Below are 72089 nucleotides of genomic sequence, written 5' to 3' on the forward strand. Positions count from 1 at the left end.
TGACAAAGTGCTGTAACTTCAGCAGCCTGTCTACTGGAACTCATGAGCTTGATTCCAGATGACAGTCTCGTCTTCTGGAGGTCTTGGACTAAACTTGCACATCGTTTACCATGATATGTTTTGTTTATGTGAGGCGCCTTAAGAAGTCTATTAGATTCAGATTATCAGAAAATGGTTGTATAAAAAATTTCAGATCAATCTAAAATGCATTTGGCATTGATGTAGAAATGTAGAATCAAATATGAAGGATAGTATTACATATTAACATGGAGAAAATTTAATGCTAATAAGACTTTTCAAGAGCAAGCCTTTCATCTCTTGACTCACATCTCAATCAAAACTCGAGAGGTAATCAATCAATTGTAATAAAAAGACTGGAAAGAACTACAACCACCTTCAATTGTTCACCTCTCACTTACTGGCTATGAGCCTATAGAGCAACAACAAAAATCAGAGATACATGAGTTTACTTCAGCAATCCAGAGGAAGAGAGGAGACGCAAAGCTTGCTTTGAATTGGTCAAGACCGCAGCAGACCTAGGAACTTGCCTTTTCCTTTTCTCTAAGAACTCCAAGGATTTCTGCACACAAAGTGAAGGTTGTAGCTCCTTCAGAATTACAGTCTCTACCCTGAAAGATCGATCACAAGAAAAAGTCATAAGATTGTAGTACACATTGAGAGATGAATGGAGTCAACCAAATCCATAAGCATTTAAAATGAATTCAAAAGTCAGGCAGGCTTGTCACTCCCTATGAAATGCTCTCAAGTTTTGCCAATATGGACAGACTTTACAAAAATTAGAAGCATCGTACCCTGATTGTTTGCTTCGTTTCTTCTTTGGTTTTAGTTTTTTCCCTTCTTTCTCTTCCTCAGAATCTGATAAAAATACTTGCCTGCAAATTACACCAGTAATCACTGCCCAATTAGACAACACCTAAAGGGAAAATAGAAGAAACCATGGAATAAAAGCATTTGCAAAAAATGATGAGGATGATTGAAGAACATACTTCTCACGAGCAGCAAGCAAGTTGACAATGTCATCTGGAAGCATCCCTGTGTTTACTTGGGATTGCTTACTTGTATCAGGTTCATCTTCATCTTCAACCATTTCAACGTCATCATCAGATGCTTCAACTTTCTTTTGTCGTGGAGTTAGCCTTTCAGCCAATTTCTTCCGACGTTCTTTCCCTTCACGACGAGCCCTAACGAGAGACAAATTCAAACCACAAAAATGAAACAAGTACAAACCTGACACAGGGCAAAATGCATAGATTTTGCTAAACACAAAGAGTAACAATCTCCAGTTTCTCCACTTTACATCCAAAAAGTGATATGAAAACCCCAAGGCAATGGTGTACACTACAAAAATCAGAATCATCATCTACAAGTTTGATCCAAAATCCAACACTAACTAAAGGTCAAGACTTCAACAAGCAATTTACAGAAACTGACAAGAATAGTAAATGATGATCAATCCAGATTCTTAATAAAGAGACATTCTATCTCTGTTTCCAAACATTTGCAATTATGATTTATATAACTAAAAGACATAAAAAACACTAGAGCGCCAAATCACAGTTGATAATCCATAATCCATACATAGCAAGCATTATGCCATTAACATTTCCTGAATCGGTTTCAAAGAATACGAAACTTCATTTGACAAGTTCATAAAACACTAGAGCACCGAACCATAGTTGATATTCAATACATAGCCTGCATTAAAACACGAAACTTTGATTGAACAGCTCTTAAAACACTAGAGCATCAAACCACAGTCTATGCTCAATACATAGCTACCAATACCACCTCCGAAGACGGTTTAAAACAACGCGAAAACTTCGATTGACAAGCTCATCATTAAAAACCAAACATTAAAAACAAGTGATACTCACATACGAAGCTACTTAGTTGGCAACCTCGTCAAACCCAAGGATAAAATATACAAATCACAAAAATATCAGAGTAATATCAATATCATATCAAAACCAACATCCCAACCATATAATATCACCCAAAAAAATAAAAGATAATCATTGTGCAATTGACAACAAGCGAAATTAAGCAAAAATTGAAGAGAGCAGAGAGAAATATCGAGAAAAAACCTGGATTTACTCAATCGAAGAGCTTTTCTAATCTCTTCATCTTGTTGAATTCCCTGCATAATCAAATCATTCAAAAAACAAAAATTAATTTCTGTAAATTACATAATCATATGATTCTTATCAGAAATTGATAGGAGAGAGAAAGAGACCTGTTGAGCAGTGACTTCTTCGGGAGCATCGGAATCGTCGTCTTCTCTATTAGACATGGCTGAAAACTTTGAGCTCAAACCCAGAAACCTAACTTCCTCCGAATTGCAGGGTTTAGGGTTTTCAATTGGAATTGGAAGTTGGCGACGACGTCGTGTAGGAGTTTGAATATCTGGGTTAAATTCGATTTGTTGTGTCTGGGTTAATGTTTGGGCTTTGCTTTAATGTCTTCATGGGTTCAGCAGATTGGGCCCACGGGATTGTTTTGGGAAAATTAGGAATGAAAAATAACATTTGGACTTTGGAGAAGTTCAAAATATGCTTGTTCAAGTCTAATACGGAGTACTCTTTCCATGTTTTTTAAGACGGAGTTTTTCAAAAATTACTCGTATAAAAGAAAATTAGTGGGTATTAAAATGTATCTTTTTACCAAAAAAAAAAAAAAAAAAAAAAAAGCACTTAAAACAAATACGGTCACATGCCCACATCTATTAACTAATACTAAAACAAAACATGTTGACATCATCTTTTTTCCAAATTGTACACATTTCACTCTTATATAATTTTTTTCCCGCCAATTTTGAATGATGACATCATCAATTTTTTTTTTTTTAAATAACTTTTACCTTTGTTTTTTTATCTAACAGACCTTTCATATTCTTTACCATTTATCCGTATCAAATCCTTTTTTTTAGGTATGTTAATATTTTAATATTCAAAAGTGTTCATTGTGATTTTTTTTTTCTTTTTTCTTTTTTGTATATTTTACAAGTACCGAGTAATATTTTACGTGAGAAATTAATTAATTTTTTTTGAAGCATTAAAAATCAATTACTTACTATGTACGAAGTATATAAATAAATTTACGGAGTAGACAGACTTTCTTTTTCCGTATTATAAACAAATCTCATAATGTGTTTGTTTAAAATCGTGCATCGCACGGGAATTAAACTAGTTTGATAAATATAACACTCGAATGAAGAAAAATGGAGAGAGTAGTATATATTTAAGACCGGACCCAATACATTTCGACCTAAAAGTGACCTGATTCAATATTTGTTTTTCAGATACACAATAATTTAGCTTAACTCAAACTTAAATTGGACAACTCAACCTTTTTTTTTTAGGGAAGACGTTAGCCGACATTTTATTTCAAATCAAGCTCCACCAAGTCTAAGAGACTTAGCGGGTTAGAGTTAATACAAACTAGCTTCGATCTATCAAGGTTGTCCCACCTTGCAACAAAACGAGCAACTGTATTTCCTGCAGTACAGAAATTTTAAAAGCATGAAAAGATTGAGCAAGCGAACAAACATCCTCCAAAAGAAGCCACATTGGGGAGTTGCCAACATCAGCATATTGGTTTTTTTTTTTTTTTTTTTTTTGTTTGGTGAAGAACATCAGCATATTGTTGAGTTTGCTTGTAATACTTAGAGCATCACTTTCAATCCAGACTTGCAAATGCCCCATGCGTATAGTATAGCCAAATTGGACGACCCAACCTGACTTATAGCTTAATATGACTCAGTTACTTGAATTGACACTTCTGTCACTTCAAGTTATTAAAATATGTTTTCTCTTCACTAATCACTAATAAACGTACATACAGAATAACTTCTAGTAGGATTTACTACTAATTATGCAAGACGTCTTCAATAAAACGAATCAACTCATAATTAGATGATCCACCATCTTTCAAAGCCTTCCTACTTAAATCACTAATCTCTCGCACTTTCTCTCTAATTTCTTCATCCATGTTCATTAGCCTTTTCACACCATTTTCTACCTCCTCAGCAGTCACTAAATAATTTCCCTTTCCTATCATAAAATTCAGCCTATAATTTATGCTAAACTCCACACCCAATCCTAACTCCTTCACCAACTCAAACGCATTCAATTGTTGATCCGCGCACATCGGCCATGTAGCCATTGGGACCCCGAACCATAGGCTTTCTAATATCGAGTTCCATCCACAGTGTGTCACGAAACCTCCGATGGCTCTATGAGCCAAGATTTGGACTTGTGGGGCCCACTTAATTACCTTTCCTCGATGGGCCATTCGGTCCACGAAGCCTTCAGGCAAGACCTCGATTAGGTTGTAATTTTTCATTGAACTCCCTAGATTAAACTGTGGAGCCGATCGTGGTAAGGACCACAAGAATCGAAACCCAGATCTTTCTAGGCCGTTTGCTATCTCCGTTACCTGGTCTACATCGAAGCCTCCCATGCTTCCGAAGCATAGAAACACAACCGAGGATAAAGGTTGCTCATCTAGCCACTCCATGATCAAGTCTTGGTCCTGAACTTCGTGTTGGCTCCTTCCGTCAAGTGATAGAATAGGCCCCACAGGATAAATGGAAGGGATCTTGCTCTTGCTCATACTCTGATCAATCAAAACTCGAATGGCATACGATTCAAGCTCCATAAATGTATTGATGAGAATACCCTTCGATAGTCTAAACATCCTAGGCATATCAATAACTATTTTATGCCTCTCACTATCTTTATCGACAGTACCAAACCAAGGCAACACTTTAACCGGAACTCGGTTCTTGAACTCGGGTACATCTAACTCCGCATTCGGATCAACAAACTTGGTGAAAATTATATCAACCCCCTCATCATCATAAAGAGATTGAGCATGTAAGAACACGCTTAAAAGGTTAGCCCCAGAGGTGAAGTAAACATAAAAAGGAACATCAAGTTCACTAGCAACATCCATCATCGAGACATACATCATATCGATGACAAATGCAGTCGGTTCCGTACCTTGATCCTCGACCGCCTTCTTGACAAGCTGCTTTTGTAGCTCGATGACAGTGCTGAAGAAGTTGGGGGAGGGAGGATCATTATTAGGTACCACGACTGGTGGAAATGTTAAGAAAGTGATTCGATTTGGGTCGGTTTCGAGGGATTGAGACTCTACATAAGCATCGATAGCTTTCGAGGTGTTAAAGATTGGGGAATGGAGGATTACGAGTAGGATTGAAATGCGTTGGTCTCGTTGGACAAGAAGCTTCGCAAACTCGACGGTTGAGGGTAAATGGCCCATTGCTGGGGTTGGAACCATAACTATTAGCTTCGTTTCTAACATTTTTTGGGAATTTTCTTTTTGATGAGAAATTGAGAAGTACTCTGAATTAATATATATATATATATATATATTAGTATATTAAATTATTAATATGGTTCATGATTTGGTAATGGATTAACTTGTCAACAAAAACGTTGAACTAATAAAATCCACAGCAAATCACGTTAATTGTGTAAAATTATACATCGTTTGCGTGCCAAATAATTTATAATTTAGACTCATAGTAACAGGACAAATGTAACTGTGATAGAAATTGCGATTTATGTGGGACTCGAAGCTAACTAAATTTCACACGAAAACAAAGAAAAAAATTGGTTGAGATTACAAATTCGACAAAGAAAAAAAATAATAATTTATGGTATAGTTATTGTAAGTGCAGATGTTCCACTTTTCCATTAAGATGGTTGGTACATGTCTACCAATTAGTCGGTAGGAATGTTTTCTACTTGTACACCATAATTTTAGTTTATCGTTATGATCACTATGGTAATGAAAAAACAATTGTAATTTCAACAAAATGCATAATTTTAACCATTAAAATTATTATAATACAGTAGTAAAATTTGTAAATTAAATTGATAATATATGATATGGTCATATGGATACTTTTTCTAACTGGTGTGTCTGTGTCAGACGCGGTGTTTGTGATATGTCTATTTTATATAGTGTTTTACCCCCATCTCTTGGTCATAATTGGTAGCGTTTTTTGGCTCTTTAGAGCCACTTTTATTACTAATTGGTGCTTTCTAGTGTTTTCGTAGTTTTGGTTGAGTTTTGTAGGGATTTGTACTTTTAGAGCACTTTTCCGGGATTTTATGGAACGACTACGAGCATTGGAGGAGCACGACCACTTTTCATAGCCGAGGGCCGGTTAGAGTCATCGAGCCGGTGATTAAGGGCTCGACATGTGAAATATTGAGCATTGGACACCGAGTATTCAAGCCCCAAAGTGGAAATTCGGAGTGGGCTAAAAAGTGAAGTCCAATCCAAGTCCAAGCATAGCCGGGCCCGATCGGGCAACCTTTGGCTCGATCGGGTGGCTGCCCAGATACAGGAGGTGAAGAAAAAGGCGGGCCCGATCGGGCGGCCCTTCGCCCGATCGGGCGCGTGTTTCTGATGAGGTGTTTTCGGCGATTTACTTAGTTTTAATTAGGATTTGTTAAGAGTTTTGTATAAGTATGATTTAGTGCTTTTAATATTAGGCACCTTTTCTCTTAGATTTTCTCTCTCTAGTTAGTTCTATTTCCTCTCTTATTTTCTCTCTCTACAACTTTACACTTTGTTCTTGATTCAACTCATTATTTCCGTTAATTTTGGTAACGATTTCTTCTCCTTTAATTTTAGTAATTTAATCTCTTTCTTTGATCATGTCTTGTTTAATTGCTTTGATTAGTTTAGATTTAATTATGTGTGAGTAGTTTTCTTTCTAGGGTTTATGGGGATCCATAAATAATATGAAGGGGTAATTTATTGTTGTTGATTGTCATTGCTTAATTAATTTCCTATTAATTGATTTAATGCTATGCAACTAGACTTGCGCAGGTCTTTTATGTATGAGTTTAGCAATATTGATTCGAGATTCGAGAGATGAGAATTGATGTTTAGGTTTAGTTTCAATAGGCGGACTAATTTATAAATGGTTAAGTTGAAATTCGAGAGATGAGATTTAATACCGGTAAATTAACTCTGTGATTGTAATACGTAGCGAAAGCCCTTTATGATCTGATTAATTGATGCATTGATGATTTATTGTTATGTTTTACCCTGGAATATTATTTATTGGTGAATCTATACCCTAGGTCTTTTATTCATTGATTTTCCCCTACTTTTATTTCTCCCTACTTTTATTCTTAGTAGTTTAGTTCTCTTAAATAACAACAAATTGGTTACTTGATAATTTAGATTACTTTTGATTAATTAGGAATAAATTGACTTGTTTCCCTGTGGTTCGACCCTTCTCCCCTATCTGCATAGTTAGTGGACTTAAGAATTATTTTTGATTAGGTGATTACAACTTTAGCCTATCAAAATTTGGCGCCGTTGCCGGGGAAACGGTTTTATTTTTATTTTTGATTGTTTTTTGTAGTCTAGATTATTTCCTCTTGTCTTAGAGAACATCAGTTCTTTGAGGCAAGTCTCATATTTGCCTTTTAGTTCTTTGTTTATGCCCAGGTGTTCCAGATCAGGTTATATTCCATTCGATCATGAGATCGAGCCCTCTTTTCATAGACACAAGAATCTTTACAGGAAAATCCTGGCGGGTTTTGGGGATAACGATAATCACAGAGACCCTCCAACTGATTCTAGTGATTCGAAAGTTCCTTCAGATTCAGATTCAAAGATGACAGCACCTGAGAAGCTCATCGATTATTCGCAGCCGTCGCTGACCGATTTTTCACATCTCAATCCCACTCCGGCTCTTAATGGAGTGCAATTCGAGATTAAACCCCAATTTATCATGATGATAGAAAGGAAGCAATTCAGTGGAGCTAAGGGTGAAGACCCAAATCTTCATATTGCAGACTACTGTCAATATTGCAATACCATAAGGCAAGCGGGAGTCACACAGGACCAAATCAGGGAGATTCTTTTTCCTTTTTCTTTATGTGGAAAAGCTAAATTGTGGTATAATGGATTGAATAGAACTGCACTTGGTATAACTAACTGGGAAACTCTTGTTTTGAATTTCTATAATAAATATTACCCTGCAGAGAGGACAACTTTGCTAAGGAGCGCAATTCAGAACTTTGCCCAAGAGCCAGAAGAAACTTTATATGAGGCTTGGGAAAGATTCAAGGATCTGCAGAAAGAGTGTCCCACCATAATTTAGCACAGTGGCAGTTGATCCAAGCCTTCTCTAATGGGATTGGAAATTCATCTAGAACAATATTAGATTCTGCAGCTAGTGGGAGGTTTATGAACCTTAATGTTGATGATGCAGGTCAAGTTATCGAAGATATGGCAATCCACAATTCCTAATATGGGAATCCTAGAGGCTTTGCTAACAAGGGGAAATATAGTGTTGACTCTGTATCCTTTTTACAAGCTCAATTAACCTCTATTTGTCAGAAATTAGATAATCTTAGCACTGCAAATATAGCTAATGTTTCTGCAATTAATAATAATTCTAATGAGGCTTTCTGTGAAAATTGTGGAATTGTAGGTCATTGGGAACAAGATTGCAGGAGTTCCGTGGAGCAAGTTAATGCCTTTCAAGCTTATAGGCAGAATGACCCATACTCTAACACCTACAATCCTGGGTTCCGGAATCATCCATATCTTTCCTACCGGAGCACCAATGTCCAAAACCCACCACCTCCACAACAATCATAGGCACCACAATAACCACAACAGAAATATTACCATCCCAATGCTGGCCAGAAGAACCAACCACAACAACCCTCCTCATTTACTGACCCTGCTTTGACAGAAATTAGAGCGATGTTAGCTAGTATGCAAAAGCACATGGAGAGTAGAGATGCTCAAATTGATTCGATCATAGCCCATAATAAAATTGTAGATAATCAAATTGCGCGGATTTCCTTTACTCTACAAGCCCGTCAACAGGAAGCCCTACCATCGCAGCCAACCAGGCCTACAGATCAAGCTTTTGCAATTACTCTGAGTAGTGGTTCACACTATGATGAGCCCCCTATACCCAGAGATGATGAACCTGTTTTAATAAATAATGCTAATCTTGATTCTGTTAAACCAAACAATGTTGCTAATAGCCCTACATGACTCAAGAGTAGTACTAATATTTTTGATAATATATTGCAGGGTACAAGTCTAGGGAAGGTAGCAGCTCCAGACAAGAGCAGTAATGCCCCAAAGCCAGTTATCAAACTTCCATTCCCCAATCGACATTTAAAAATAAAATTGGATAAGTAGTTTGGTAAGTTCCTGGAGATGGTGAAAGATTTGCAGGTAACGGTTCCTTTTACAGAACTAATTACACAAATTCCTGCATATGCTAAATTCATGAAGGAAATATTGACTAGAAAAGGTCTATTAGTGAGGTAGAGACAATCGCTTTTACTGTAGAATGTAGTGTCGTACTACAAAATAAATCTCCACCTAAACTGAAAGATCCGGGTAGTTTTTCTATCCCTTGTCATATTGACAATCTGATGATTGATAATGCATTATGTGATTTGGGTGCGAGCGTTAGTGTCACGCCATTGTCTGTGTGTTCCAAGCTAAATATGGGTAAATTAAAAGCTACTAATATTACTATGCAAATGGCCGACCGTTCTTTTAAATACCCTCTAGGTGTTTTAGAGGATGTTCCTGTTAGAGTAGGTAAATTTTATATACCTGTTGATTTTGTTGTTCTTGACATGGCTGAGGATTTGCAAACTCCAAATATTTTGGGTAGACCATTCCTTAACACCGCAGGAGCAATTATCGATGTGAAATGCAGTAAACTGACACTATCAGTAGGGGATGATAAAATTATTTTCAATTTGAATAATACCCCTAAAAGCCCCATGACAGAGGAGAAGTGTTTTAGTATTGATGTGGTTGATAATTGTTCTAATAAGCCCCAAGCTCTTGTTAAAGATCTCTTGGAGGCAGTATCTTGTGTTGCATCTTCTACAGGAGAAATGAACAGATGGCAAGAGGAAGTTGATGCAATAGAAAGAGCCCTTTACTGTGCAGGTCTTAGCTTTGAAGATGAGAAGGTGGAGACAAATAAGAAAGCTACAGAAACTGAGCCTATAGTGAGAGTTCCACCAGATCGAGTTGCAATTGCTCAATCCAGTGACAATTCGAGGCAACCAAAGGTCAAAAAAGGGTCCCTTGTGAGCAGTAGCGAAGAACCACCAGTTCACGCCAAGAAGGATTCACCTGATAAGGTAAATTGGCGCCCTACAGGGCGTGTCAGGAAGCCGCGTCGTGGTCTAAAAATCGCTCGACCGGGTGAGTAATCATCCAACCAGGCGGTAGGCCAAGGGTCTTAACATCTTGAGCGACATTGTGGTAAGAGGGTCGTGCGGGACCTAGATAAACTAGCGCTTTGCGGGAGGCAACCTGTATTTCTTGCTTTTTAGACTAGTTTTTCCTTCTTTTTATTTATTTTTTTTAGAGAGGTAAGGAGAGTGTAATTTTACTTTTTCAAAGTGTTTTTGGACAGGCTTCGAACCAACAAGTAAGGAGATTTAAAGAGAAAAAAGTTAAAAAATGTGTGTTCCAAGCTGGGCAGGGGCCCGATTGGGCGGACCTCGCCCGATCGGGCGCGAGAGTGAAGTTCAGATTGAGCGTCAATTCGCCCGATCGGGCAGCCACGCTCGATCGAGCGCGCAAGTAAGCAAATCTTCGAGTGAGAAATTCGCCCGATCGGGCGAAGCTTGCCCGATCGAGCGCGAAAGTGAAAGAAGAATTCGAAGGAAATTCGCCTGACCGGGCGGATGTGCCCGATCGGGCGCAGAAATGGAGAAATCGAGTCACACAAAAAGAAATCCCGGGCGAAGCTCGCCCGATCGGACGAAGAAATCGAGTGAAAATCAAGATCCCCTCGCGCCCGATCGGGCGCGCAACTCGTAATCCGAATTTCTGGAGCTTCGCCCGATCGGGCGGACCTGTGTCCAATCGGACACGCCTATTTTATGACGTTCTACTAATCTCTTTTCTCCCCTTTTCTTTTCCATTTCTTCCTTCTTTCATCTCTTTCATTCACACTTTCTCTCTCTAACCTCCATTATCATACCTTCAAACTTACTTTTCCAATCAAGATCTTCTCAAATTCTCCCATCAAAACTTAAATTTTTTACATATTCTTCATCCTATCACCTTCCTCTACATTCTCCATCTAATTTTCACTTATTTCTCTCAAATTTTTGAGAAACCCTAGAGAGAGAAAGCTTCAAGTTTGTCAAGAAATCAATTCAAATGGCATTAAAGAGATCAAGGACTCAAAGGGGTGAGCAATCAAGGCAACAACCGACACCCTCGGTCGACCCGGAGCTCCAAATTCTGGGATGGAGCGAGGTGGTGGTAACAAGCATGGAGCAAAAGACTAGGATGCTCAACCTCGTCGAGAGGCAGGTAATTCATACTCGTTTTGTTCATCACCCTACCTTGTCTAGACTAGGAATTGACAAACAAGTTGAAAATTTGCTTAAGGGAATTGGAATGAGTGGTCTATTTAACTTGCATTATGATACTTATGATTACTTGACTGTGGAATTTATTTCTACCTTTAATTTGATTAAGTCTAGTGCATCTGTTTATCATGTTCAATTCCGTTTACTTAACAATGATGTGAGATTGTCTTTGAAAGATTTTGGTAAACTTTTTGAGTTTAAATCCGATAGGCCTACGGAACCACCTAGGGATTATTGTGCCGAAGTCTATTTAGCTTTAACATGGAATGTGTTAGAGAACCTCCAACATGCCAAGGGAACTTGGATTCAACATCCCGTGCCAAAATTTTGGCAAAGGTTTGTTGGCCTCACCATTTTCGGGAGGCATGAACCGGCAAATGTGAGGAGGGATGAGTTAGAGTTATTGACCACCTACATGATTTCTAGAAGTGAGAAGCTAAACATCCTACTTAAGATGGCCCAACACTTCCAAAGAAGTGCTAAGGCAACCAAGGCCGGTAGAGCTAAGACCCCTATCTACTTTGGTGGGTTAGTCACCCACATTGCAGTAAAATTGATGGCTTTTACACCCAATAATCATAGGAGAGTAGATGACCCTACCCTTATGGACCTAACATATCTAGGAAGCCTCAATTGGGTCCAACCTACCCATAGCGTGTCTCAACCCAATGAGATGTGGTGGATAATTCATAGGGAGTCCGGTAGGAGGGATCAAGCCTTCACATTGCCTAACCCAAAGTTGACCAAGTTCGATAAGGGTAAGTCCACCTACACTTTTGAACTAGTTAACCAAGGAGAGGCTCGAGAGGCACACCATTCACCACCTTTACCACAACCCCAATTCCAACCTCCTCCACAACCCCAACCTTACATGCATGATATCCCTACTTCTTCCGTTGACTACAACATCGATCCTAATGCATCATATGACTTCTCGACTTTAAGGAGCCAACTTGATAGGATTGAGAGGGGGCAAGGAAGGGTAGAGGGCTTAGTTCAAAACCTTGACTCTAGAGTAGGTTCTCTAGATAGACGGGTTGGGTACGTGGAGAGAAACCTAGGGAGGGGTTTATACCCAATGTATGATGATTATGCACGCCGAGGGGCTATTCCCCCCGAGGCTCTTGTTCCCGATTGGTTTCAATATCCTCAAGGAGGATACTCGACCCCCGGTGCCTTTGGTAGTTATGTGGACTATTCTTCGATCCATGGTTATGAGGCCGATGTCCCTTTTGGTGGGCTTTGGGGGAATGTGGATCCTAACTATTTTGCAGGTGGTTCGGGTCATGGAGGTGTTGGTTCGAGCCATGGAGGTGTCGGCTTTATCCATGGTGGTGGCTATGCTAGGATGGAGGAGGACGAGGATGATGATGAGGAGTAGCTAGTCTTAACTATACTCCCAAGTCAATGAGGACATTGCTTGATTTGGCTTGGGGGAGATGATCTTGTATATATGGTATTATTCTCTTTATTTTCATATTTTTATTGCTTTTTAGAGTAGTTTTATTACTTTTGAAAAAAAAGAAAAATACAAAAATACATTCTAATGAACTGTAAATCATGCTTTCTTGTGCCCCATACTTGAAAATTGTTTTGATTCTTGGTATATGATGATGAGCATTGTGGATAGGTTAGCCATGATTTGAAGTTTGATTTCTTGGATGCCTTAATATGTGTCAATTTTGCCAACCTACTTGTGAATATATTGCTTGACTAGTTGATTTGGTTAGGAATGTATGTTAGTTCCTGGTATGTCAATGAATTTGAGTATTGGTTTGCAACTTTGAGTACTGTTTGTATGACTCAATATTATGCACATCGAGGAGGACGAAGGCATTTGTTCTTTTAGGTGACCTTTAGATGATTGTAGATACATTTTTTCCCTTATTGCTACCCATGTTGTTGCCTTGACTTTTTGTTGTTTATTTAGCCACATTACAAGCCGATTTTCCCCATTGGTTACTAGTCCCAAGCTTGGCTTGGGGGAGCTATTAGTGAGTGAGGTGAGGGAGTTTTGTGGTGTGCATATTAATTGCACAATTTGGTGGATATGAGGAGTTATTTGTTCTTGATTGTGGTTTTTTTTGATGATCTTGAATGTTAAATTTATTGGAAAAAATAAAGCATGATAGAAAAAAAAAATAGAAGTTCAAGAAAAAAAAAAGTGAAAAAAAAAGTGAACTTTTTTTTTTTGAGGGGAAGCAAACAAATTACTCATTAATCAAAGCATCCATGAGTACAAATGAAGCTACATTAGAGGGAGTACAATTTTCCCAAATCTGCTCTACACCAAATGGAAGTACTCTAGCCAAATTATGAGCTACCATGTTTCCATCACGCTTGACGTGTTGCCATTGAAGACTAGAGAACAGGGAACTCTGGTACATAGCATCACAAAGAACAGAGTCGATATCAGTATTAAAAGCAGCCCCCTTTGACAATTTGTTGATAATTAACTGGCAATCCGATTCAATAATCAGTCTTTCACAGCCAAACTTGTGCCCCAGCCTGAGAGCCATAACAATAGCTTTCGCTTCAGCCACTTCCACCTGCCACCATGCCCTTACTCGCCTAGTTGCAGCAAACACCACTTCACACTTCGAATTGCGAGCTACAATGTCTAATCCCACCCAGCCCTCTTCTGCCAAGGATGCATCTGCATTGATTTTGATGATTCCAACAGGGGGCGGGGGAGACCAATTTGCGGGGCTGGGTTGGTGAGAACTAACAGGGTGCTTGTAGATGGCATTGGCATATTTGTTCGTTTCCTCAGCCCATCTCAACACTCGAGTGATCAGAATGTTGTTTGGAGTACTGGAGTTTTGGAAAACCTTGAGATTACGGTCCTGCCATATACCCCACATGAGGTACACTCTACGCACCAACATATCAGCTTGCATTCCTTTCCATTACTCAATTAAATCGCAAGCTCCCTTAGAAGACTCCTTCTTGACCATTTCACCACAGTCCAAATTATACCAAAGCTCTCTAACTCGTACACACTTAAAGAAAGCATGCCTATAGCTTTCTATCTCTTTATTACACCAGGGACATAAGTCACAGTCAGTGAGATGGCGGTACTTCAGAAGTCACAGGTAAAGTCTCAGTGCAAAAGCGCCATAAGAAATTGTGAGTTTTTGGGAAGATGTTTATTTTCCAGATTTCGACCCAAGCATGATGGAAGTCATCCAAATTACATCCCTTGCCAATAATGTAAGCTATCTTAACGGAGTATAAGCCATTTTTGGAGAAAGCCCAAGCAAGTTCATCCCGAGGCAACCTCGATGAACTTAAGGGAATGGCAAGAATACAGAGAGTATCCCTCTCATTGAACACATTACGAAGCAGATTATAATTCCACTCCATACTTTCAAAACATATCAGATCACTCACCTTAGTCAGCTCACTTGTGGGAGTGCTTGTTACAAAACGGCTATTGTCATCTAAGAGCCAAGGGTCCAACCAAATGTTGATGTTACCACCATTGCCTACTATCCAAAATACCCCTTCCTTTAGCAGCAATTTTGAACCCCAAATGCTTCTCCACGAGTAGCTCCCACCATAGCCTAGATAAGACTCCAAAAAATCGGAATTTGGGTAGTACTTAGCCTTCATTACTCGGCTAAGAAGAGAGTCCGGCTTAGTTGCTAATCTCCAAGCTTGTCTACCTAGGAGTGCCTCATTAAAGACTGACAAGTCTCTAAAACCCATCCCCCTGAGACATTTTAAGGTGTAAAAAGAATCTCAACTCTTCTAGTGAATACGCCTTTTATACTCACTTTGGCCCCACCAAAAATTTGCCATGGTCGAGTGCATCTTTCTAATCACTTCACAAGGAAATTTATAAACACCCATAAGATAGGTTGGAATGGCTTGAATGACCAATTTTAATAGAATTTCCTTCCCGGCTTGAGATAAGAGTTTTTCTTTCCAACCCTGCAATTTCTTCCATATACGATCAGTAATGGCCTCAAAAACACTTCTCTTTGATCTTCCCAAAATATTCGGAATGCCAAGATATTTATCATGCCGGTCAACTTGCTTCATACTCAGAATACTAAGAATTTCCTCTTTCTGCTTTGCTCGAACCCCTCTACTAAAGGACACTTCCGATTTATCATAATTGATTTTTTTCCCGGATGTTACTTCATATTGGTTGAGAATATCAACGATTATTTCACATTCCTTCCGATTTGCCCTGGTAAAGAGGAGACTGTCGTCTGCAAAAAGAAGATGAGAAATTTTTGGGCCATTCCGACTTGCTTTTGCCCCATGAATTTCCCTAGCGTTTGCTTTATTCTGAATTAACTGCGAAAAAACGTCAGCCACAATAATAAATAAGGAGAAAGAGGATCTCCTTGACGTAACCCTCTAGAAGGGGTTACCGAGCCACATACCCCTCCATTAATAATGAAAGAGTATTTAACCAACGAAACAAGTTCCATCACCATATTCACCCATCTACCATCAAACCCCATCTTCAGTAAAAGTTGTCTCAGAAAGCCCCATTCAACTCTGTCGTAGGCCTTACTCATATCCAGTTTCATGGCAATGTGGCCCTTTTGGCCTCGACTCTTCTTCTTCTTCGTGTGGAATAATTCCAGAGCAATCAGAGCATTATCAGTAATTAGTCTCCCTGACACAAAAGCACTCTTGTTTTCGGAGATAATATCACATAAAATACTTTTCAATCGAATAACCAGACACTTAGAAATAAGCTTATACAGAACATTGCAGAGACTAATAGGGCAGAACTCAACAGCTAATTTTGGTTCTTTAACTTTTGGAATAAGAGCAATATTAGTGTTATTCAAAATTTCCGGAATAGAACCTCCATTCAAAACATTTGTAACAAAAGTATCCACATCATCACCAATAATATGCCAAAAACGTTGGTAAAAAGTAGCATGCATACCATCCGGGCCAGGAGCCTTGCTAGGATGCATTTGTTTGAGAGCGGTGAAAACATCGTCTTTGGTGTAAGGCCTTGTGAGCTCGCGATTCATATCACACATGACTGACTCTTGCACTTTGTTTAGCACTGAACTGATGTCTTGAGTGGATGGATTTGCCGAAGTAAAAAAGCCCTTGAAGTAAGCCCCTATGACCTTCTCAATCTCTTCCTCCTCTTCCTTCCATATTGCATTTTCATCCCACAAACCCGTAATATGATTTCTCCATTGCCTCTGCGAAGCTTTGTGGTGAAAATATTTGGTGTTCTTGTCTCCATCTCGAACCTCAGCCGCCCTCGATCTCAAGTGCCAATAGGCCTCGTATTTATCATTTAAATCATCGAGAAGACTTTCAAGGTTAGAGCACTCCTTGCAGCTATCATCAGTAATGGGACGGCCTTGAGCGATTAAGAGAGCAGCTTCAACTTCTGCAATTTGCTTACCGAGTTTATCAAAGGCCACCTCACTCCACTGTCTCAATTTCTAGCTCACTGCTGCTATCTTATGAGCTGCATTCCCCATACCCGTACCTCCCCAGGCTTCTTTCACAATCTCTTCGCACCACTCATCTAATAACCAACAAGTTTCAAACTTAATCTCTTTTTTTCTTCTTTTTATTAGGAGCACAAGAAAGAATAATTAGGGTATGGTCGGATTTGTAACGTAACAAATGCTCCACCCTAGCATTCGGGAACAAACTGCACCATCCCATCGATCCTAAGAATCTGTCCAACCTCTCTCTCACTCTCATAGTTGGATTTTTTCCCCTCTCCCAAGTGTACCAAGCACCACTAAACCCCATGTCTTTCAAGTTGCATTCTTCGAGAACATCTCTAAAATGCTCCATCTCCCTCCTATCTCCCTGCGCACCCCCTTCTCTTTCGGCATAAGACAATATTTCATTAAAATCTCCACCCATGAGCAAGGGAACACCGTCTTCACAAAGGCTTCGAATAAGATCCCAAGTTTGAAATTTTTCTTCTTGTCTCGGCCACCCATATACTCCAGCAAAACGCCATGAAACACACCCTTCACTCCATACTTCACCACATATATGATGATGAGAGAAGGAAATAATGCAAAATTCCACCCCCTCCCTCCAATATAAGCACATTCCACCAGACTTGCCTCGACTTGAAACACTAAAAGCGCCTTGAAAACCGAGCGTACCCTTAAGATTCTCCATAATACTCTTGTCCACCATAGTTTCAAACAAAAAAAGTAACCCTGGGCTTTATTTATGGCTCCATTTTCGAAGCCGACGAACTGATTGGGGATTGCCCATTCCCCGACAGTTCCAAGCTAAAATATTCATTGGGTTTGGCGGGGTTAGTCATCACCAACCTCCGCCAATGGTCCCACACCAGTCACGAGCTTTGTATAAATGTTTTTTTTCAGAATATGATCACTGTCATCACCCTCCAACACCCCTTCTCTGCCCCTTTTACAACCAGCAGCCGCAACATCAAGATTAGATGCACCCCCCACTCTACTCCTAGCAATATTTTTCCACTTTCTCGTCCCTCCCTTCAAAGCATCAGGTCCCTTATCACTATCCCCTACATTGCTCAAAACACCCTCACCCTCCAATCTCCTCTCCACAAGTTTTGTTAAGGCAGCCACATCCTCCTTCTCACCTAGTTCGGTACTCCCCTGCCCATCAAGGGATGTATCATCAAGCAATTGGGGTTCTGTGAGATGTTTGTCTGTGTTTTTAAGGTCTGAGCTTTTCGAGGGATACGACCTGCAACTTCTCAACAACTTCACCAATGTCCTATGTACTCTTCCTTGGCAGAGAATGTTTTTTGGTGACAAAAAGTCTTTTTGCAGCATTCCCAACCCGATTTTCCTCGTCTTGTTCATAAAATTTTAAGGCTTTCCATGGAGTAGAGACACGTAGCCTCTCACTAAACTTCCTGGAAACAGAAACATCATCACAGTCCTTTTCTCCATGTCCCAGCATCCCACACACATAGCAAAAAACAGGTAATTTTTCATACTTCACCGGTACTTCAATACTACCTCTCCTAATTCTGATTTCTACCTTACTCATCAACGGCTTCTCAACATCAATGAGAATTTTCATTCTCAAAGATTTATTTATGCCAATTGCATCAGATTTGTCCATAGTCAAGAACGTCCCAATTTTATCACCCAAACGTTTTGCATTATCTTCATTATTTCTACCCTTAAAGGGTAGGTCATAAATTCGGACCCAAAAGGGCACCTTATTCAGAGAGATTTCAGAGGGTTTAGTGTTTCCGTCAACATTGTCAAGGATCAAAACATGATGATCGAAGTGCCAAGGTTGTGACTCCATCACGAATTGCTTATCCCTCCAGTGATGAAATTGGAAAAAGAAGGTTTTTTCCCTAATTATATTTGCCTCACAGCCATGTTCTAATTGTTTAATGTTCAAATATTCTAATTGAAGGTTGATCAAAAGAAGAAAAAAAATAAGATGATGAGTTTCAATGGAAAATTCGAGTTTGGAAAATAAAGTTTGTTATTCACTCCAAGTTTACATTGTTATACTTTTGTGAGTGAAATTGTAAGTGTTGGGATTTGTTTGATATGATTTGAGTTGTTTGGTGAATTTTTGGTGGAGTTGAGTATGTTGGAGATGTTTGGTCATTATTTATTTTTGACCTTGGGTTTTATTAGGATTTGGCTCCCTTTAAGCATGGCTTACTCTCACATTTTCCCAAATATTTCCTACCCTTTACCCTAGCCTTACATTACAAGTTTTAAAAACCTTCCGACCTTTGTACATAGAGTTGTGTGAGTGTGAAATTAGTTGTTTATCAATGCAAAAAATGACTTGACATATTCCGAGTCGACTATTAGGTCGAGTGCATGTTTTCTTAAACACATGAGTATTGTGAGTTTGGGAGGGCATTGTTCACATAAAGGGGTTGGGACGGAGAGTGATCGAGTACATCTTTTACTCGCCACATAAATGAGAGTTGAGTGTGTGAGCACTAGTCATGAATTCTATATGCTCTTGTGGTTTTCTCTATTTGACAATTGTTAGGGAGGATGAGTGATTGGATGGATGAGATTGGTTAATGTTGATTCATGCTTGTTGGATTTACCTTAAATTGGTTGCTCTTGATTTTGATTATTGGGGGTGAGGCATGTTTTATTTATTCATTGACGAGCTCTTTGCTTAGGGACAAGCAAAGGTTTGGCTTGGGGGAGTTTGATATGTCTATTTTATATAGTGTTTTACCCCCGTCCCTTGGTCATAATTGGTAGTGTTTTTGGCTCTTTAGAGCCACTTTTATTACTAATTGGTGCTTTCTAGTGTTTTCGTAGTTTTGGTTGAGTTTTGTAAGGATTTGCACTTTTGGAGCACTTTCCCGAGATTTTATAGAACGACTACGAGCATTGGAGGAGCACGACCACTTTTCATAGCCGAGGGCCGGCTAGAGTCATCGAGCCGGTGATTAAGGGCTCGACATGTGAAATATTGAGCATTGGACACCGAGTATTCAAGCCCCAAATTGGAAATTCGGGGTGGGCTAAGAAGTGAAGTCCAATCCAAGTCCAAGCATAGCCGGGCCCGACCGGGCAACCTTTGGCTCGATCGGGCGGCTGCCCAGATTCAGGAGGTGAAGAAAAAGGCGGGCCCAATCGGGCGGCCCTTCGCCCGATCGGGCGCGTGTTTCTTATGGGGTGTTTTCGGCGATTTACTTAATTTTAATTAGGATTTGTTAAGAGTTTTGTATATGTACGATTTAGTGTTTTTAATATTAGGAACCTTTTCTCTTAGATTTTCTCTCTCTAGTTAGTTTTATTTCCTCTCTTATTTTCTCTCTCTACAACTTTACACTTTGTTCTTGATTCAACTCATTATTTCCGTTAATTTTGGTAACGATTTTTCTCCTTTAATTTCAGTAATTTAATCTCTTTCTTTGATCATGTCTTGTTTAATTGCTTTGATTAGTTTAGATTTAATTATGTGTGAGTAGTTTTCTTTCTAGGGTTTATGGGGATCCATAAATAATATGAAGGGTAATTTATTGTTGTTGATTGTCAATGCTCAATTAATTTCCTATTGATTGATTTAATGCTATGCAACTAGACTTGCGCAGGTCTTTTATGTATGAGTTTAGCAATATTGATTCGAGATTCGAGAGATGAGAATTGATGTTTATGTTTCGTTTCAATAGGCGGACTAATTTAAAAATGGTTAAGTCGAAATTCGAGAGGTGAGATTTAATACCGGTAAATTAACTCTGTGATTGTAATACGTAGCGAAAGCCCTTTATGATCTGATTAATTGATGCATTGATCATTGATTGTTATGTTTTACCCTGGAATATTATTTATTGGTGAACCTATACCCTAGGTCTTTTATTCATTGATTTTCCCCTACTTTTATTTCTCCCTACTTTTATTCTTAGTAGTTTAGTTCTCTTAAATAACAACAAATTGGTTACTTGATAATTTAGATTACTTTTGATTAATTAGGAATAAATTGACTTGTTTCCCTGTGGTTCGACCCTTCTTCCCTATCTGCATAGTTAGTGGACTTAAGAATTATTTTTGATTAGGTGATTACGACTTTAGCCTGTCAGTTTAACACTAACATGTGTTAGACACGCGACAATACATCTTGATCACGTCAAAAAATTGTGTCTATTTTTTTTGTTTTCGTGTATAGTATGACACGACTTGTTTTGCCTTTTTAACATGCCACCTCAACTTTAAAAAAAAAAAAATTAAAATGATGTAGGAGAGACAATGTGAGGGTAGCAAGTGCTTTTGTAGCTGAATTTTAGAAATAAAAAATGAAGGTGAACGAATGTAATGAGGTGGTGTTGTTGAATTGGAAGAGTGAGGGGAGAAGGTGATGATCGAAACCAAAAGAGACATATTTATATATATTGGATATGAATTAAAAGAGTGTTAAGAAATTGTCGAATGGTGTGATTGTTAATTTCATTAACGTGGTAGTATACTAGTATTTGCCTATGTGTAGTGATCTGAGCAGAGGGCAAAATGGGAATTTAAAAAAAACCCAAAAAAAGGAGAAGGAAAAAAGTGATAAATTATGTAGGATTGTAGGTAGTTTTTTGCAAATTGAGTTTTTTAAAATTAAAATATTTGGATTTACTATAACTTTCAGACTAGGGGATTTTTTTTATTTTCTTTTTTTTTTTTGGTCACAAAAGACTAAGGTTTTTTTTTTTTTTTTTTGAAGGAACAGAAGACTAAGGTTTTTAATTGTTCATGATACAATGTTTATCATATATTTTTCCCTTATTTTTAGATAATAATAGCAAAAAGTTTGATACCATATCATGCTCATGTCCCTTATTTTGAAATATTGTTTTTCTATATTCAGTTTGTACGCATACTCGTGTTGCCAATCTTGTGCATCCTAATTTGTAATATTTATAGACCAAAGAAAGTACTTCATTGTTTTATGTTGACTTCTTTAACTTCAAATGTTTTAGTTTTTATTACATAGTAGAATTTAGAAGAAGCTAGATATTATTGAAGGGACTATCAAACTCTGTTAAATCAATTAGGGCTCAAAGCTTAGAGTCCTTCATTCATTCATTCATCATTATATAGAGTACATAGTTTCCCTAAAATATATCAAAAGATATCTTAAGATAATCATAGCCTATAAACTAGGAAACTAAATATACGATAATTATGAAGAAGATCTGATAATATTTTCCTAATATTCCTAACACCCCCTCAAGTTGGAGCAGATGGATTGAAGATGCCCAACTTGCCAAGCAATAGATCAAACTGCGATTTGCCGAGGGCCTTTGTAAAAATATCGGCTAATTGCTCATAGGTAGGAACATAGGATGGATCAATCAACCCTTCTGTAATAGCATCTCGAACGAAGTGACAGTCAATTTCAATATGCTTCGTTCGTTCATGGAAAAGCGGATTATTTGCAATGTGCAAAGCAGATTGACTATCACAAAATAACTTGATAGCCTTAGGATGTTGCACACCCAAGCTCAAAAGAAGCCCTTTTAACCACTTCAACTCATAAGTAATATTGGCCATAGAACGATACTCCGCTTCTGCGGAACTAGTAAAGACAGTTTTCTGCTTTTTGGTTTTCCAAGATATAGATGACTTACCGAGGAATACTAGCCACCTTGTCAAAGATCTACGTGTCAAGGGACACGCGGCCCAATTCGAAGCACACCATCCCTGCAAGGTTAGTCAGTTCACTATTGGATTTGAGTAAAATACCTTGGCCGGGTGTTCTCTTCAAATATCTAACAACTCGTAGAGCTGCCTCCCAATGTTCAATTCTTGGTTCATGCATGAGCTGCGACAAAATATGGACTGAATAGGCTAAATCTGGCCTATTGACGGCAAGATATATCAACCGACCAACAAGTCTATGATACGGCTCCGAATCAGAAAGAAGAGGACCACTAGCTAGACCAAGTTTGTGATTCTGCTCCATAGGAAAGCCAACTTGCTTTGATCCCAATAATCCTGCTTCTGAAATGATGTCAAGTGTATATTTTCTTTGACACAAGAACAAGCCCGAAGAACTACGAGCAACCTCAATGTCCAAAAAAATATTTCAGAGTGCCAAGATCTGTCATATGGAAGCAATCACTAAGATATGCTTTGAAAGCCCTTAAAGAAGCGGAATTATTCCCAGAGATAATCAGATCATCCACATACATAAGGACATTGATTTGGACTGCACCCTTTGTGTAAGTGAACAAAGAATAATCAGATACCATATTTCCACTCAGAAAAATTTAATTCAATTAAACTTAAATATTGCAAGTTAAATATGAATTTTTTTTATAATTTTTTGTAATATATATTTTAGGATAGTTTAATTACATATATATCATACAACATTATAATGAAAATTGTGGAAAAAACAATAGGACAAATAAATAAAATGATGGAATAGGAAAAATACTTCTTCCTCTATTATATTTCATTTAAGTCATTTCATTTACAGTGGTTTCAAAAAAAAAAAAAAAAGTCATTTAATTTACATTAAATGTATCAATATATTTTATTCTCAATAAATAAAAACTACCAAGTATAATAAAAATAGATATTATGATAGTGTTTATTGCAACAATTATTTATTGTTATGTATACATCACAAAAGCAATCAAATAAAAATATGTAAATAATACATATAATTGTCAAACTACATCACATAAAAACAGAACGTATGAATTATTTTAGTCTTTTAGAGTAATGTACTCTAGTCTACATATGGTCAACCAATTAATTTTATTTAATGACTCCATCCTGAAGTTCTAACAAACTCTACTATTGTACTAATTATGCAAGACCTCTTCAATAAAGCGACCCAAATTGTGATTAGAAGATCCACCAACTTTCAAAGCCTTCCTACTTAGATTTCTAATATCTCGCACTTTTCCCCTTATTTCATCATCGATATTCATTAGCCTTTTGACACCATTTTCTACCTCCTCAGCCGTCACCAAATAATTTCCCTTACCTATCCCGAAATTTAGCCGATAATCTATACTAATCTCTACGGCCAATCCTAACTCCTTCACCAATTCGAAAGCATTCAACTGTTGCTCTGAGTACAACGGCCAAGTAGCCATTGGGACACCAAACCATACACTTTCTAAAATCGAGTTCCACCCACAATGTGTCACAAATCCTCCGATAGCTTTATGGGCCAAGATTTGAACTTGTGAAACCCACTTAACTATTTTTCCTCTATGGGCCGTCCGGTCCACGAAGCCTTTAGGCAAGACCTCGTTAAGGTTGTCATTTTCGATCGAACTCCCTAGGTCGCCCTTTGGAGCCGACCGTGGTAGGGACCATAAGAATCGATTCCCACATTGATCTAAGCCGTTGGCTATCTCTCGAACCTGGTCTGCCTCGAAGCCTCCCATGCTCCCGAAGCATAGAAACACGACCGAGGATAAAGGCTGCTCATCTAGCCACGCCATGATCGAGTCTTGATCTTGATCTCCCTGCTGGCTCTTTCCATCGAGAGACAGAATGGGCCCCACAGGATAAATGGGAGGAATCTGATCAAGCAAAACTCGAATCACATGCGATTCAAGATCCATAAATGATTGACGAGAATACCCTTGGATTTTCTAAACATCCGAGGCATATTAAGAATCAATTTAAGCCATTCACTTTCTTTATCGACGACACCAAACCAAGGCAACACTTTGACCGGAACTCGGTTCTTAAACTCGGGTACATCTAACTCGGTATCGGGATCAGCAAACTCATTGAAAATCACATCAACCCCCTTATCATCATAAAGAGATTGAACATAAAATTGTAGGCTTAAGAGGTTAGCCCCAGAGGTGAAGTAAAAATAAGAAGGGACATCAAGTTCATTAGCAACATCCATCATCGAGACATATAACATATCGAGGACAAAGGCGGAGGGTTTTGTACCTTGATCCTCGATCGCCTTCTTGACGAGAGGCTTTTGTGTCTCGATGATGGTGCTGAAGAAGTTAGGAGAAGTATGATCAGGTGTAGAGAAAGGTGGGAGAGTAACAAAGGTGATTTGGTTCGTGTCGGTTTCACGGGATTGAGACTCTATATAAGCATCGATGGCCTTCGAGGAGCTAAAGATTGGGGAATGGAGGATTACGAGTAGGATTGAAATGCGTTGGTCTTGTTCGACAAGGAGCTTGGCTAGCTCCACGGTTGAGGGTAAATGGCCCATTGCTGGGTTTGGAACCATAACAATAAGATTAGTTTCTGACATGTTTTCGGAATTATTTTATGAGTATTACTATTTCCTAAGCTAGCTAGCAAGCAAGCAATAACGAAAGTATGTGGGGGTAGAAGTATGAGGTTAATTATATGTTAGTGCTAAATATATAATACGATTAATACTTGGATAAAATATATATTATTTGGGTCATGGCTTAGCTAGGCCACAGCACAAGATTCTTTGAAAAATATATATATATATATATATGATTTGGTCATGGCTTAGGCCACAGTACAAGATTCTTTGAAATATATATATATATATATACACCAATTGGTTGAGGTGTAGTGGTGATTGGAACTACACTTGGTAGGAAGGACTCGTGTTCGATCCCCCGCAACAACAATCGGGAGAGAACTGAAATTTAACCACTCAGAACTGATCCCCGAATGAAATACCAATATATATTAATGCATTATTTAGTGTACCATATTGGTTTACGATTGATTAATATCCATACTCATAGTTATAGGGAGTATCTACGTATATACACACTGATCATACTATAGTTTATAACTTTATACTCTCCAATAACTTCTTTTTTTTTTTTTTCTTTTAATGAAATAACATTTTTATTTCTTTATATATAAATCATAGTTTGTTTTGAAAATGTATGAACAGACCTTAGAGTAAAAGTTCAAAGTTTTTTAAAAAATTGTAGTTGGCAAATCACAAATGGGACTCATTCTATAAGTTAACATATTAGATTATTCTCCTCTAGCAAAAAAGTGATACATTAAAATAATAGTGCTATAGTTTTAGACTAGATTTATCCCTAGGAAAAAAAAAATAAATTAAAACGTAGATTATTAGACTAGTACAAAACGCAACTACTACTTAATAGTCTATTTAACTGAATTTTTTTTTCTTAATTGATGGCTACACTTTCTAAAACTTCTCCAATAAATCGAGTCAACCAAGTATGAGAAGATCCGCCACATTCTAAAACCTTCCTACTTTTGTTCCTCATCTCATGTATTCTATCCTTCATTGACTCATTCAAACTCATCAATTTCCTCACACCATTTTCCACCTCATCAGCTGTTACCGTAAAATCTGCCACTTTTTTCATCAAATTCCTTTGATAATCCATCCTAATCTCAACAGCAAGTCCAAATTCTTTTACTAGTTCAAATGCATTTAGTTGTTGCTCCGAGTACATCGGCCATGTGGCAATCGGGACTCCGAACCACATGCCTTCTAGTACCGAGTTCCACCCACAATGAGACACGAACCCACCTATAGCTCGATGAGCGAGCACATGAACTTGTGGGGCCCACCCGATTATTTTCCCTCTATGAGAGGTCCGGTCCAAGAACCCTTGAGGAAGGGCATCATCGAAGGTCTCATTTTCACTAGGAAGCACATGCTTACTCTCAGAATATGGCCTACGTAACGACCACAAGAAACGATAGCCGGATCGGTCTAACCCATTTGCTATCTCCTTTACTTGCTCCTCGTCGAAGCTTCCCATGCTACCAAAACATAGGAACACCACCGAGGAAGTAGGTTGCTCGTCCAACCACCTCATGATCGAGGCTCGATCATCCTCCCTTGGACCGCCACGACTATTTTCCTCGAGGGCTAGAATAGGACCGATGGGGTAAACAGTTGGAATCTTGTCATGATCATGCAAACTTCGAATAAGACCGGGTTCCAACTCCGTGAAAGTATTGACTAGTATTCCCTCAGTTTGTCGAAACTTCCGAGTTAGATCGTCGAAAAAAGTTGGACACTCACTATCCTTATCGAAAAGCAACATAGGCAATGCTTTAGCCGGCACCCGGTTCTTAAACCCGGGTAGGTCTAACTCGACATCATCCGAGTAACTAAATTCGGAACCAATACTAACACCCTTTTCATCGAAACGTTCTTGGAGATAAAACATGAGACTCAAAAGCGATGCACCCGCAGTAAAGTACACATAAGAAGGGACATGAAGTTCCTTAGCAATGTCGATAAAGTTGACACACATGAGATCAAACACGAATGCAGCCGGTTTTGTAGACCGATCCTTCACGGCTTGCTTAATGAGAGGCTTTTGAAGGTCGATGATTGCACTGAAGAAGCCGGTAGAAGCAGGATCCGGTGGGTTTGATAGAGGCGGTAGTGTAAGGAACGTAATGTAGTCGGAATCGACTTCATGGGATTGAGACTCGATATAGGCATCGATGGTGGCAGAATTATGCATTGGCATGTGAAAGACTATTACTAAGATTGAGAAGCGTTTGTCATTTTTGATGACGAGCTTGGCAAATTCGACGGCTGAGACTAAGTGGCCAGTGCCAGGGGTTGGGACTAACACTAGCTCAGCCTTCGGCATTTTCATCATACTCCGTGTTATATATTGTGAATTTGTGATTAGTGAATGAGTTATTAGCTAGTTGTGCAGTACTTGTATATATACATTTATGCTTGGATAGTGACACATTCTTCTTAAAGACTTAGTCTTGTTTCATCTCCTATCAATTCTCCAAGGATTATTGACTTATTGTTGTTAGTTAGATCGTATTTTTTTTTTTTTTTGAAAGTTATTATATTACTCTGCCAATCCCATTTCTTATTCTGTTAATTATTTATTTATTTTTTTAAAAACATTCTTATTATGTTAATCTACTCATATCATTATTCTCGTTTTCCTTGTTTTGTTAAGTCTACTAGGTTAGAATCCGTGCGATGCACGGCTTATATAAAACCTATTTTTAATTTATATATTTTAAAAATAAATCGCTATTATACACAAATATAAATAAGAACTACGTATATTTTGTAATGTTAAAATTTTTTATTTTAATCAAAATTATAATATAGTATCTGTTCAACGTTGTCTAATTCATAGTTCAATGTAGGAGGTCATTTATTAGTGTGCTATTTAAAATTGTTTCAATTTCCTACGATAAATTGATAGATTTTAGTTGTAATGTAAAAGCTTTCAATATTTAAATTTCAAAAATGTTAAATATGATAGTTTTCAAAAAAAAAAATGACATCATCATTGCATTTAGGCGGAAATTTTTTTATTGAGAAAACGACACGTGGGCAATGGTGATATCAACAACTTCTGTTTTAGTAATAGTTAATAGATTATTCTTTAATTTTTTTTTTCTTTCTTGAAGATACCTATTCTTTCCAACAAACTACTCCGTGTATATTTTAAAGCACATATTAATTTAGTGATTGCATTAAGTTTGATACACCTCTATCATAAATTAGTTGCGCAACATTTATTTAACTGTCTGCGGTAGAAATATATGAGATGCATCAAGTACTAAAATCCATATTTTTTTAATACTAAAGTAATCACCAAATTGTCCAAATAGGACACTTGGCACAAATCTATAAAAGATCTTCCCTCCAATTTTATTTTTTTTATTTTTTATTTTTAAAATTTATTTTTAACATAAAGAAATATTTATACATTAAATATATATATATATATTATTTTATTTTATTTTATTTTTTAAAAGTTACATAAATCATGGTGAATAAATCTTACCTTTATGAATCTGTGCATTTGCATAGGTCAAAACTCAAAACTAGTATGTTATTATGCATGTGTTGACACTATAAGAATTCACATTCTTATTGACCGAATTGCAATCAAAGTTTAATTTACAAGGTTGACCGAATTGCAATCAAAGTTTAATTTACAAGATTTGGCCTTTAAAAGACAAATGTGACAATAATTATTTTAACACGATTACACGAAGGGTGCATGCCAAAAGATTATTTCCCAATATCTGAATACACAGATCCACATCCACTCATCCACCAGATTAAAATGTATGAAAAAACCTTCTACTAGTAATACAGTATACTGTATTAAATTATTAGCTATTTAATCGATGAAAAGGATAGTAATATACTTCGTATAATATAGTATCATTCTATGAGATGCTCCAAAAAGATAATTCGGCGGAGGTGTTCACAAGTGCGGAGTACAAATCTGTGCCACGGAAAACCAGATGTTTAGAGGCCTTCTAGATTACATTTTGCTTGCAAGTTACAACCATATACTCCAAACAAGAAAGAAACAAATAAATGAATAAGACCTGTGAAAGTAAAAGTTTTTTACATTTTTTAGCTATCTCCTTTAATGTAACGCATGAATACAAACATCACGAGACAAAATAAAAACAAAAAATGCTACTACGTTTTCTTTGTAGGGCTTTGCCCACTTCCGCATCAAAAAAAAAAAAAAAAAAAAAAAAGGCATAGAAATTAGAATACGTGTCTTCTTAACATCCACCTACATAAGTAAATTGCGCTGCTTAGATTCCTATTTAAACAATAAATAAATAAATAAATAAAATTAATTTAATAGTAGGGCTTTTTGTGAGAAACTACCTAATAAAACCCATATTTTGCGAGAAACTACCTAATAAAAAAAATGTTGTAGTAAACTACCTAATAAAGGTAAAATGTTGTAAAATACTACCTACATCGAATTTCCACCGACGATCGACCTCAAAACACTTCCAAAACCACCGCTTTCATTCTCAAAACTAACACAACTTGCTTGAAATCGTCTACACCACATCTAAACCACCTTTCAACCCCAAAACCACCACCTCTAACCCTAAAAATCACCATCTCAAAGCACTAATCTACCTTCACCAACTCGGAATATCCTCCAACCACCCCGAAAATAACCTTACCACCTTGAAAACCAACCCTCACAGTGGTTTCAGGGGTATTCTAAGGTGGATCAACATCCTAAAATTAAGTATACGGTGAAATTTCGGTCAAAGGTAATATATTATAACATTTTATCTTTTATTAGATACTTTCTTACAACATTTTTTTTATTAGGTAGTTTCTCACAAATTTTAGACTTTATTAGGTAGTTTTTCACAAAATATCCTTAATAATAATAGAATACATACGACTTGATAAATTGAACATAAATAACAACCAAATACAAGATTATTACAAATATTATTAACAAATTATAACAATAGACAACTACACACAAGACTTTAAGCAACATTACTCAAAACATCTTGAATAAATTGACCCAGCCTTTTATGAGATGAACCACCATCTTCTAATGCACTTCTACTTTTGTCACTCATCTCCCTTACTTTGTTCTTGGTCTCCTCATCCAAATTCATCAACTTCTTCACCCCATTCTCAATCTCCTCCGCGGTCACAGTATAGTTTCCTTTCCTAGTCTTCCAATCACTTCGATAATCAATCCTTATCTCCACCGCTAGTCCAAGCTCCTTCACTAGCTCGAATGCATTCAATTGTTGCTCTGCATACATCGGCCACGTAGCCATAGGCACCCCAAACCACAAACTCTCCAATGTTGAGTTCCAACCACAATGTGACACAAACCCTCCTACGGCCTTATGGCCTAGGATTGAGACTTGTGGTGCCCACCCTATAATTTTCCCTCTTTCGGCCACACGGTCTAGAAAGCCTTCGGGTAATACGTTCTCAAATGTATCATGCTCACTTGGCATTTCAAGTTTATCCTCGGGTGGTGGTTTTCGTAAGGACCACAAGAACCGATGTCCGGACTTCTCTAGGCCGTTAGCTATCTCCATCACTTGATCTTCATCGAAGCATCCCATGCTCCCAAAGCAGAGAAACACTACCGAAGATGAAGGTTGATCATCTAGCCATCTTACAATAGACTCCCCATCATCACCTTGGTGCCCACCTCGGTCCTTCGTATCGAGCTCCAAGATGGGACCCACAGGATAAATTTCCGGCATACCATGCTTACTCACTTGATTGAACAAAGATCGTAGACCAAACGTTTCAAGCTCAGTGAACGTATTTACTATTATACCCTTGGATTTTTTAAACTCCCTTGATTGATCAAGAAACCTGAAAGACCCAATTTCCTTGCTGACTAACCCTTCAGGGACAACCTTTCCGGGGACCCGGTTAACGAAGCCAGGTGCATCGAACTCGATATCCGGGTCGTTGAGTTTAGCAGCGATGTCAATGCCTTGATCATCTTCCAACATATGGAAGTGAAATAAAATATTTAACATACTAGCTCCGGAAGCAAAGAAAATATACGAGGGGACCATGAAGTGATCGGCAACTTCAGTCATGGTAGTGCAAAACATGTCGAGAACAAACCCGGCAAGGCTGCCGGCCTTGACTTTGTCCTCGACAGCGGTTTGAACGAGTGGTTTATGGAGGCTGATGAGGGTGATGAAGAAGTTGGGGGAGGTGGGGTCAGGAGGGTTGGAGAGGGGTGGTAACGAACAGAACGTGAGTCGAGTAGGGTAATGGTTGTCACGTGATTGGGAGTCGACGAAGGAGTTGAGCATGTGGTAAGTCACGGGGATGTCGAAGATAAGGATGAGGATGGAAATGCGGTGGTCGCGGTCGAGGATGCGCTTGGCTAATTCTACGGCGGAGAGAAGGTGGCCCATTCCTGGTGTTGGTACAAACACCAGCTCCATTATATTTCAGATGGAGTACAGTATAGTAATGAAAAGATAGGAACAAGGCAAGAAGATAGTAATTGTATAGTTGTATTACTTGTATATTAAACAAATAATGCCACAAGGGTATATTGTATATATAATACTTATGTAGGGAGTAAAATTTAGAAAGTGGTACGAATTTATGATTATAAATTTGACTGCACTATTTATGTACGAATTAATAAATTTAAAAACATATACTTACTAGACTAATATATACTTCACATTTTGTAATTAATAATTGTTACTATCTTTGTTCAAAAAGTAAAAATAAAATTGTTACTGTTACTGTTTATGTTATTCGATTTGTCGTAGTATATATTTTTATTGTACTATTTGTATCTTTGTTTCAACATTAAAACTTTGCATACTTGTTAATACTTGGTAGGGTAAGTTTACCCTCGGGTGGTGGTCTACGCAAGGACCACAAGAACCGATGTCCGGACTTCTCTAGGCCGTTGGCTATCTCAATCACTTGCTCTTCATCGAAGCATCCCATGCTCCCGAAGCAGAGAAACACTACCGAAGACGAAGGTTGATCATCTAGCCACTTTATAATAGACTCCTCATCATCACCTCGGTGTCCACCTCGGTCCTTACTATCGAGCTCCAAGATGGGACCCACAGGATAAATTGCCGGCATACTATTCTTACTCGCTTGATCGAACAAAGATTGTAGACCAAACGTTTCAAGCTCAGTGAACGTATTTACTATTATACCCTTGGATTTTTTAAACTCCTTAAATTGATCAAGAATCCTGAAAGGCCCAAATTCCTTGTTGACTAGCCCTTCAGGGACAACTTTCCCGGGCACCCGATCAACGAACCCGGGTGCATCGAACTCGATTCCCGGGTCGTTGAGTTTAGCAGCGAGGTCAATCCCTTGATCATCTTCCAACACAAAAAAGTGAAATAAAAGATTTGACATATTAGCTCTAGAAGTGAAGAAAATATACGAGGGGACCATGAATTGATCGGCAACATCAATCATGGTAGTTGTAGACACCCCAATGTGTCTCCCTAAAAACCAAACTCAGTGATGAGTACCTTTCACGTCACTTGATTATCGAATGAAGTGAAAGTGTGAAAAGTCTTGTGATGTGGTTGTTTTAATAAAAATCTTTCCTTCTGTTTTCAAAAATCTTCTCTATTTATAAAAATAGCTAGTCCAATTTAGCTTGGTACATGACAAGGGTCCAATAATAGTGTAGTTGGATCGGGTTCGCAAAGAGCTTTCCAATGATATATTATAAGACCAATTCCGATGAATAATGAGGAAATTATGGCCAAAGTACTAAATTGGGTTTGAAATGGTTTTGTGGCCCAATGATCTAGTGGAGGGCCCATTAATTAATATTCCTAAAATTATTAGGATTGATTCTAATATTCTAGAATAATCTAGAAGGTTATTGTGAGTTCTAATAGAGTTAGGATTAATAATTATATCTTTTGAGAATAATGAATTTGATTTTTTTTTTTTTTTGACAGCTAGAATGAATTTGATTTGAAATAGAACAAGTGTTTTATTATGATAAAATCTGATCTAAAAATTGATAAACACGGAGTTTAATTGCTTAATCATATTAAGAAAAGGATTCCGTACAAAAGCACGTTTTATCTTTTAATTAGCGCCAAACGACAGGCCCCTGTCGCCATGCCTAATGCTTGTCGTTTCGCGCTGGTTCTTGTCGCTGGCGACAGGAGCCAGTTTTATTCCGATTCAAATTATGATTCTTTTCTATCGTTTTTGGACTATTTTCTTTATAAATAGAGTCGTATTTCCCCGTTTTTATTCATTCACAATCGTCAACAATCATCTTATATTCTCTCAAGCCAATAACTTGTTCTTCTCCCTCTTTCTAAATTATCCCTCTTACAAAATTATGCATTCACGAGTTCTAGACACACCTAGCCAAGTTCGAAGTTGCCTTCGCCCTAGACAGGAAAGGTTTATAATTTTTGAGGGTTTGGTCCCAAATCCCTATTTCAATTATTTAATTTAATTGGTTGATTTATTATTTTCCTTGAAGTTACTAACGCGTGTATTTTGTTATTAGAAAGAGATACGAGGCATTGAAGTAAGTATTTACTTTAATTATTCTTTTGATATAGAAATCATGCTTAAATTCTTTAATTCCTAGTATTATGTTTAAGTTGCTTCCTATTTCTTTCTAATATCATGTTAGTATCATGTTAGGGATAAAGATTTGATCTTTATCGTTTAGTGACATGCTAGGATTTGTTATTAATCTTGTTAGTATCATGCCTAGGATCTTGCTAATATTATTAAGCTTTATTGAGATTATTATGATGATGATGAATTGTTGTGTTCATAATATTTGATATTATTGTTGCTTGATATTATTATTGTTATTGCTTGATTACGCCATCTCTTGCAAGTTTAAAGGGAATTTGTACTTGTAATCACTCTTAATAAGATAATTAATAATCTTGCTTAGGTTAATATGATTATAATTCAAATGATCGCCAATAATAGTTTTGTTTGTGTATTAATATTCAACCAACATAGATAAACAGGTTTAGGATTAATATATTGATTGTATGTTAGTCAGAAAGCGCACATGAATATGAGAAGAATAAAGCAAAGGCCTATTTTTAGGGCAGGTTCAATCTCTTTTAGGTTGGATTTGTACATTCATCCCCAAATATCCAGTCATGGTTCCAGACCACTATGGAGTTAGCGATCTCATGGATCGTGAAGGGGTGTAACTTTCACCCTGTAAATGGTTTGCAAGTTTCTAAAACTTGTTGGCGAATCTTTTACCCTAGCTTCTTTCCCTTTGGACGCCGCCATACTTAAGTGTATGATCACAGTGGAGCTCAAGTGTGGGATGCTTGTAATATTCCCTATAGTAGTACAAAACATGTTGAGAACAAACCCGGCAAGGCTGTAATACCCCGTATTTTTATACGTATTTTCCTAATTAATTAATTAATTAATTATTATTTTCAAAAAAGGGTATTTTAGTAATTTAACTTACTATTTAAATCTTGGAGCCAAAACGATATTTGAATTTTGGCGCCAAAAGTATTTTAAAAACAAATTATTATTTTGGATAAGATTTATTATCCATTTATCCTATTTTAAAAACCAGATTATTTATATATTTTTGATATTTTAATTAAGGCAAAAGCTATATTTTATTATTATTTTAATAAGTCCGAAAATCCCATTTATTTGGCTAATAAATTTCGGATTTTCCTAAGAGAAAATCTGATTTTATTAGTTAAATTATTTGGTGAATATTTGGTATTTTATTATTTAATTATTTATTACAATAAATATTATTTACACAATTATTTTAATTCCTTAAAACTAGCAAAACAATTTCCTAAAGTACTAAATAGGAGGGCCGAAAATATGAGCTTAGGAAAGCTCAAAAATTTCGGCCATCCCATGTAGATTTTGGGAAAAATATTTTTGGTAAATTGTATTTTTAATTATCTCCTTAAAATCTCCTATTTTCCTTAAATCTAATTCTCCATCTTTTTAGTACCCAATCATTATATTTTCTTGCCATCTATTTTTCTTAATTATTCCCCAAGTAATTCCAATTTCCTTAATATTTTTTCATGACAATCATACCTTCCATATTCAATTATACACAATCTCTTCAATATCAAAACTTTCCTTAAATCTTTACTCACTTCTCCAAGTAATCCCTTAAACCCTACTTACCATAATTCTTCCCAAATTCTCTTACCATAATTATTGCATGAGCTAGCCTATAAATACCCCTCCATACCTCTCACATTGTTCACACCAATTCTCTTCTTTTCTTCTCCTCTTTTTACACAAATCATCCCGTTTATCTTTGAAGCCAATTTTCGGGCACTTCTGGTCAGTTTTTGGGGTATTGATGTTTCACAGAAGATTGTTCCTCTCGAAAAATCCTTGAGGTTAGGCTCATGAATCACCCAATTCGGAGTTATATCAAAGGAGTTATAGCCTCTGCAAGTTCTGCCTATTCTTTCCAACGAAAATCCAATTCTTCTCTTTTCCTTGGTTTCTTATCTTTTCTCTTTCTCTTCTCTTATTCAATTATTATTATTATTATTATGGGGGATTTATAAAAATTATTATGAGTAGTTTTAATTATATAAATTAGATTTTTAATGATGTTTACGAAAATTAATTTAAAAGGTTCATGTACATATAGTTGGGGGTTTTTAATTTCATTGTTGTGATTATTTGTTAACCTTATATTAATTAAGGTTATATTTATTTATAGGGTGTTTTTGATCAAGCTACTTGAGTGTTCTTTTGAAGTGTTCTTGGCTAAGCAAGGATCAAGGTACGTTTAGGTGGCTAGATACCTTTGAAAGTGATTGGTTTAATTTGAATAACATGTTTTACATGATTTGATTGGTGATTGAATTAAATTTTTTTAATTATGATTTATAAAATAAATTATTTTTGGAGGTATTGATTTTAATATTTATTTTAATAAAAGTATTTTGAATGATTGATTTTTAAATCATGTTTTGAATGGTTTGGATTACTTATCGTGTTTAAATAAAGGAATTGATTTTAAAAGGTTTGTTGAATTAAATAAAAGGTTTTTCAAGGAAGAGTTATTGATTTTGAAAAGTTATTAATATGAGATTTTATTCTCAAGTATCTATTTAAAAGGTTTTGATTTTCAAAGTATGTGGAATTATTAAAAGGAGTTTGAATTATAATGGAATTTATTGGATATTAAAAGGATTTATTGAACCATTGAATTATTATTATTAATGCTTTATAAGCATGTTGGTAATCCCACTATGCGGATTTGGTATTTGATAAGGCCTTGGACTCTGTATGATCGGGTCTTTTCTCAAGAATAGCCTTGTAACATAAGGAGACTAGCTTGGGGGGTGTGCACACTTGGGAGAGGAATTGGTTAAATTGGTTTAATTGGTTTTAAAATAATTGGAATTGGTTTTATTGATTATTGGGATTTGAATATTGAGAATTGGTTTTGAATCATGAGTTTGGAATTATTGGAATAATTATTGGAATTGATTTCAAAAGCATGTTTGCAAATAAATTGGATTTAATTATCTTGCACTTACCGTACTTAGCATATTTTGCTAACCCGTATTTCTTATTTGTTTTGGTTCGCCCTGTTTACCGTAATGGTAAGCAGTGTTATTTCAGGTGGAGTGAATAAATTGATGCATTGGAGTCCCGGGATTTGGTTTCACTAAGTTAGGAATCGTGGTCTTTGTATCTATTTTTGAGTACTCATAACATTGGTTTCTATTCATAGTTATTATTAATAAAGGAGAGTTTTGAAGTTTCCGCTGCAAAGTATTGTTTTGTTAGTAAGTTGAGTAGCCTTGCGTAATCACGCGGCGGTAATACGCCTAAAGTCTATCTCTACGGTATAATTATACGTATTATACTAGTATTTCCGTAGAGGGAGATTTGAGGGTGTTACAAAGGCTGCCGGCCTTGACTTTGTCCTCGACAGTGGTTTTAACGAGTGGTTTATGGAGGCTGATGAGAGTTCGGAAGAAGTTGGGGAAGGTGGGGTCAGGAGGGTTAGAGAGGGGTGGTAAAGAACATAAGGTGAGGCCAGTAGGGTAATGGTTGTCACGTGATTGGGAGTCGATGAAGGAGTTGAGCACGTCGGAATTGGTGGGGATTTTGAAGATGAGGATGAGAATCGAAATGCGGTGGTTGCAGTCGAGGATGCGCTTGGCTAACTCTACGGCGGAGAGAAGGTGGCCCATTCCTGGTGTTGGTACAAGTACCAGCTCCATTTTTTAAAAGATGGAGTCCAGGAGCAGTGAGAAGATAGGAAGAAGATTGTATTAAACAAATGCCATAGGGAGTATATATATATATATATATATATATATATATATATATATATATATATATATATATATATATATATATATATATATATACTATACGAAGTACATAGATATATACTTCTATAATAACTAAATAGAGAGGAAGACTAAACAAAATTCAAAATTTTAAGATTAGTAACTTTCCATGAAAATACCAGTATTTTCAAAAATTTAGTTTCCGTGTCAACTTTATTATGGTCTTGTACACTTGCTATAAGAGAAAAAAAACAAATTCTTAACAAGTTGGCTTAGACTAGTTGCCCAGGTTTACAGGTGTCAATTCGGATGATCGAATCAGGTCTATTGGGGTCAAGTCGAGTCAGATCAATTTCTATAATCAAGTCATACTAAATTATTATATCCACACGAGTCGAAATCTAAATCAGATATTTTTCAGGTCGATTTTAAATTGGGTCGGATTGGATGTGGACATGTGATTTTGACACCTCTATCCAGGCCGCACAAGAGAAGTCCACTATTAAGACAAATTCCCAATTAAAAAGTTGGCTTAGACTAGTTGTCCAGACCGCACTAGAGAATGGTCTAATTCCCGAAGATGGTCCAAATGTATAATGTACATAGGAATCTTCCACACAAGCAAATATATTATCTTGATCTGCTCAGTGCTCACTCCCTTAATACTCCTCCATTGTGAGTTACTTGCATTGCAAAACAGCAAAAGTCAATGACGAATAAATGAGGAAATGTATAAATTGCACTTCGTAACTATTAATGATTAAGCTAATAGCTACTATAATTATACTGCGATTAGGTATTATAAAAAGGTATTATGGAACCGAGAGTGTGTATAAAAGTTTTATACTCCTTCCCTTTTTTGTAAGTGGAGGTTGTCGAGCCATCAATAAAAAAAATTTAAAAAGGGATGAATAATTGAAAATTTTATGAAAAACTACCCATTATAGTCCACAATTTGTGAGAAATTACCTAATTTTTGAAAAATGTTGTAATTTACTACCTTAGGCCGGAATATGAAGTTTGACCAAAATTGTCCGGTGTTGACTTGGTCACGTTGATTTGGGAAAGAAAGGGATCATTAAGTGTCACGTGATGGTCACATGACCAAGTCAACACCGGAGAATTTTGGTATAACTTCATATTCCGGCCTAAGGTAGTAAATTACAACATTTTTCAAAAATTAGATAGTCAATTACAATATTTTTTTTAATAGGTAGTTTCTTGCAAATTCTGGACTATAATAGGTAGTTTTTCACAAAATTTCCTAGTTTTTTATAAGTTTGTGATGATAATAATAATAATAATAATAATAATAATAATAATAATAATAATAATAATAATAATTTTATAAGTTTGATGAAGCGGGTTCAGGCGCTCGCAAGGACTCAGGATATAGGTGCTCGTGCAGCTGCCCACATATTCAGCAGGATCGGGTTCGATATAGCTAGAGGAGTGGGGACCTAGATTGTATCTCGGCTCTCCACTAATTTCTTGTAAATCGATTGACTATGTAGGTTAATAATAATAATAATAATAATAATAATAATAATAATAGAGGAGATTAAAACCATAGGCATAAAGAGATACATAGGATTTTCATTTTTAGAATTATTACACTAAATAAAAGTTAATGAAAATTGTTGCACGTCACTTTAAAAAATAAGAGGGTGTAACCTTTATTAAAATATAATTATCAAATTTCAACTCTTGCAATTTTAATAAGGACAAAGTGCTTTTTTAATTAGGCTTAGGCGGTTGAGTTCACTTCACTTTAAAAAAATAATATTCTATAAAAATGAGTTTGGATTAGTCAGTAAAAATCGGTAAATTTAAAGAAGAAATATAATAAACAATTGGTAAAAAGTAAATAAATAAAAAATTAAAAAAAAAAATAATTTATTAAAAATAAGATAAAATAAACAGTGCCATATAAAGATGAGATAATGAGGTGGGAAATGAATGCAGGGTTATAAGATCTTCCGTTAAAAGAAAAGTACTGCTAATTTGCTACTGTAGTGTTGTTGGGCCGATTAGCAGATAACCATGTACTCCGTATATATAGTTGCTAATCTTTGGCCCTAATATACCATTACACTTACACCATTTAAAATATAACCATCAATTTTAACGATTGGAATTTCAATAACACGAACAAGTGTTTTCTAATTAAATTTGTCTTCTAGAGATGAGGTCATGGATGAGGTGGGAAATGGAAGCACGGTAATAAGATCTTGGGGAAAAGAAAGGTTGTGCTGCTGTTTGGGCCCTTTGGGGCGATAGCCATATAGTTGCTAGCTAATCTTTTGGCCTAATAAACCATTACATCATCTTATTTTATTTGTACTTTTAGCTAGAATGTTCATATCTATCATTTACAAAAATGTCACCATATATGACTACAAATGCTTATATTACTATATTTATACTTCCTCTTTTTAATTGACACATTTTTTTAATCATATTTGTCAATGCACAACTTCAACTATTCATATCTATAATTACCGATAAAAGAAAAATTATGAAAAGTTAATATTTTGAAAATATATATCGTGACGAATCAAACAAGATCTCGCGTAACTATTTTTTTTCATTACAGATAAAGCATAAAACACGGTCAAAGAAAAATGTATGAATAGTGTTAAAGTCAAAACGTTTTATGACTTTTCATTGTTCAATTTAATATTTATTAACTCGTCATGAACCTACAACAATAACTCAATAATAATTATAAATATATAGTCAAATATCAAGTACATGTAAATGATACAATAGATAACGCTACAGTGAGGAGTAAGTCAAAGCTTACATTAACAAATGCTATCAGTTTATTTATGAAGCTCTTTTGTCAAAAAAGAGAAAAAAAAAAATGCAATCAGTTTGCAACACTTTATGACGTACACAGTCCATATACGTAGTAAAACCAAATACTTTAAGCAACATTACGCAAAACATCTTCAATAAATTGACCCAACCATTTATGAGATGAACCACCATCTTCTAATGCATTTCTACCTTTGTCACTCATTTCCCTTACTTTGTTCTTGGTCTCCTCATCCAAATTCATCAACTTCTTCACCCCATTCTCAATCTCATCCGCGGTCATTGTAAAGTTACCTTTCCTAGTCTTCCAATCACGTCGATAATCCATCCTAATCTCTACCGCTAGTCCAAGCTCCTTCACTAGCTCGAACGCGTTCAATTGTTGCTCCGCATACAACGGCCACGTAGCCATAGGCACCCCGAACCACAAACTCTCCAATGTCGAGTTCCAACCACAATGTGACACAAACCCTCCTACGGCCTTGTGGCTTAGAATTGAGACTTGTGGTGCCCACCCTATAATTTTACCTCTTTCGGATGTCCGGTCAAGAAAGCCTTCGGGTAATACGTTCTCAAATGATTCGTGCTCACTTGGCATTCCAACTTTACCCTCGGGTGGTGGTTTTCTTAAGGACCACAAGAACCGATGTCCGGACTTCTCTAGACCGTTAGCTATCTCCATCACTTGATCTTCCTCGAAGCTTCCCATACTTCCAAAGCAGAGAAACACTACAGAAGACAAAGGTTGATCATCTAGCCATTTTATAATTGACTCCTCACTTTCACCTCGGTCCCCACCTCGGCCCTTACTATCGAGCTCCAAGATGGGACCCACAGGATAAATTGCCGGTACACCATTTTTACCCACTTGATCGAACAAAGATTGTACACCATATGTTTCAAGCTCAATGTAGGTATTTACGATTATACCCTTGGATTTTTTAAACGCCCTTGTATGATTAAGAATCATGGAAGACCCACTTTCCTTGTCGAGGAACACAGCAGGGACAACCTTCCCTGGGAGTCGGTTGACGAACCCGGGTGCATCGAGCTCGATACTCGGGTCGTTGAATTTAGTTGCAGTGTCAACCCCTTGATCATCTTCCAACATTTGAAAGTGAAATGCAAGATTTAACAAATTAACTCCAGAAGTGAAAAAAATATACGAGGGGACCATGAAGTGGTCAGCAACTTCAATCATGGTAGTGCAAAACATGTCGAGGACAAACCCAGCAAGGCCGGTACCGGCCTTGACTCGGTCCTCGACAGCGGTTTTAACGAGTGGTTTATGGAGGTCGAGCAGGGTTTGGAAGAAGTTGGGGGAGGTGGGGTCAGGAGGGTTGGAGAGGGGTGGTAACGAACAGAACGTGAGGCGAGTAGGGTAATGATTGTCACGTGATTGGGATTCGATGAAGGAGTTTATCGTTTGGAAAGTTGTGGGGCTGTTGATGATGAGGATGACGATCGATATGCGGTGGTCACGGTCGAGGATGCGCTTGGTTAACTCTACGGTGGAGAGAAGGTGGCCCATTCCTGGGGTTGGCACAAACACTAGCTCCATTTTTTATTTTGGTTCAGTTGCTTGGTTTATTTTTTAAGATGGAAGTTTAAGTTTGAGAAGGTATGAATAAGATTGTGCTAAATAAATGCAACATCTAGGGAGTATATATATACAAGTGGTATATAATACGAGTAAGTAGTACATGGATATATTTATATAAAAGTCATATGTAATGTAGTACTCATATATATTAGACTAATCTGTAGATAAATTAATTTTGTCTCAAAAAAAAAAAAAAAAAAAAAAAAAAAAAAAAAAAAATCTAAACAGAAAATAAAATAAATATAAAGCGGAGGAAATAAAACTTATATGTTTTAAAATATAAATAAAAAAACTATATACCCATTAATTATTATTCGGAGTGTCTCAATGTATACCCATATTGTATCAAAATTCTTATAACTTTTACTAATGTATAATTAAAATATTAATAATAAAGTTGTGTACCAACAGATTAATGGTATGATTATAATAATTTTAATAAAACTAACAAAGTGTTTTCCAAGCAAATTAGAGTTATTATAGAGATGAGGTCATGGATGAGGTGGGAAATGGAGGTCGGGTAATAAGATCTTGGGGGAAAAGAAATGTATTTCTGTTGTTGGGGCAATAACCATGTTGTTGCTTATCTTTTGGCCTAAAAGATGAACAACTTGGTTGTCAGTTTGTCACCTTCTAAGAAAGAAGCTCTTCGAATTTGCTAAGAATTTTAAAGGAATATTTTTTGTAAAACTCCAAATCACACAAGTTCTTTATCAACTTTGAACCTATAATAGTGTAACACACCAACACTTTATTACGTTGTTTAGTTTATATTACGTGTTTGATTTATCTAGCTTGCATGATAGTACACGCTCTACGCTGCGCACTATATATGGTTTATACTATATTTTGAATTTTCAATGACTATTTAAGATGTATATTGTGCGAGGAATTACAAGTTCGTTTCGTCCACTAATGTGAGAAACCACATTTTTTTAAAAAAAAAAACACCTTATAAAAATTTTCTAGTGAAAGCACATTTAAAATCAGATTTTTTTTTTTTTTTTTTTTTTTTTTTTTTTTTTTGCAAGGTAACACCTTAGGTCGATTTCAGATAATTAACTCTGCTTTTCGGCATTGATTCTCATGTGAGATTCACGTGCACAACCTCTCCCTCCACAAAACCACCAAAATCACAGCCTAGCCAACCCCAGCCGTCAATACCACCACCTAGCCGCCATAAGAACCACCTCTCAACCACCAACACCACCACCCATCAACCTAGCCGCCATAATCGCCCATCAAAATCACTTTAAAGTCGTTCGCTTAAATCCTCACCCACCTCCTAAATCACCCACGTCCCACCCAAAACCGCCCAAGTCCACCCGGAAAAAGTGCACCATCCCAGCCCCCAAAAACCAATAGAGAGGAGAGAGATAGAGGATAGGAAGCAATTTTTCCCCAATTAAAAACCCTAAATCAATTTTATTAACTTTAACAACTTACCTACATCAAAATTAGATTAATTAAGGTTATTTTTTGAAGCAATTCGAGCAAAATAATGGAGTTTTCTCCTTCAATTGACAAAAATTAAGGGTTGCTAAGAAGAATAGAGAAGTGAGAAATTCTAAATGGAGGGGAAAAGTGTTTAATTAGAAAGAAAACGGATTTTGGGGTGGATTTAGAGTGATTTGGGCAGGTGGTGATGGGGGCTAGGTTGATGGGTGGTAGTGTCGACGTCGGCGGCTGAGAGGCGGTTCTAGCGGCGGGTAGGTAGTGGTGTTGGCAGCTGGGGTTGGCTTGGCTGTGGTTTTGATGAGGAGGGAGGGTTGAGCTTGTGACCCTCACGTGAGGAAAACAAGGTTAAAAGCTCTAAAACCAGGTTAAGGTGTTATTTCGCAAAAAAAATTCTGATTTTTGGTGTGATTTCACAAGAAAATTTTTATAAGGTGTTTTTTCAAAAAAAAAAAAAAAAAAGGGTGTTATAAAAGGTGATTTTTCACAATTTTTCCTTAAAAGAAAATAATAAGCAAGAGTTATTCATTTTTTTGTACTATGTCAATGCGATCAATTTTAAGTTAAGTACAAGAACAAGTATTGCAATTGAATGTACGAACTACGAAGTATTTAAAATAGGTATATCTTAATTTAAGTGCAAGGAGCAAGCATCATAATCAAATGTATTAAAAATAAGTTGTGTTTAGGATAAGATGCATTCACCCTCCTTTTTTTAAAGTGTATTATTATATATATTCACTTATTGATCATTATATGGAGTAACTCAGGGCTTGTTCACATTTAATGAAGTGAGCTGAACTGAACTGATTGAAACTGAACTAAACTAAACTGAATAGAGTCGAAATGAATATTTTGTGAGAGAAGGTGTTAGTTTAGATGAACTACTACGAGAGGGGGGTGAATAGTAGTAGGTTCCAATCGCGGAACTTAAGCGGAAATTAAAACAAAACGCAAAAGGAACTTAAAGTGCACAACAATTTTACGAGGAAACCATCCAGTGCCTAGCTGGAAGTAAAACCTCGGCCCTATAGGGACTTATGAACAAATTCCACTATAATAGGCAACTCTCCTAGTACAACCTATTACACAGACCTTTGCTTTACAAGTTCCTCCACGGACACTTGCTAATTGATAAGAACCTATCCTATCAGACCTAAGACACACTCATGCACCTTTTTCGACCCAAGACACACTCAGGTTCCTTTCTCGACCTAAGACTCACTCAGGTTCCTTTTTCCACTATGCACCCCAAGACACACTCGAGGTGACTCACTACCACTCGAATTTTAGAGAATTCAAACTCTTACACTCAAACGTGAATTTAAGAGAATTCACAATCTCACCCCAAAACCAATTACAACACAAAGACTCACTCTAACACATAAATGGAAAGCTACGCATGAAACCCGAAATCAAAATGATAAAACTTAAACCTTTGGCAAACTTACTCTTAAGCGCTAAGTGGTTTTCACGCTTAAAACTCTCATTTTGCTTCGCTGAATTACTTCTATATTTATAGAGGTTCCTCATCTCACAAAGTAAGGTTTTCGTAAATAAGATAAGTTAAACAGAAACCTGATCTTATCTCTTTAAAACCGAAACCAAAACAGATTTAATTTCGCTTTATTTGAAAACCAAATTTTATCAAATTCGTTTTAGTTAAAAGATAGAATTTTATGAAAAAGATAAAACCGAGTTAAAACAGATTCTAAAGAATAAAATCAAATAAACTCTTTTTCATAAAACTTATACTTATCTTTTACGAATTGATTAGTTAGCCAAGCTTTATCTAATTTCTAATAAGTTCCATGCATAACAACCATTAACATGTTTACATCAACCTACAAAACAAACTTATCTTTTATACAACTATAAGTTATGAAGTCCATCTTTTTCAGTTGATATCTCGATCTTTGCACGGATCCTTGGTTGTTGAGGCTTGCCCCAGCATTACACCGCAACCAGGTCGTTACACCCGTTTTGAATTTCATGTTAGGAAACTTTGGGAAGTTCCATTACTGGAACTCTTCTTCTGTCTTTACTTGTCCTCATGGATCTTCTAAAGTTCCTTTGCCTCATTTCCTAGTTCAGCTCCCAACGCTTACTGAACCTGCAAACATCACAACACTAGAAAATCCTTATTAGATGGAAGTTTGCTCAATTCTTAACATCATCATCAAAACCTCATAAGGGTCAACAATTTCCCCCTTTTTGATGATGACAAACTGAGCAAACTCCAAAGGATAACAAGTAAAGAAACAGAAGGTTAATTTTTCATTTTTCTATTATTTTTTTCATATAAGCTAAGTAAAGAAACAAAACAAAATGAAATGACAGAATCCTGAAAAGAATGAAAAACAAACAAAATGAAAAACAACCAGAAAGCAATTAAAAATTGAGAGAAGAGAAGAAGAGAACAACCTTTGTTACTTACTTAACTGGAACTAGAACAACTTCAGCTTCCAAGTTTGCTCCTGCTTTTCCCCCTTTTGGCATTATCAAAAACCTGATTTTTCAAAGTTTTATGCATCTACTCACAGCCCCACAGGCAATTCATCGAATGTGGGAAGCTGGAAGCAGCGCTGGCTAGCTTTCTTAAGCTAGCACTTTCACACTAATTAACCTGTATTTTCTTAACAAGTAATGCATACATATATAGACAAAGTTCCAGAATATTAAAACAAAAGCCAACCATCCAGAGCAGTTCAAAATATTACAAACCAAGTTCAAAATACTTAAAACAAAATAGCAAAGTTCCTTAAACAGAAGCAAGGGATTCAAAATAGGCATAGGGATAGGTTGGGCAGAGAGCATTAGCGGATTAGTCCTCAAGAGTCTTAAGAATTTGTTCAATAGTTGTCTTGTTGTCTTCTTCCATCTTTAGCAGCTTTGCCTCCATGATGGAGAACTTCTTTTGGAACTCCTTCTCCTGGTTCTGAATAGTTCTCTCCAGGGATCTCACCTTTCCTGTCATCTCCATCAGCTGTCCTTCAACCTGCATTACCCAGTTAGCCAGTTCAGAGACCAATTCCTCAGTGCCCTCATCCTTGTCACTTATGTCTAGAGGTTCACTTAGGCTTGTCTTGACCTGAGTTCCTACAGTGAGTCTTCTACTCTTCCTAACCGATTCTGTTGGTTGAGGACTTTCTTTCTTTGCCTTAGCCTTTTTTGCTTCATATTTTTCACATCTCCCCTTCACAACCTCAAGACTCAATCCCCTCAAGGTGTCTCCATTAATTATGTTCTCTCCCTTCTCCTTCATTCTACCATAGAAATCTACTAACTTCACTCCTAGATTTTCAAACACCGTGGACAGGATAGCACCATATCTGATAGGCCGTCGTTGAGCCTACCAAAGAATAAGTCCTATCTTGGTCTCACTAGCTAATAGCAAGGGTAAGAAAGGGTCAAACCCAAGAGAGGCGTTGACTCAACCACCGAAATACTACCGCATAAATAAGCTAAGTGAAGTCAAAGTTGGTTTGGTTTGGTGTAACAAGTACTAGTTCCAGTTAACTAAAGCTAGGGGAAATTAACAATATTTAGAGGATTCTAGGGCTCAGGTTATACCACTCAACTTCATCACAAATCACGATTAGCATGCATAAACAAGGTAAAATAAAGGGTATAATAGGGGAAATCATCTAAAGCACCCAACTACTCTCTCAAGCTAGAGGGATTACTTGAATCATGAATACAACCTACTCTCGTGGTTACAAAGCATAAAACAAGTGTTAAAGCATAATCACGATGACATAAACATTCCCTTGACTAGAAATTCCTATTCTCATGGCATTTCAAGTCAATCAAGCATAAGGGAGCTAACTCAAGTTCATCTCTCGATCCTTCGTTGAGAAAGCTTGGATAATAGTTCTAGCAATGGCCATATACAAGAACTAAGCAATTAAACCACTTAAGCTCAACTAATTAACACCCAACAAGTACCAAATTAGCACATGCAACAAGTAATTGGTGACTACATTGAGGGTTTTACCCAAACCCTAGAAAATTAGACTACTCACAATCCATGGAGATTAAAGCAATTAAGAATTTCAAATAACTCATGAGCATAATCAAACTAAGAATTAAGCTAATTAACAATCTAAACATACAAGAATCAAGCAAATAATTAACAACAAAGCAAGAAGAAATAGGGGAAAAGAGTAAGAAAAATATTACTAGAAGCTTGAACTTGAATAACAATGGTGGAGCTTGTCTTCTACAATGATTGAGATTGAAAATTCCAAGCTAATAATTAAAATCTAACTAATTATTTGAGAGTATTTGTGTTTCTACAATTACAAACTAAGAGGAAGCACTAAAAACTTGGATTCCGTACAATTGAGCCAAAGGGGTATTTATATGACCCTCAAATAAAAAGGACGGAGAAAACAAGAGTCGGGAATTTCTGCAGGTGTGCACGGACATGCCAGAGGTGGCACAGACGTGCCACCCTAAGCACGGCCGTGCAGATTTGGGCAGTAGCTCAAACTTGGGCCAGGTGAACTGCACGGGCGTGCAGCTTATGGCACGGACGTGCTGGTTGAGCTGCACGGACGTGCTGAAGCCTTGCACGTCCGTGCCAAATCGGGCAGTAGCTTGGTTTGGCTGGGACACTCCTGCATGGCCGTGCAGGACATGGCACGGCCGTGCAGGGTCTTCTAGGCCCTTCTCTTCACATTTTCTTCGGTTTTGCTCCATTGTCACGGCTTCTAACCTTGGTTTATCATTCATATGCCTCAAATGATCGTTTTTAGACCTAAAATCTCAACAAAAACACTAACAACCCGTGAAGCAAGGGATACACAAAAATTGAACGAAAATAGGATAGAAGTGAACCAAAATGCCAATATATCGAGTAAACAAGGCTCAAAATCACCCTAAAATCATATCAAATAACAAGTTATCAATATCCTACTTTTATCTCCTTCTCAATACAGTGTTCTAGGTGTTGCATCATCAAAGAGGGAAAGTTAATTTTGATTTTCTTAGACATGCAAAAGATCAAGGCCATGTCTAGGTAGCAGAGTTCATTTTTCTTTTGTGTTCTTGGGATCAGGGATTTTTTAACAAGATTAAACAAGAGTTTGTGCAGGGGAGACAGATCATTGTGGTTCATAACGCTCACACCTCTTTTTCCTCCTAAAAATGTTACTACTTCAGTTTTAGTGTGACCTTCCACCTTCACATTCACAGCACCTTTCAAATAGGTTTCAAATCCCTCACATGGAACTTATAGCAAAGTTCCCAATCTAGCAGCATCAAATTCTATTTCAATTTCATTAATTCTACTAAAACACACTCCATTTTCAAATTCACATTATTTTATAAACTCATCCATGTCCATAGGATACAAGTAATTCTTAGCTTTAGTCAAAAATAAAACATCCCATCCTTGAAAAGCAATCAATTCCAGAAATTCAGAAAATTCCACCTTCTTACACCATTCATAATCGATTCTATATCCTACCACATACCTTTCAGCTTGTTTTGCCAACATCTTTTAGTCTTCTTTTCCCTCGGAGTCATCCTTGTTGGCAGTGTCTTCCCCCTTAGATAGTGCATCTGCTTCCTCCATATGTTCTTCAAGACTTTTCTCGGCCTTCCGTTTCTTCCAAGCCACAATTCGATCAATGACATTTGGAAGACTAGCAGTAGACGAGGTTTCAGTTTCGTCTCGGGGTTTTGGTTTGGTGCTTTTTTCTTCAGAGGTGATAGGGTTAGGAAATTCAGTAATAATCATCTCGATTGGTGGTATAAAGGTTGGATCTTGCTCTTTGGTGGGTGAGTTTTCACTTTGGTTAGGTTTTGGATTTTCGCCTTCCATGGGTGCTCTCTTGGTTTAGCTGTAGAATTTTTGTGGTTGAGAGATTTTGAGGATTTAATTGATTTGACTGTGAGTAATTTTGGTGGTTGGAAGGATATTTATAAGGGGTTAAACTTTGTGAAGCGGTTTGTAGGAGATGAAAAGTTATGCTTCTAGGAACAATGTATTTATCCTTTTTCCATAAATTCATGAGATTTATTATTTGTATAAGATAAATTTTGAGAATTGAAAATTTTTCCAAAGTGAATTTATCCAGGAACTTGTCACATATATGTCTACATACCCTTGAAAATTATGTACAGTCTAATAAGTGCTAATTGTACTAACCTCCAAGAGTTTGCCAACGGTGACATTCCCGTTATGTTTATCACACCAAGATTGTGATAGATGTTTTATTACTCTAATTGATCTTGTAATTGATAATGCCATATCTAGGAACTTCAGTTGCAATCAATTCAGCTTGATCATCCCAAGTTCCAGTCTCATGTTCTCAAAGCTTTCTCTGCTCAAAGGCTTAGTTAGAATATCAGCAATTTGATTATTAGTAGGACAAAATTCTAACTTAATATAGCCTTTTTCCACATTATCTTTTAGAAAATGATGTCTAATGTGGATATGCTTAACCTTAGAATGTTGAACTGGATCCTTTGATATACAGATAGCACTAGTATTGTCACAATAAATTGGAACACATTCAAATTGCTTAACCTAAGACACTTCCTAGGTACCTTTTTTCCCTTTAACCCAGGACATTTCCTAGGTGACCCAAGACACCTCTCAGGTTCCTTTCACTTGACCCAAGACACCTCTCAGGTTCCTTTCACTTGACCCAAGACACCTCTCAGGTTCCTTTCACTCACTGTGCACTCACAGCTACCACTTGAATTTTAGAGAATTCAAACTCATACACTCAAACGTGAATTTGTAGAGAATTCACAATCTCACCCCAATACCCAAAATACTCAAACCCTTTTTCCCATTACAAGATCTCATTGAATAACTCTAAATACATATATATGAATAAAGAGATAAAACTAATATGTTGGACACTTGAGATCTGTTTGGAACTCACTATACGAACTGTAACCAAAACCTGATAGGAACTTTGACCAGGAGAACTGACTTAGCTTCGTGGTGAAGGATAAAACCATTAACCACGACCACTACACTTCGTCAGCCTCAACTTTGAATGAATACATATGAGAATATTTATAGTACACTCGAATTATTCATTTCACCTTGAAGAAGATAGGTTTTATGAAAAGATAAGTTTGAAAGATATTTTCTAAAAATAAGTTTTCCGGAAATATATCTTTTTGTTAAGAATAAAATCTGTCATTAATAATAAAGATATAATTTACATAAAATCATATTTTATTCCAATCTTATCTTTTTGTTTAAAAAACAACCTTTCTAAACAAACTTATCTTTTTCAAAAGGGATTTATTAGAAAATAAATATATTTATTCAGTAAAACCAAATCCCTAAAAGATATGCACGTATTAGATAAATATATATCATTAAAACCGACTTTTAAAGACGTGCATACTTAAGTTCCTATTAGGTTCAGAACTTCTAACAGTCTCTGAGTTCCTGCTAAGTCAGTAACTCTAATTTCATTGACTGTCTAGAGTTCACCTTGGTTTCATATAAACTTGTTTCAGACCGACTTTTATGTTCAACATACTTACATGAATCCTAAAGCAATTTACTTCTATTTCTCCGTCTTCATGTTGCTTCTCTGATACTCTTGTTCTGGAATCCTGTAGTCTTGATGTATTCTGGATCTCAGGTTTTGCCCCAGCATTACACCGGAACCAGGTCATTACAACCCGTTGATATGTTCCTGTCAGGACACACCTTTGCCCCAGCATTACACCGGATACAGGTCATTACAACCCTTGATATGATCCTATCAGCACTAGTGGAAAAAATCTTATTTGTAACAAGCTATTTGTAACGGGCATATGAATTCCCGTTACAATTACATCATTTGTAACGGGCAAATTCAATGTCCGTTACAAAAAAGTTGTGACTTGTGCAGGAAAAGAGATATTTGTAACGGACAGATTGGTGCCCGTTACGAATAAGTTGTTATTCGTAGCAGGCGTTGTTCTGCCCGTTACGAATAATCGACTAATCGTAACCAACAAGTCTTGCCCGTTACAAATAGAAAAGTCAACAAGATTTTGACCTAGTTATTTGTAACGAACAAGGAGTGTCCGTTACGAATAAGGTTTCAAAGTAAACCCTAAATTTTTAATTTCCCCTTTCTCACTCTCTCTCTCTCAAAATATTTCCCCTTTCTCTCTCCAATATTGAACCAGCTCCCGCGTCGTCCTCACCTCCGTCAACTCCATTGAAGCAGCTCCAAGCTCAGTTCGGTCTTTTCGGGTTGCCTATTTCTCTCTCCTGCTTTTAATTTGCTCCTCTCATCCTTACTCTTCTCCTAAGCATCCTCCATTGAAGCGCACTTTGAGTTCTCCATTAAAGCATACTCTGAGTTCTCCATTGAAGCGCACTCTGAGTTCTCCATTAAAGCGCACTCTGAGTTCTCCATTGAAACGCACTCTGAGTTCTCCATTAAAGCGCACTCTGAGTTCTCGGTCTTCTCCAAACTCCGGTGGTCCCTCTCGCCGCGACTCCCTCTCTCACTCCCAAGCTCTCTCCATTGAAGCAACTCAAGCTCTCAAGTTCTCGATCTTGTAAGCTCGGTCCTATAGGCTCGGTCCTGCTCAAGAAATTCCCATCAATAGCTTCCTGTAAGCTCAATTTGATGATATCCTTCTCTCTCCTACCCCAATTTCATAACCCTTGTTTCAATTAATACTGGTAATTTAGTCACTGAAAATTAATTCCATAAAAAAACGGCAAAACCTGAGCTCTGCAGCTTTTGGGTTTCATGCGCTTTCACTCTCTCCACTAGTTTCTCTTTCCTACTTTATCTCTCTAACTACTTCGAACCACTGCCATGGCTTCTAGTAAGTCCTTCTTTCTCTCTCCTCTTTCAATCAAACCCTTCAATTTCAATCAAAGTTTGCATCTTTCTGCTGTAATCATCACTTTGCCTTGTGTCTATATACCCATTGTCTTGTTATGGTTGTTGATTTTGCTCTTAATTTTATGGAATTTGGTTTTTGGGTTCTGTTGAATAATGCTTATAAATTAGTGGGTGAATTAGATTTAATTTTATCATACCCTATAAATTTGATGTATTGTATTCTTATTTATATATTGCATGATTTTTGTTGTTGTATTGTTTGCATCAAAATTGTGTTTACATCGAGTGAAAAAAAACAAAATTGTTTCTTGAAAATTATTCAATTGAATTTGATAAGTTCTATCATGCTGTTGGAATTGGAAATGGAGCCTGAATCGAAAGGCCTGAACATAGTAAATGTTTATGTAGTTTAGTTACTTAAATGTTGGTCTTCTATTATTTTTCTTCATGTAGGGATTGTAAATTTAATTAGTAGATTGGCATTGTAACAAATTAAGTCTAATTTCATATATTGTTAGTTGATTCAATGAGCCGAGTTCGTTAGATGTTTGCATTAGGTGTTAGTATGGAAATCTTTGAGAAAAATTAACCAATGGATATTAGTTTTACGTGCTTGGTTGTGTGAAAAATTAGAATGACATGAAGGTTATTTACATGGCTTAGTATTGTATTTCGTAGTATGTTTTGGCAAATGTTGGATCAACATAGCCTTTATATACTGAAGGGGATGATGTATATCAGTATTTAATAAGTGCCCTGCAACTTAATAGGCAAGTGGCGACTGATTTATACAATAAATCTGACCCAAACCTGACCTATTGACCCAAATTGTCACCCCTATGCAACAAGGCATAATTTGTACCCATTTGAAAATGTTTGTGATCAGGTAGCATTGAAAACTCGATAAATAGTTTATTTGCAATTTTGGCTTGCTACTGTTCCATCACCTCTTATTCCCACCTAAGATGAAACCTTGTCTTTCCATTATCCAATGGAAGTCACTAAGTCAGTATGTGTTTGGAATCGTTGGATTGATTGTAATAATTTTGATTACGAAGAATGTGATTGATTTGATGTCGTTTTTCAGTAGTGAATTTCCATTTATCTTTGTTAGTGCTTTTATCTATGCATGTATGATGACTTGTTGATGATTCTTTATTTCAATCTAGGTTGTTCAGGTCCTTCTAGAGTCTGGTGAAAATCTTAAAGATGGAACATTGAGAGCCAGGATGTGGATCCAATTCACATTTATTTTTTTATTTATTTTTTTTCGCATTTGGCTATTTTATTTTATCCTCCTAGTTAAATGTTGGACTTAAATTTTAGGACTACATTGACTTTGTATTTAAAGTATATTGATTTGGTGGTAGTTGAAGTAAATAGTAGAGTTCACTGAAAAGAAATCATTGTTTATAATCTTTTGCCTTTATCTGGAAAGTTATCACATTACTAGTTTAAATCACAAAATTCATGCAGACAACTGTTCCATGGGTGGCTTAGGGGGTGGTGGTAGGGGGTGAGGGGAGGAGCACAGCCAGCACATCTTAGTGAGCATGCCATTACTCCTTAGTATATTTGGCATTGTCAATGTTGTTGATATAGTATGTCATAGGTAATCTTACCTCCTCGGTATATGTGGCTTTGTCAATGCTATTGATATGGTGTGTCTTAGGTTTCCTTTCCATACTACATAAATCCCAAGGTCTTAGCTTTTTTGGTTTAATTGGTGTTATACAGATATGTTTGTCTTTCTACGAAGTAAAGAGCAACAAGGCAATATGGTTCTCAAACAAAGTTGAACGCCTGTATTGGGAACAATGGTACATCAATCTGAATGTTGCTCAACATCACAAACCTGTTATAAATGATTTTAGAGGGTGCATCCGAGGAGAGAAGTGCTCGTAAGGCTGCAAAAAGTAGCACGGAGAAGAATGACAGCCAAGATGTGGATCCAATTCAAGTAAATCTTTAATTATTTAATATTCAGGGACATTGAGTTCTCTTAAACTTATAGTCTATTACGGAGTATACAAGTTATTTCAGATATGCGCATGCTGAGTTATCTGGGCTGAAAACTAAGATAGCTAGCCTGTATGTTCTGTGAAAGGTGAGGTTTTCCTGGTGAGCCTTGCCAAGAGTACAGGTATATTTTCTTTCTGATCTAATGTTATTAGTTTATTACAACTATTGCGAGCATTGAGTTAGATGTTTCTAGGTTTGTGGCCTGTATAACAGTTCCCTCTCTTGCCTAATATTGTTTTTATTGTAGTTGTCTGTGTTTATGGTTTCTATTGCTCAAGGCCTCACCTTTTAGGGTTTAGTTAATTTTCTCCTCCCATAATCCTATTATTGAGTTTAACTAGACTTTTTATAAGTAGTATGTTGTTGTAAAGTTGGACTTATTATCATTATTAAGGCTTCGTTTGATTTTTTGTAAAACATTTTCGATGTAAAATGATTTTCATGGAAAACAAAATTATAAAATTAGTTTTCCATTATTTGGTTGCATGTAAAAAAAATGATGGAAAACAAGGAAAATGAAAGGGGAAGTAAAGAGGTTGTAAGAGGAGTGTACAAAGAGGAGTGATGGTTAGTAATGTTAAATTCTTCTGGTCACTAAATTTTTATCATTTTAAAGTTTCTTCTTTCAGAAATGTCAACTTTGTTTCTGCTACTTGATTATAAGTTTTAGTATTGGTGACTTGAATAAACTATTTGTTTATAATCAAAAGAGCCGTTATAGTTTATACTCTCATCAGTGGCATAACCTAAAGAGAGAAATCAGTTTTAAAATGTGATGCTCTAGTTATTGTTTTATTAAGGCAAAATTGGTATAAACCACTCATTTTTAAATGCAATTGCATGGTTCTCTTATTTTGCATCAAAATACTTGTTTTAGATGGATGAAGTACTTTCAATCTAACCTAGGCTAAGACCTTTTCTCCTGGCAGTGTGAAGTTTTCTGGTATATCAGCTTCATAATCACATGTCCAAATTCCAATCGTGTCCCTTAGTCAATTTTGAAGCCTTTTTGGCTTCATATGCTCCCAAAAGTGATTAAATGGTCTTTTTTCATTGATTTCAATTCATAGAAACCAAAATATAAGTTAATTATGGATGATATGTGTTTTATTTCTATAATTTGGACTAATACATGAAAGATGGGAAAGATAGAAGTCTCTTAGGCAATTTTGAAGCCTTTTTGGCTCTAAATGCTCCCAAAAGTGAGTAAATGGTCATATTTCATTGATTTCAATTCATAGAAACCAAAATATAAGTTAATTATGGATGTTATGTGTTTATTTCTATAATTTGGACTAATACATGAAATATGGGAAAGATAAAAGTCCCTTAGGCAATTTTGAAGCCTTTTTGGCTCTAAATGCTCCCAAAAGTGAGTAAATGGTCACTTTTCATTGATTTCTATTCATTGAAACCAAAATATTGATGTTATGTGTTTTATTTCTATAATTTGGACTAATACATGAAAGATGGGAAAGATAGAAGTCTCTTAGGCAATCTTGAAGCCTTTTTGGCTCTAAATGCTCCCAAAAGTGAGTAAATGGTCACTTTTCATTGATTTATATTCATTGAAACCAAAATATAAGTTAATTATGGATGTTATGTATTTTATTTCTATAATTTGGACTAATACATGAAAAATGGGAAAGATAGAAGTCCCTTAGGCAATTTTGAAGCCTTTTTGGCTCTATATGCTCCCAAAAGTGAGTAAATGGTCATATTTTATTGATTTCAATTCTTAGAAACCAAAATATATGTAAATTAAAGATGTTATGTGTTTTATTTCTATAATTTGGACTAATACATGAACGAACGATGGGAAAGATAGAAGTCCCTTAGGCAATTTTGAAGCCTTTTTGGCTCTAAATGCTCCCAAAAGTGAGTAAATGATCATATTTCATTGATTTCAATTCATAGAAACTAAAATATAAGTTAATTATGGATTTTATGTGTTTTATTTCTATAATTTGGACTATTACATGAAAGATGAGAAAGATAGAAGTCCGTTAGGCAATTTTAAAGCCTTTTTTGCTCTATATGCTCCCAAAAGCGAGTAAATGGTCATATTTCATTGATTTCAATTCATAGAAACCAAAATATAAGTTAATTAAAGATTTTATGTGTTTTATTTCTATAATTTGGACCAATACATGAACGATGGGAAAGATAGAAGTCTCTTAGGCAATTTTAAAGCCTTTTTGGCTCTATATGCTCCCAAAAGTGAGTAAATGGTCCTATTTCATTGATTTCAATTCATAGAAACCAAAATATAAGTTAATAATGGATGGTATGTGTTTTATTTCTATAATTTGGACCATTACATGAAAGATGGGAAAGATAGAAGTCCCTTAGGCAATATTGAAGCCTTTTTGGCTTTATATGCTCCCAAAAGTGAGTAAATGGTCCTATTTCATTGATTTCAATTCATAGAAACCAAAATATAAGTTAATAATGGATGTTATGTGTTTTATTTCTATAATTTGGACCAATACATGAAAGATGGGAAAGATAGAAGCCCCTTAGGCAATTTTGAAGCCTTTTTGGCTTTATACGCTCCCAAAAGTGGGTAAATGGTCCTATTTCATTGATTTCAATTCATAGAAACCAAAATATAAGTTAATTATGGATGTTATGTGTTTTATTTCTATAATTTAGACCAATACATGAAAGATGGGAAAGATAGAAGCCCCTTAGGCAAATTTGAAGCCTTTTTAGCTTTATATGCTACCAAAAGTGAGTAAATGGTTCTATTTCATTGATTTCAATTCATAGAAATCAAAATATAAGTTAATTATGGATGTTGTGTGTTTTATTTCTATAATTTGGACCAATACATGAAAGATGGGAAAGATAGAAGCCCCTTATGCAATTTTGAAGCCTTTTTGGCTTTATATGCTCCCAAAAGTGAGTAAATGGTTCTATTTCATTGATTTCAATTCATAGAAACCAAAATATAAGTTAATTATGAATGTTATGTGTTTTATTTCTATATTTTGAGTTTTAATTCTATAATTTGGGCCATCACATTTATTCAAATGATTGTTTTTATTATGGATTGTTTTTATTTTGTAACCTCATTTATATGGTTTTTTTTTATATAGGATTATTGTCCAAGGAAAGCCCCGTATGATGTTGACGAGTTGAATTTGGTTCGAGAACAATGGGCGCACTACTTTAGGACAAAGTGTTTATTGAATGCATAACTATTTGCTTAGGTAGAACATTAGTAATATTATTAGCGTTGTTCGTTGTATGTGTTGGATAAATTTATACAAGTTCTTATTTGTAATGTTATACTAGAATTTTTATATTATGTCGTATTAAATTTTACGAAAGTCAGTATAATTGTTTATCTACAGGAACGGGTTTATTATAACAGGCTTTAATTAAAATATATTAATTATATATAAATACATGCTGCCGAAATTTAATCAAAAAAAAAATTAATTTAATGACTATTTGTAACGGGCAGGGGATTTGTTAGTTACAAATAAGCACTTATTCGTAACGGGCGTTTTTGTTGCCCGTTACAAATAAGTACTTAATTATACACCATAAAACCTTATTCCTAACGGGCAGATAAAGTGTCCGTTACGAAAAATGGGTTATTCGTAACGGGCGTTTTTAGTGCCCGTTACGAATAAGGAGTTATTTTAGTTCAAAAAAGGACTTATTCGTAACGGGCACCTGAAACGCCCGTTACGAATAACCAGTTATTCGTAACGGACAACGCCCGTTACGAATAATAATGGCCATCCGTAACGGCCGCATACGTAACGGACACTGCCCGTTACGGATGGGCCCTTTTTGCCCGTTACGGATGGCGTTTTTTCCACTAGTGCAGGGAACACCTTGAAGTTCCATTTCTGGAACTCTTCTTCTGCTTTACTTGTCATCCTTAGTCTTCTAAGGTTCCTCTGTTTTAGTCCTCATTTCAACTTCCAGAGTTTACTTATCCTGCAAACATCAAAACACTAAAAGACTCTTATTAGATAGAAGTTTTCCCAATCATTAACATCATCATCAAGACCTCTTTTTGATGATGACAAACTGAGCAAACTTCTGAGGATAACAGAATAAAACAGAAGGTTAGTTTTTTTCATTTATAAAAACAATAAAGAAAACTAAACTAAATTAAAAGACTCCTACACATACATGACCTATATATGCAAAGGATACTTACCTCGTGAAGCTAACATATGCAAACACCTATTTACATAGTTACCTTCATGGTTCCTTAGCCATCATCATACTTATCAACCATAACACTTATCATTGTTCTTGTTCCTTTATTGCTTATCCTATATTGCTTAAGTTCCTGATATATACCTGTCATTACTTAGGTTCCTTGCACTCTGTTCCAAGCATAACTTGTTCTTTCTATGCAGAACTAAACAAACATGTTAGATAGATAATCATCGTTAGTTTATAATCATCAAAACCTAATTACTCAACAGAAATGCTGCACATCCCCTTTAAATGGGAAGCGGTTTGAAATGTTGTCCATTTAAAGGGGCAATGGGATGCCCCCTTAGCCCAAGCGGTTTTGAACTGCTTCTTGTAAGGGGTTTTAAATCGCGTGTCATTTATGTTTTTCTGCTAGTGACGTTTTCACACATAATTGAATTTGAGTTATAGTTTGATCAATTTGATGAATTGTTTTCCGCAAGAAAATTACATATGTTATTTTTCTGAGAAAGGCTACCCATTTTAGTTGTTATCTATTAAACCTTGTTAGGAATAATTTCATATCTTAGTTACAATCTGATCTTGCATAGATTAAATTGTTCCATATCCTTTTGATTTAGTTCATATACGAGTATCATAAAATTGTGCGAAATCTAAACTACAATCCATTTAAGATTGGAATTTTAGTGTAAAACCATACGCATCAAATTGGTTTGGCCCCTGTTTGACCAGGGGAGATGTTTAATCTTTAACGTTTCAGTGTAAAACATTAAAATCCGCATCATCATCACTATCTTACTCTCTCCATTCAACACTCTTAAACAAATTTTGCCTAAGATTCAGTGCATGTTCATTTGTTGCACTATCATATAATATAAAACAGAGGTAGTATTAACTTTTTTACAATATTTTATAACACGGAGTAATATATAATTACAGGAATCTTGCTAACGAACGCCCCCGGGTGTTAGATATATATTTTCTAAAATAGTATAAAATTAGGAATGCATGCCAAAATCATGCGTCAGTAGATATAATTAATGTTTATCTTAATTCAATATTTGTACTTTTAATTATTTTATCAAACGCCTTCGGAGCGTTCGTTAACTTTTGCCTAACTATATATATCTAAAGTCAAACTCAAGTCCTGATGTAGGGCATGTTCTCTTCAGATTATTTTCAGTTCAATTCAATTCCAATCAGTTCAGTTCAGTTTTGTTTAGTTCAGTTCAGCTCAGTTCAGTCAATCAGAATAGGCTCGTAATATGGTAAAGAAGCTTTATTAGAAGAGGAAGAGTGTGGTGCGGTAAACATGCTACTATCACGCATAACCATGAAATGATGAAAGTGCTAAACTTTCCAATGGCAGCCCTATGTTTTTACTTATTTTCATTGAGAATTTTCTTTCTTTTTGTCCTAAAACGTACTTTAATTTGTTGGCTCTTTCCTACAAGAAGAGAAAGTATTCTCATTTACTACGATAATTAGACACTGCCCTATTCACCTTATTTTGTAAAAAAATATATTTGTCAGATTGAATTTATTTTTTTTATTGAAATTAAATTATTATTTCTTAATATTATAGAAAAATAACAAGCAAAAACCTATAAAGTCAATCGATTTACAAAAATTTGTGGGGAGTCGAGATACAATATGGGCCCACATTCAATTGAAATTATTTTTACTACATCTATTTTTTTTAATTAACTATAACTGATCAAGTAATTTTTACTAAATTTAGCTTAAGTTAACTTATTTTAGCTGAAATTAATTAATCTGAATTTGAATTACTTTTACTTAGTGAAGAGAACATGGCTTTAGACACATTCTCAAAAAGTTTAGATGATTTTTGTAGATATTGGGTTCAATGGCCCAGGATTCACTAGAGAATGTCCCAAAGCAAGTGTTGATTTTGGGCTAAACCCCAATTCCCCAATTGGTGGCTTGATCCAAATGTATCACATGGATGGGAACGATCCACACAAGCAAAAATATAGTCTCGATCTCCTCACTCCTTAAATTTAGGATCGCCACTTGAGGTGCCTACTCGATAATTTTTCCTCTTTCACGTGTACGATCTAAAAAACCCTCGGGTAATAAGTCCCCGTAGGGGTTATCATCTACATGCTTCTCCTCGCCCTCAACTGAAGTTCCCTTCTTTGGCAGGGTCCATAGGAACGGTTACCCCAATCTCACCAAACCAATGGCTAGCTCTTTTATCCGGCTTGCACCAAAGCTACCCATAATGCTTCCGAAGCAAATAAACACAACTGTTGTTAAACGTTTATCATCTAGCCATTGTAAGATCGTAATATCGCAATCGAATATCTTTAAGATATGTACTCCCTCCGTTTCATATTTATCGCAATAGTAGATCTTGCACAAAGTTTTAGGAATTTTATAAGGTATGGAACTATGGGATGATAGGATGAATTTTATAATATAAAGGCCCTGTTTGGTGGTAGCATTTGAAGTAGCGATAAGCGTTTTGACTAGTAAAAAAACTAGTATAAAAAATTTGAGAGCGTTTGACAAGGTAGCGATTCTAGTAATAGTTAGCGATAGAGATAACGTTTAGGTAGCTTTTCTCAAACGTTAATTTACTAAAAATACTCTTTTTATGAAATAATAATTAATTAGAAAAATATGTATCAAAATACGGAGTATTATAGTATGGCATCAAATCTACCATCTACCCGCTACTCACGGGGGGTACGGACCGCCTATTTACCCGCCAAAGTTAAACCCATACCCACTACAACTGAGGAGTTTGGTGCGGGACTCGCAATTTAATGCCCACCTGCCGTTCCTAAATAGACCAGAATTTACATACTCAATATTACCACCCGTATCCCACCTCGCTACGAGGTGAGCTAAGGCGTTCCCCTCCCACTTAACATGAGAAATAGAAAAATAATTGAAAGACGAACATAAGCTACATATATCATCATACAAAAGAAAAATAGGAGATAAACCCTTTGCCTCAATTTTAATTTAATCTATTTCAGCTGAATTTATTTAAATAAAATTTAAATTATTTTTACTTAATAAAGAGAACATGATTTTAGTCTAAAAAAGTTAGATGATTTTTCTTTAAAAAAAATGACTCACTACAGAAAAACCACTACCATGTCCCCATACTCCCCAATTGATGTATTTCCTCCGTTTTTTAATACTTGTAACACTTTACTAAAATGAAAATGTCACAATACTTGCAACACACTATAAATGGAAATGCAACACACTATTTCCCTTATTTAAATCACATGGCCCACTAAATTACACTCCTAACAACCACTCAACCCATTTTAAAGTGTATTATATCATGTGAACTACACATTTTCTTAAGGAAAAATTGTCAAGAATAATATGACCATTCACCAATCTTCCAAAAATAAAACGACTTTTTGATTATTCTGGAATAAAACGACCTTTGACACACATCTTCTATAAATAGAATAAATAACCGGTAATCTATTTCATAGGTAAAAACCTGACACATGTCACCTTGTGATTGATTATGATTTTTTATTTTTATTTTTACTATTTTCTTTTTTAAAAAAATGATTTTTATTTTTTTAAAAAAACTTGATTAAAAAAAATAAAATAAACCCTCCCCTTCCCTGTCAATCGACTCTGCCCCGACCTCCCTCTCCTCCCATGTTTGCCGCCGTCTTATCCCACCCTGCAGCGCCACTAGCACCAACTCCGTCCCCCTTTCCCGCAACACCATTTGACCCCCCCTATTATTATCATACCAGCAAAAACACTTTAAAAAACAAATCAAAGCTGAGCTATGATTTTACTCAAGTTTGAAGTTGTTTCAAAAAAAAATTTGTTTAGTTTTTCAGGCAGATTGACGAGAAGATAGTGAGACACGGTGAAAATTGCAGAATTCTTACATTTTGCTAATCTTACTCACCCAAAAATCGTAACCTGATGATGACCCATATTTTAATTTTGGTCATACACCAATTTGATAGCCTTTTGAGCTCATTTCTTTGATATTTTCGATTTTGGGAGAGTTGAGGAAGAATTTTATAGGTTTGAAATTGCTGGGGTGATGGCTGGGATTGCGGCCGGATTGATGGGTTTGTCGTGGCCGGTGGTGGAGGTTGGGGGTGAGGGCTAGTGGTGGCTGGGCGGTGAAAGGGTGGGGCTGTTGGGTTTTGTTTTTTTTATTAAAAAAAAATCTATTTTTATGAGAAAATTTTTAAATAATTAAAAAAAAAAATCGACCCAATTACCTTACAACATGTGTCATCATAAACTTATTAAACAGGTTACCAACCGATAACGTTCTATTTTAAGCAGATATATGTCAATTGTCGTTTTATTTCAGAATGATCAAAAGGTCATTCTATTTTTAGAAGACCCGTAAAAGGTCGTATTATTCTTGACAATTTTTTCTTTTCTTAAATAGCGTGAAAAAGTGTGTGTTGAAACTATTAAAAAACGGAGGAAGTATAACTTAACATAAATGGGGCCGATCCACACAAGTAAAAGTATAGTCTCAATCTCCACGCTCCTTAAATACTCCTTTGTGACTTTCTGAGTAGTATAGTACGGAGTAATTTGAACTTTTAAAGTAGTGCTCTCTTCAATTAATTTTATTACTTAACTACTTCCTCCGTTCTATAATATTTGACATATTTTCTATTTTCGTCTGTCCTAAAATATTTGACACATTGTTAAGTATGGAATGAAAATACTATGGAGTAATAAATAAATATTTTCCTATACTCTTTTTGAGACCACAAACACCAAAACCCAATTAAATTCTACATTTTCTCTCTCTTCTATCACTACCCCCACCTCCTCCACCTTTTGTTTCCAAACGATTTCCCTTAATATTGTTGAAACGAAAATTAATTCCCTATTTGCGTCGGTGTAAAAACTCATTCTCACCATGTTGTCCTCGTAGGATCGGTAAAAGATTCATTGTTTTATTTTTAATTCTTCTTCAGTGAAAAACCGCTAACGATTATAGCGATTGTATACCCTAAAACCAGTAACAATATTAGCGGTTCTTCTTTGAAAATTACAATCAAAGAGACCTACTTTTTGTAGCAACAAATCTCTTCCTCTCCTCACTAAATGACAAAATTAAATCCTTATAAAAGTGGGGTACGTGGCCCAAGAGCTTGTCAGAAACTCATAATGCCTGCAATGGTGGGTACAAAGAGACCTGCTTACTTGTCTGATAGGTTTATTTGTTTCTGCTTTTCTTTTTTTTTTTTCAAAGAAAAAACACAATGTGCTAACCCTCCTGTAATATATAACCGCTAATATGGACACTATTTAGGGAATTTGTTTTTAACTCGGTGTGTTAGGGGGAATTAATTTTTGTTTCAACAATATTAAGAGAAATCGTTCTTTTGTTTCCACAATATAAAAATACAAAAGAGAATTTTTATAATTTGTATAATAAATAAATGTTTTAAATGAACCCACTTGTAGTTCTCTTAAACTACGTGTCCATCCTAACGTCCCAAATATTATAGGACGAAGGAAGTATATAAATAAATAATTTAAGACATGTTCAGTTTTGCTGTTTTTTTTTATTATTTATTTATTTATTTTTTTGGTTTTTTATTTTTCAAAATTACATTCCGTGTGATATATTTCCTCTATTTCATTTAAATGTAACACATATTTTACACATTTATTTAGTAGTTAATTAGAGTATATAAACGAGTGAATTTAACAAAAATAGTTTGAACACTATGGTTAGAGAAGAGTTAGGTGCGTGCTATATGTATAATAATATAATTTTGATTAATTTGTTCGATTACATGCTTAATCTTTTTCACAAAATGCGTACCAAGTAGGTGTGTTACATTTAAAAGAAAATATAGGAAGTATATTATCATATAATGAATTAAAAACTGATCAAACATAATAATTAAAATCATGATAATTATGAAAACTAGCAACAAAAAAGTAGAAATAACTTTTGTCTGCTATCTTATTTTTGATTTCTCCCCCAAAAAAATAAAAGAATATTGAAAACGAAAAATGATCACAAACAAGTCTTTATTCATTCAATTCAATTTTTTTTTTTTTCAAAAAAAACCATAACACATGATATGCTTGATAAACAACATCAATAATTTAAGTGCAAACATGAACACGTTGTTATTAGTTACAACTAGTGCTGTCAAATATCAAACCGAAACCGTTTAACTGCCCGAAACCGACCGACCCAAATGAGAACCGAACCGATTAAAAACCGATTTTTTTGAAACCGAAAACCGACCCGAATCGTATTTTAGTAAACCCGAAACCGAATCGACCCGAATAATGTTAAACCGTATAAGAACCGAACCCGTTAAAAAACCGAACCGAATATAAACCGAACTGAAAGAAAACCGAACCGAAAAAGAACCGAACCGTATCTAACCCGAAACCGGTTCCAACCCGAAACCGTTTAAACTGGCAAAAAAACCGCTTACACCGAACCGTTAGCAAACTACTACCCGTTTGCACCGAACCATTTAAAAACCGAACTGATTGTAAACCGAACTGGTTACAAACCGAACCGTTTATGAACCAAACCGCTTCTAAATCGAAGCGTTTACAAACTTTTTTATATAATTAAATGGATTTTATTTTATCACATATATTGATATATAGAAATTCTCTTGAATCTTGATGTTGCAAATTAAATAATTTTTGTTGTTGCGCTGTAGCTGTTGCATTGGAAAATTAATTGTGATTGGAATTAAACTTTTGAGAGACGAGCTAAACAACAACGCTTATATTATCATAAAGATGATGTATATTTATGATGTATATTTATGAAATTAAAGAGCTTAATAAGCAACTAATTCAATGTCCCCCATTTTTTTTGTGGACTGATGATAACTAGGAGTACTATAATTTTGCTTAGCTTAACCCCTTAATTAGACTAATAACTTTTTTTTGGTGCAAAACGAGGGGAAGGCCCCAAACAATTACGGAGTAGACTAATAACTTGATTGGTCATTTCAATTTGCATAACTTAATTTGGCCCGGAACACAGAGACTCATAATTACTTTTCTTGAGTTATATAATTTGAAAAATTTTCCCTTAGATACAAATGAGTATATTATTCCAAAATACTCCGTAGATCTTTTAAATAAAACAATGACAAAACTCCACAATTTTCAATTTACCACAAAATCTTAAATTTTCATCCAGTAACACTAGTAATAATTTTTGCAATACTAACAAATTATCCAAAGCAAGTTAAAAATTACCTTAATCAACATAAGAGTTATGAATATGCTATATATTGATTTTATTTTATCATATATATTGATTTATAATTAAAATAATTAGATAGATGCATGGTGGTAAAGTGAGAGTGAGAGTGAGAGTGAAAGGGTTTCATGTAAATCTAACCATTGATTTTTTAATCTATGGTTTAGAATGGTGATCTGTGTGTGTTGTGGGAGAAAGAATCTAACCATTGATTTTTTTAATCTATGGTTGAGAGTGGTGATCCGTGTGTGTTGTGGGAGAAAGAATCTAACCATTGATTTTTTAATCTATGGTTGAGAGTGGTGATCCGTGTGTGTTTGTGTGTTGTACATTCATCTACAAAAATATTATTCCCTCAATTCTTTAGTATTTTTTTGCCCCATTTGATCGGGATCATGCCCAAGGCACGTATTAAAACATCTACTAGACTACTAGTATATCTTTATTTTCATACACGTAAAAATTATAAAACGTTATATTAATGAAATGTATAAATAGATAAATTTAAAAAGATCACTAATGAAGTAATGAATCTATAACTTTGTACTAATACATACGAATAACGATGATACGAATATTTAACTATGAGATGGTTAGATGACATGTGTTAATAATGTGTACATATAATCGAGTGAACTAATCAATATTACCTTGTTAATCAATCATTAGTGTTTTCTTTCATTATACAAATCAAAGCACTTTGTTATATCTTCATAATTTCATGAAAATATATAATGATAAACGAGTCATAATTATCAGTCTTGTTGACTAATCAAGTATCGAATTACCAAATTGCAAATTTCCATTTCACAAGAACTCATCAAATCATGATTATGATACTGTGTAGTATATAAATGAATAAATAAGAAGCATATAATAACCTAATTGTAAAACAATAATACATTAATACACTAACTCTTATAATCTACTTCGTAATAAACTAGTAAGATCAGTATGACTACACTTGAAACAGAACATAATATGTATTTATAAAATCAAAGAGAATTTGTTTATAATATGATGCCTAAATATGAAATGTTTCGCGACTTTATATAAAAATTGTGAAAACTAAAGGTTAGCAAGTACTATCAAATTTCAAACCAAAACCATTTAACTGCCCGAATCTAAACAACTCGATAAACAATTTATTTTTTGAAACCGAAAACCAACCCGAACCGTAATTTAGCAAACTTGAAATGGAACCGATATGAATAACGTTAAAGTGGTTAAACAATCGAAGAACCGAACTAGTTAAAAACTGAACCGAAAAAGAACCGAACCAGTTAAAAACTGAACCGAAAAAGAACCGAACCAGTTATAAACTGAACCAAAAAAAACCGAACTGTTTCTAACCCGAAACCGTTTCCAACCCGAAACTGTTTGAACCGGAATAAAAACCGTTTACACCGCGCCGTTAACAAACCGCAACCCGCCTGCACCGAACCGTTTACTACCCGGACTGTTTACAACCCGAACCGAATTAAAACCGCTTAAGAATAAACCGAAACCGAATTGAACCAATAACTATTTAAACCGAACCAAAACCGACCCGTGAGACAATTAAACCGATTCCAAACCGACCCGATTGACTACCGAACCGATTTCAAACCGAACCGAAACCGAATTGTCAAACCGTTTTGACAGTGCTAGTTACAACATCAAATAATGTCGGTAAGAACATTATTGAAAACATCTTCAATGAAACGACCCAACCATTTATGAGAAAATCCACCATCATCTAAACTTTTCTTACCTTTACCTCCTATTCCCCTTATTTTCTTCTTTGTTACTTCATCCATATTCATCAAATTTTTCACCCCATTCTCAACCTCATCAGCTGTTACACTAAAATACTTCCCCTTTTCTGTCCTAAAAGCATGATGATAGTCCATCCTAATCTCCACAGCTAGTCCAAGCTCCTTCACTAGCATCGACGCAACCAATTGATGGTCCGCAAACAATGGCCATGTAGCCACGGGAACCCCGAACCACAATGACTCTAACGTCGAGCTCCATCCACAATGCGATACAAACCCTCCTACAGCCGGGTGGGCTAGGATCGCGATTTGAGGTGCCCACCCGATAATTTTTCCTCTTTCACGTGTACGATCTAAAAAACCCTCGGGTAACAATTCCCCGTAGGGATCATCATCTACATGCTCCTCCTCACCCTCAACCGAAGTTACCTTCTTCGGCAGGGTCCATAGGAACGGGTACCCGGATCTCTCCAGGCCAATGGCTAACTCTTTTATCTGGTCCGCACCAAAGCTACCCATAGTGCTTCCGAAGCAAATAAACACAACCGATGATAAAGGTTTATCATCTAGCCATTGTAAGATCTTGCTAAACTCGTGCTTGTTTTCTTTAATTTTATTGTTAAGCTCTAAGACAGGACCTACCGGATATACGGTAGGGATACTGCCTTTTGCAGCTTGATCTAACAAGTAATGTAGCTCGAATGTTTCGAGCTCTTTGAAAGTATTTATCAAAATACCTTTTGATCTCCTAAACCCCTTTGTGTGGTTGAGTATCCAGGAACGACCGTCTTCATCTTCTTTGTCGACAAGTATTTCTGGAAAAACCTTCGGACTAACTGGATACTCAAACCCGGGGATGTCGTACTCGACGTCCCGGTCTTTGAACCGTGTAGGTAAGTCAACCCCATCATCATGAGCCAGTGATTGGCAATACAACAAGATGTTAAGGAACTTAACACCCGAAGTGAATAAAATATAGGAGGGTACCTTAAAGTAGTCGTGCACAATATCTATCAAGTGTGTACAAAACGGGTCTAGGACGAATCCGGAGAGGTTGGATTGAAAGATTATAATCCTTGGATCATTCACAATAACCAACGTTCGGCTATATACAAAACTGGAGCCTGCCAATAGGCGTCACAGTAGGCTAACAATTAGGAACTTAATTGATAAGCTTTGACTATAAGATATACATTACAAAAATATCTACAAGATATATTTAACACACCCCCCTCTGTCGAAGCGGGAGATTTACGGACACTGAGACTGTCCCTAAAATCTTCAAATAATACCAGAGGAAGGCCCTTAGTAAAAATGTCTGTTATTTGATGTCTAGAGGGCACGTGAAGCACGCGGACCTCACCCCGAGCCACTTTCTCCCTGAAAAAATGGATATCCATTTCAATATGTTTGGTCCGTTGATGCTGAACTGGATTTCCTGATAGATAAATAGCACTTACATTGTCGTAATAAACAAGAGTAGCCTTTTTAATCGGACAATGCAACTCTAATAAAAGATTCCGAAGCCAACAAGATTCGGATACAACATTCGCCACCCCACGATATTCTGCCTCTACACTAGATTTTGACAATGTTGGTTGTCGTTTCGACGACCAAGACACCAAATTGTCACCCATAAATACACAATAACCAGAGGTAGATCGTCGTGTGTTGGGACATCCACCCCAATCTGCATCTGTATATGACACCAGAGAAGAAAAAAAAGATGGGTATAAATGAAGACCATAATCCAATGTACCCTGAACATACCGAATAACCCTTTTTAGAGCTGACATATGATCAACTCTGGGATCATGCATATGTAAGCAAACCTGCTGAACCGCATAAGAGATATCCGGCCTAGTAAAAGTAAGATATTGAAGAGCCCCGGCAAGACTCCTATAGAGAGTGGGATTATCAAATTTAGTACCTGATGTAGCACTAACCTTTGACTTTGTATCAACCGGAGTAGAAGATGGTTTACATGAAGACATCCCTGCTTGTTCAATTATTTGTTCGGCATATTTTCGTTGAGACAGAAACATACCTCCTTTGTTCCGAGTCACAGCAACACCCAGAAAATAATTCAGAGGGCCAAGGTCCTTCATAGAAAATTCAGAGCTTAGAAGTTCCATAATAGAACAACGAAGAGCATCAGATGAAGCAGTGAGAATTATATCATCAACATATAATAAAATGTATGCCATATCATACCCCTTACGATAAATAAATAAAGAATTATCCATTGTGCTGTTAGTGAACCCAAGAGAGATAACATAATCAGCAAAACGCTTATACCAGGCTCGGGGGGCTTGCTTAAGTCCATATAATGACTTACGCAAGAGGCAAACATAATCTGGATGGTCACGATCCCTGTAACCCAAGGGTTGATGCATATAAACAGTTTCCTGTAGCTCACCGTGAAGAAAGGCATTTTTGACATCCAATTGATGAATTGGCCATGCCTTTGAGAGAGATAGACTGAGAACGGTACGGATTGTAGCCGGCTTCACCACTGGACTAAAAGTCTCCCCACAATCAATACCAACCTGCTGTGTCTTGCCATCACCTACAAGACGGGCTTTGTGTCTCTCAAACACACCGTTAGATTTTTCCTTGTGAGTAAAAATCCACATAGAACGAATCACATTAACATTAGGGGGACGTGGCACTAATTCCCATGTCTTATTTTTAATAAGAGCATTATATTCATCATCCATAGCCATTTTCCAATTCGGTCTCGAAGAGCAGCCACTGGATTACGAGGTAAAGGGGATCTCGTAACAGTAGTATGCATAGCATGGTATTTTGGATTAGGCTTATGTATGCCATGTTGACTTCGAGTAACAATACGAGAGTGTTGGGCATGGGAATCAGTGGGATTTCGTGGGTCCAAATTTGTGTGAGTCGTGTCTGGTTGGGAAGCAGGGACATGGGTCACAGATTGTGGGGTGTCACCAATTGGATGAGCAATTGGCGTAGATGGGCTTGACAAATCAGGCCCAGCTTGGAGTTGAGGTGGAGAAATGGTGTGTAAGGTTGGGCTACTATGATGTGGGCTTGGAGAATGAGCATGTGGGCTTCCTTGTGGACTAAGAGGCGTTGGCAGGGGAGTAGTAATTTGATTTTGTAAATGATGCATAGTATATGGGGATAAACCATCATTCAAAAAATCATACGTACTAGGAGTAGTAGAATGCAAATTTGCAAAAGGAAAAACATGCTCATCAAATAGGACATGACGACAAATAATAATTTTATTTGAAGACAAATCAAAACACTTGTAGCCACGATGATTAGGAGGGTAACCCAAAAACACACATGGAGTAGAACGGGCTTGAAGTTTGTGTATAGTGGTAGAAGGTATAAGAGGATAGCACAAGCACCCAAAAACCCGAATGTGAGAGTAAGATGGATTTCTTTGATATATTAGTTTAAGGGGAGAAGAATTTCCCAATTTCTTGATCGGAAGAATATTAAGAAGATAAGTAGCCATTTGCAATGCATGATGCCAAAAGAAAGGGGGAAGAGAGGCATGAGCAAGAAGAGTATGAGTGATATTATTAATAGTGCGGATTTTTCTCTCGGCTTTTCCATTTTGAGGTGAAGTATGAGGGCAAGAAAGACGGAATGACATGCCATTAGCTTTACAAAAATCCCAAAAAGGACTATTATCAAATTCCCTCCCATTGTCACATTGAACATTTTTTATCGGTCGCTCAAATTGGGTAAGAATACGATTTTTAAAAACTAAAAAATTGTCATAAACATCTGATTTTTTTGCTAATGGAAAAGTCCACAAAAAATTCGAATAGCCATCCAATAATAACATATAATATTTATGACCCGCGGAGCTCAAAACTGGAGATAACCAAAGGTCACTATGAATAATATCAAAAGGTGTAGTAGTACATGAACTAGAAGAAGCAAATGGCAATTTAATATGTTTTCCGAAAACACAAAAACGACAAATACTAGAGTTTGAACTACGATTACAATCAATGCTTTTATTGATCCTAAGAGTATCTAAAATAGAAGCACCCGGATGACCCAGTCTATCATGCCAAAGTGAAGAAGAGATAGCAGCGAAGGTGGAATGGGAAGCTTTATTTTTGATAGAAGAAGACACTGGATAGAGTTTGCCCCGACTCTCACATCTCATTATTGGCATCCCCGTCTGTAAGTCCTTCACAGAAAACCCAAATAGATCAAATTCTACGGTCACAGAATTATCAGTAGTAAATTTTCTAACAGATATGAGATTTTTAATGAGGTTAGGAGCATGAAGGACATTTTTTAAGACCGATGGAGGATTAGGGGAGGGCAAAGAAGAATGACCATAACCACGAATTGGAATTGAATGACCATTACCAACAACAATAGCATTATGATGATTGCTCAAATTAAAATAAGACGAGAAATTACCCTGTGAGGATGTCATGTGAGAGGTGGCTCCGGTGTCCATGTACCAAGACGGATCCGGTTGGTTGAGAGTCATCGTATGCATTGCTGATTCGATGTCTGTCGGGGTATACGAAGTAGGCTGTCCAGAATAAGAGGCCATGTGAGCTTGATGTGGGCGTGGACCCAATATGCCTGGACGTTGGGCCTGAGGTGGACGGGCCAATCCTTGTGTAGGAAATGGACAAGGAGGTGCGGCCCATTGAGAAGGAACCCACCCCCATTGTTGATACTGCTGCCATGGAGGAAATGTACCATA

General features: G+C 36.2%; 6 protein-coding genes, 1 long non-coding RNA gene and 2 pseudogenes across 7 annotated transcripts; 1 reads left to right on the forward strand and 8 right to left on the reverse strand.

Annotated features, from left to right (window-relative positions):
- Positions 1–220: 220 nt before the first annotated feature.
- On the reverse strand, positions 221–2408 carry LOC145563448 (uncharacterized). The gene is made up of 5 exons (XM_081623900.1): positions 2255–2408; positions 2106–2158; positions 1008–1202; positions 813–893; positions 221–629 (listed from the first exon to the last, which is right to left on the reverse strand). The coding sequence occupies exons 1-5, from the start codon at positions 2309–2311 to the stop codon at positions 467–469; spliced, it is 549 nt and encodes a 182-aa protein (XP_081480026.1). The 5' UTR covers positions 2312–2408; the 3' UTR covers positions 221–466.
- A 1477-nt stretch (positions 2409–3885) lies between these two features.
- LOC145564749 (anthocyanidin 3-O-glucosyltransferase 6-like) lies at positions 3886–5346 on the reverse strand. Its single transcript, XM_081624962.1, has one exon. It carries the CDS (start codon positions 5344–5346, stop codon positions 3886–3888), a length of 1461 nt encoding a protein of 486 aa, XP_081481088.1.
- Positions 5347–13663: 8317 nt separating this feature from the next.
- Positions 13664–14353, reverse strand: LOC145564750 (uncharacterized). Its single transcript, XM_081624963.1, has one exon. It carries the CDS (start codon positions 14351–14353, stop codon positions 13664–13666), a length of 690 nt encoding a protein of 229 aa, XP_081481089.1.
- Positions 14354–23634: 9281 nt separating this feature from the next.
- LOC145563451 (anthocyanidin 3-O-glucosyltransferase 6-like) lies at positions 23635–25187 on the reverse strand (annotated as a pseudogene).
- Positions 25188–26019: 832 nt separating this feature from the next.
- On the reverse strand, positions 26020–27483 carry LOC145563452 (anthocyanidin 3-O-glucosyltransferase 6-like). Its single transcript, XM_081623901.1, has one exon. It carries the CDS (start codon positions 27481–27483, stop codon positions 26020–26022), a length of 1464 nt encoding a protein of 487 aa, XP_081480027.1.
- Positions 27484–29964: 2481 nt separating this feature from the next.
- Positions 29965–31620, reverse strand: LOC145563453 (anthocyanidin 3-O-glucosyltransferase 2 pseudogene; annotated as a pseudogene).
- A 104-nt stretch (positions 31621–31724) lies between these two features.
- On the reverse strand, positions 31725–37375 carry LOC145562179 (UDP-glycosyltransferase 71A15-like). The gene is made up of 3 exons (XM_081622368.1): positions 37056–37375; positions 34482–34515; positions 31725–32600 (listed from the first exon to the last, which is right to left on the reverse strand). The coding sequence occupies exons 1-3, from the start codon at positions 37373–37375 to the stop codon at positions 31959–31961; spliced, it is 996 nt and encodes a 331-aa protein (XP_081478494.1). The 3' UTR covers positions 31725–31958.
- LOC145562180 (uncharacterized) lies at positions 35238–37055 on the forward strand. Its single transcript, XR_014094293.1, has 3 exons — positions 35238–35630; positions 35857–35919; positions 36757–37055. It is a non-coding gene; the product is annotated as an uncharacterized LOC145562180 (long non-coding RNA).
- A 2775-nt stretch (positions 37376–40150) lies between the features above and the next one.
- On the reverse strand, positions 40151–41954 carry LOC145562181 (anthocyanidin 3-O-glucosyltransferase 2-like). Its single transcript, XM_081622369.1, has one exon. It carries the CDS (start codon positions 41826–41828, stop codon positions 40377–40379), a length of 1452 nt encoding a protein of 483 aa, XP_081478495.1. The 5' UTR covers positions 41829–41954; the 3' UTR covers positions 40151–40376.
- Positions 41955–72089: the final 30135 nt, after the last annotated feature.

Source organism: Chenopodium album, chromosome 10 (assembly GCF_948465745.1).
Source record: "Chenopodium album chromosome 10, dcCheAlbu1.1, whole genome shotgun sequence".
NCBI classification, from domain to species: domain Eukaryota; kingdom Viridiplantae; phylum Streptophyta; class Magnoliopsida; order Caryophyllales; family Amaranthaceae; genus Chenopodium; species Chenopodium album.

What these genes read in the sequence shown, in the direction of transcription:
- LOC145563448 (XM_081623900.1), bottom strand. Translation starts at nt 2,311, where the DNA reads ATGTCTAATAGAGAAGACGACGATTCCGATGCTCCCGAAGAAGTCACT. An exon ending in CTTCGATTGAGTAAATCCAG is followed by an intron (nt 1,203 to 2,105) that starts GTTTTTTCTCGA and finishes GTCTCTCGTTAG; the next exon opens with GGCTCGTCGTGAAGGGAAAG. An exon ending in AAACGAAGCAAACAATCAGG is followed by an intron (nt 630 to 812) that starts GTACGATGCTTC and finishes TCGATCTTTCAG; the next exon opens with GGTAGAGACTGTAATTCTGA.
- LOC145564749 (XM_081624962.1), bottom strand. Translation starts at nt 5,346, where the DNA reads ATGTTAGAAACGAAGCTAATAGTTATGGTTCCAACCCCAGCAATGGGC.
- LOC145564750 (XM_081624963.1), bottom strand. Translation starts at nt 14,353, where the DNA reads ATGCAAGCTGATATGTTGGTGCGTAGAGTGTACCTCATGTGGGGTATA.
- LOC145563452 (XM_081623901.1), bottom strand. Translation starts at nt 27,483, where the DNA reads ATGATGAAAATGCCGAAGGCTGAGCTAGTGTTAGTCCCAACCCCTGGC.
- LOC145562179 (XM_081622368.1), bottom strand. Translation starts at nt 37,375, where the DNA reads ATGGAGCTGGTACTTGTACCAACACCAGGAATGGGCCACCTTCTCTCC. An exon ending in GACAAAGTCAAGGCCGGCAG is followed by an intron (nt 34,516 to 37,055) that starts CCTTTGTAACAC and finishes TACGGGGTATTA; the next exon opens with CAGCCTTGCCGGGTTTGTTC. An exon ending in TTGTTCTCAACATGTTTTGT is followed by an intron (nt 32,601 to 34,481) that starts ACTACTATAGGG and finishes GGGGTGTCTACA; the next exon opens with ACTACCATGATTGATGTTGC.
- LOC145562181 (XM_081622369.1), bottom strand. Translation starts at nt 41,828, where the DNA reads ATGGAGCTAGTGTTTGTGCCAACCCCAGGAATGGGCCACCTTCTCTCC.